This window comes from Gadus chalcogrammus, chromosome 18 (genome assembly GCF_026213295.1).
Source record: "Gadus chalcogrammus isolate NIFS_2021 chromosome 18, NIFS_Gcha_1.0, whole genome shotgun sequence".
Lineage (NCBI taxonomy): Eukaryota > Metazoa > Chordata > Actinopteri > Gadiformes > Gadidae > Gadus > Gadus chalcogrammus.
Genome location: NC_079429.1, coordinates 19,857,697 through 19,910,418, shown reverse-complemented (window position 1 = coordinate 19,910,418; position 52,722 = coordinate 19,857,697). Strand labels below are relative to the sequence as shown.

The following is a 52,722-nucleotide window of genomic DNA, read 5'->3' as shown; positions in this document are numbered from 1 at the left end:
GTTTTCCACAAAGGTTAAGGAAAGATGGAATAAAGGTTAGGAGATTTGACTTTCCGAATTGGGCCTGAGGGACCATGAACTCGGAGCTCAGGAACCCCTTTTGCACGTGTTTTGGATTAATCAGCTGATTAGAGTGTGACACTTTGAGCTTACTATATTGAACCTTTTCACAATATTACATTTTTCTGATTTTTAGAAGTTGCGGTTTTCATAAACTGTAAGCCATAATCATCACAATTATATAAAATAAAGGCTTGAAATATCTCACTTTGCATGTAATGAGTATTTATAATATATTCGTTTCACCACTTAAGTTGAATAACTGAAATAAGTTAACACTTGTTCAAGTTTCATCTGTATGAATGTATGCCACAAAACCACAACAGCAGAGAATGTTTCAGTATAGGCCAGAGCTGCCTTCAACCAAGGTATGCAAACCTCCTGTAATTTGAAATAAAATAAATTCTGATAGATAATGTGACTATTTCCCACATCATTATATCGACTTATATTGTCACGGTCTGTCCGTCACGCCCCCTTCACCCTCGCAGCTGGGCTGCATCAGGTGGTTAGTGGAGCCTTTAAGTTGGCTGAACACTGTTCACCTGTTGCCAGATTGTCTTCGCTGTTAGGTTCATGCAAGTCTCTCCAGCTATTCGCCTATCTCCGGTTTCCGGTTTCCCGATCCTGCCTGTCCTCGACTACGTTCCCCGCCTCGTCCTTCTGGTTCCTCGTTCGCCTGTCTCCCGTCCCGGCTTCCCGACCCTGCCTGCTCCCGACTACGTTCCCCGTCTCGCCCTTCTGGATCCTCGTTCGCCTGTCTGCTGCCCCGGTTTCCCGATCCTGCCTGCCCCCGACTATTCTCCGCCCTGTCCCCGTTGATTTGCTTGACGAAGTAAAGATCGGAAGTTCATTGTGTTTGCTTGTCTCTGAGTCGTGCTTTTGGGTTCTATTCTGCCAGTCTCCTCAGTGGAGCCTGACAGTACAATCTGGCCTAAACATGAACCCAGCCGACTCAGATTCTTTCCAGAACGAACTACAGGCGCAAGGCAGCGTCCTGCAACGCCATGACCAACAACTTACCACCATGGCGGAGGGTCTGCAGATATGGCGACACATTAGTGCCATAATTCACTAATGTGATAAAAGATGCATTCGGGCGTATTATATTATTCCACACGCATAGATATTAACTGCGAGCGCGCAAATGATCTCTGCGCGCGCGCAAATGACCTCTGTGCGCGCAAAACAGCCTCTCGCGCGCGCAAATTACCTCAGCGCGCGCAAAACAGCCTCTCGCGCGTAACAGCCTCTCGCGAAAGATGTTTTTACGCTCGCTCGAATTTGATTTTGGCACTATGGGGGAGGGAACCAAGGCAGGGCGGGCTTTCCTATGATTGGCCGTTTCTGAAGCGCGATATTTGATTGACAGCCCTCCTCAGCCTTCCTCTCATTCATAGTTATGATAGTTACGTAGTGTAACTCCAGATTCTATGAGTATAGGCGCAGCCTTTTAAGTGTCGGCCTCATTGTCCTTTAAATAGCTGAAGAAAAGCTGTTTATTGGGAGCAGAACGTCCGCCGGCGCCCGACTATATCTGCGAAATGCGGACGTCGTTGAGGCACGCCGCACGCGGACGTAATTGAGGCCCACGCTGTTGGTGGTCGGGGATTACACATTTTTCAGTGCTACGGCTCACGCCTAGGGATAACCCAATAGCAATAGCCTTAAAAGGCTGTGCCTATACTCATAGAATCTAGAGTTACAATAAGTAACTATCGTTTCAGCCATTTACTGTACAATTCAGAATTGAATGAGAGGAAGGCTGAGGAGGGCTGTCAATCAAATATCGCGCTTCAGAAACGGCCAATCATAGGAAAGCCCGCCCTGCCTTGGTTCCCTCCCCCATAGTGCCAAAATCAAATTCGAGCGAGCGTAAAAACATCTTTCGCGAGAGGCTGTTACGCGCGAGAGGCTGTTTTGCGCTCGCTGAGGTAATTTGCGCGCGCGAGAGGCTGTTTTGCGCGCACAGAGGTCATTTGCGCGCGCGCAGAGATCATTTGCGCGCTCGCAGTTAATATCTATGCGTGTGGAATAATATAATACGCCCGAATGCATCTTTTATCACATTAGTGAATTATGGCACTAATGTGTCGCCATATGCAGACGCTGGTCGCTCGCCACGAGAGCAGCATGGAATCGGTCCGGGATCACTTGCGGAGGTTACTCGTCGCCGCTCCTCATCCCGTTTCCGCTTTGACGTCTGAGGCTCGTGTGCCTCCTCCGGAGCGCTGCTCCGGGGCTCCTGGTTCTTGCCGCCCCTTCCTGGTGCAGTGCTCCCTCTCCTTTGAACTCCAACCCTCAGCCTTTCCCACTGAGCGGTCCCGGGTGGCTTACATTGTCTCTCTGCTCACCGGAAGAGCCAGGGACTGGGGAACCGCCGAATGGGAGAGGGACTCGCCTATCTGCGCTTCGGTTAGTGATTTCTCTACGGAGTTCCGTAAGGTTTTTGATCTTGAGACTCCGGGTAGGGAGGCAGCTCGGGGGTTGCTGAATCTAACCCAAGGTGGGAGAACCGTCGCGGACTACGCTATCGAGTTCCGCACTATCGCGGCTGATAGTAGCTGGAACGGCCCCTCCCTCATAGACGCTTTCTACCATGGGCTCTCCGGCCGCATCAAGGATGAGCTGGCAGCCCGGGATCTCCCTACTGACCTGGACCACCTGGTAGCCCTTGCCGTTCGCATCGACGGACGTCTCAGGGAACGGTGGAGGGAGAGAGCTCAGGTTTCAGTCTCTCCAGCGCCGCCCCATTCTCCGCGAGATCTCCAGCCGCCTCCAACGTCTCAGCACGCCCCTAGTGGCTCACCTGAGCCTATGCAGCTGGGTCGGTCTCAGCTATCCATGGAGGAGAGGCAGCGCCGTTTACGTGCTAACCAATGCATGTACTGCGGTCAGGATGGCCATTTTGTTTCGACTTGTCCAGTAAAAGGCAGGGCTCACCAGTCATCCAGAGGGCGCTGGTGAGTCGGACCGTGAACTTTGAAATGCCCTCTCGACCTCTGCTCCAGGCTCGTTTCCACTACTCCGGAGAGGACCACACATTCAGTGTCCTCATTGACTCCGGTGCCGACGCCAATCTCATGGACATGTCGCTGGCCTCCCAACTGGAGATTGGTCGCGAGCTCCTGGAGAAACCCATCCTCGCCACGGCCCTCGACGGCCGTCTTCTTTGCCGGGTTACCCATCGATCAGTCCCCCTCCAAATGAGCATGTCAGGTAATCACACCGAGACACTTTCCTTTCACCTCATTCACTCTCCTCAACAGCCAGTCATACTGGGGTATCCTTGGTTAAGAAGACACAATCCACACATAGACTGGTCTACAGGAACCATCCTACAGTGGAGTTCACACTGTCATGCTGTCTGTCTTAAAGCTGCATTTTCGTCTGCTCCTAGTCCGCCTGCCATTTCAGATTTCCCTGACCTGTCTAGTGTTCCTGGGGAGTACCTGGATGTAAAGGAGGTCTTCAATAAGACCCGGGCTACCTCCTTGCCACCTCATCGACCGTACGACTGTGCCATTGACTTGCTCCCTGGCATGTCGCCCCCTAGAGGGGGGCTCTACTCCTTGTCTGCTCCGGAAAACAGAGCCATGGAGCAGTACATCCAGGGGTCACTGGCAGCAGGGGTCATCCGGCCTTCCTCGTCTCCTGCTGGAGCGGGGTTTTTCTTTGTTTCGAAGAAAGACAAGTCCCTGAGGCCGTGTATCGACTACAGGGGGCTCAACAACATAACCGTCAAGAACAGGTATCCCCTTCCACTCATCTCATCAAGCTTTGAACTTTTGCAAGGGGCCACCATCTTCTCTAAGCTCGATCTCCGAAACGCCTACCACCTTGTTCGCATCAGAGAGGGGGACGAGTGGAAGACTGCTTTTAATACACCTTGTGGACACTATGAATACTTGGTCAACCCATTTGGACTCACCAATGCTCCCGCTGTGTTTCAAGGTCTGTTAAACGATGTGCTTCGGGATATGCTCAACATCTGTGTGTTCGTCTATCTGGATGATATTCTAATTTTCTCTAAGACCAAACAGGATCATGTGCAGCACGTGCGTCGGGTGCTGCAGAGGCTCCTGGAGAACCAGCTGTTCGTCAAGGCCGAGAAGTGTGAGTTCCATGTCCCAGAGGTATCGTTCCTGGGGTTCACCGTCGGTACAGGGAATGTTCAGATGGATCCGGCCAAGACGAGAGCAGTAACGGGATGGTCCACTCCCTCAAACCGCAAGGAACTTCAGCGGTTCCTTGGGTTCTCTAATTTCTACCGGCGATTTATCAGGAACTACAGCTCGGTGGCAGCCCCCCTCACGGCACTCACCTCCCTAAGCGTTCCCTTCCGGTGGTCATCGGTGGCCGAGAGGGCGTTCGGTGAGTTAAAGAAACGCTTCACTTCTGCTCCCATTCTCGTCTTCCCAGGCCGTCAATTCATCGTGGAGGTGGATGCCTCTGACACGGGGGTGGGAGCTGTCCTCTCGCAACGTTCGGTCAAGGACCAGAAGGTCCACCCATGCGCTTTCTTCTCCCGCAAACTGTCTCCGGCGGAGAGGAATTATGACATTGGGAATCGGGAATTACTGGCGGTGAAACTGGCCCTTGAGGAGTGGAGACACTGGTTGGAAGGGGCAGAGCTACCATTTGTGGTCTGGACAGATCACAAGAACCTAGAATACATCCGTTCAGCCAAGCGTCTGACTTCCAGGCAAGCCAGGTGGGCTCTATTCTTTAACCGATTTGACTTTTCTCTTTCATACCGCCCAGGTTCCAAGAACCTTAAGCCAGACGCCCTATCCCGGCAGTACCAACCCGACGCGTTGTCCTCCAAGCCGGAGAATATTCTCCCTTCCACCTGTGTCATCAGGACAGTCACCTGGGAGGTGGAGGAAAAGGTCAAGCGCTCCCTGACGGAGCATCCTGCTCCAAGCTCTTGTCCCAGTGGTCGTTTGTTTGTATCTGCTAGTCTCCGCTCACAGGTTCTTCAGTGGGGTCATTCCTCCCGCCTTGCTTGTCATCCTGGGGTGAGGCGCACCCTGGCTCTGCTGCGTCAGCGGTTTTGGTGGCCGTCTATGCAAGAGGATACCAAGGAGTTTGTCGCTGCCTGTCCAACGTGTTCCCAGTGCAAGGGTTCACATCAAGCCCCGCCCGGTCTTCTCCAACCCCTGCCGATTCCGCATCGCCCCTGGTCTCATATCGCTTTGGACTTTGTCACTGGACTACCTGCCTCTCATGGTAAAACTGTTATCCTCACTGTTGTGGACCGTTTCTCTAAGACGGCGCATCTAATCCCGTTACCCAAATTACCCACCGCCAGAGACACTGCAGAAATTATGTTAAAACATGTGTTCCGCCTGCATGGACTACCTTGTGACGTGGTCTCAGACCGAGGGCCACAATTCACCTCTCGTTTTTGGTCTGAGTTTTGTACCCTCCTAGGAGCCAAGGTCAGTCTGTCATCTGGATTCCACCCACAAACCAATGGTCAAGCTGAACGCATGAACCAGGAGATGGAGACTGCCTTGCGCAGTCTCGCCTCCCGCAACCCATCCTCTTGGTCCAAACATCTCCTGTGGGTGGAGTATGCCCACGACACCCTTCCCAGCTCGGCCACTGGCCTCTCTCCCTTCCAGTGTTCCCAGGGGTTCCAGACACCTCTCTTTCCCGAGCAGGAACGTGAGACCAGGGTTCCCTCAGTCCAGGCGTTTATTCGGAGGTGCCGACACACCTGGAGGCAGGCTCGTTCGGTTCTTCTCCGCACCTCCGACCGCTACCGACGGTCCGCCAACCGACGTCGCACTCCGGCCCCCTGCTATACCCCAGGACAACATGTCTGGCTGTCCACTCGTGATCTCCCGCTCCGTGTGGAGTCCAGGAAGTTGGCGCCAAGGTTTGTGGGCCCGTTTCCCATCTCCAGAATAATCAATCCTGTGGCCGTCCGTCTACGTCTACCACGATCCATGAAGATTCACCCCACATTTCATGTCTCCAAGCTGAAGCCTGTTTGTGAGAGCCCGCTTCAGCCCTCCTCCAGACCCCCTCCACCCCCCCGGCTCATCGATGGGGCGCCAGCCTACACCGTCCGTAGACTCATCAGTTCCCGACGCCGTGGAAGAGGCTTTCAGTATCTTGTGGACTGGAAGGGCTATGGCATCGAGGAGGGGTCCTGGGTGGCCGCCCGCAACATCTTAGACCCGTCCCTTATCAGGGACTTCCACCGGGCCCATCCTGACCAACCTGGTGGGACGTCAGGAGCCGTCCCTTGAGGGGGGGGGTCCTGTCACGGTCTGTCCGTCACGCCCCCTTCACCCTCGCAGCTGGGCTGCATCAGGTGGTTAGTGGAGCCTTTAAGTTGGCTGAACACTGTTCACCTGTTGCCAGATCCAGCTATTCGCCTATCTCCGGTTTCCGGTTTCCCGACCCTGCCTGCTCCCGACTACGTTCCCCGTCTCGCCCTTCTGGATCCTCGTTCTGCCCCGTGTTGCCCCGGTTTCCCGATCCTGCCTGCCCCCGACTATTCTCCGCCCTGTCCCCGTTGATTTGCTTGACGAAGTAAAGATCGGAAGTTCATTGTGTTTGCTTGTCTGAGTCGTGCTTTTGGGTTCTATTCTGCCAGTCTCCTCAGTGGAGCCTGACATATATCGAAGATCATTCCTTCTGAATAAAAAATGGTGTTGATGTTTTACTTTTCACAATAAAAAGAGCATGGTTATGGTTTCAAAGTCTTTAATATTTAATCTTAAAAACCATGGGTTTATAAACAATCCTCAATAAATAGCATTTCAGGGTACAAATAAACTTTACATACAAACAGTAACACATAATACAAGTCTTTGCTTCACATGTCTGTGTATATATATATATATATAGTAAATCACACCCCTACATCGACTCAACACTTGACCCTCAAAAATGTTCTCCAAGGGTTCAATATCGCTTTTAAAACTGTTGAAAAATGGGTGTTATTAATTTTTAATTGTGCAAAACATGTATAAGCATAAAACGGTGCCCGTGTCAACCAGGGTAAAAACTAAAAATATATTTGTCATATCAGTCTCAACCAAAAACTGTACAATTGTTATATTGTTTCTCTTTCTTCTGACAAATGTACTTATTGTAAGTCGCTTTGGATAAAAGCTTCTGCTAAATGCCCTAAAACTAAGTCGAAGGATTGAAGATGAGGTTCACTTAGTTATTAAATATTTCTATTTATTCTGTCAAACTAGTCAAAGTTTACAAGTAAGATAGCGATAATGTTCACAATTTAAAAAGCCCTTCTCTCTTGAGCTGTCCATTCTTGGACACGGTGCTACATGGCTCCCTGGAAGAGGCTCTCTATCTAGATAAAAACGACTCTTCGCAATTAATGAAAGCACAACCATTCATATTTTCATGGGATTATAAACTTATTAAAACATACGGAATATAAGGTTCAATTTCTGGCGGTCTGTTCTGCTAGATGGTGATCACGTTTCAACCTCTTGTTTCAACCATATCGTGCTTTAAGTCTGCCTGTTTTTCTTCGTAAGTAATGTATAAACCTATTGGAAAATGTCCAAAGTTTATGTTAAAATCTGTGCTGTTGCCCATTGGAAAATTGGAAAATTTAAAAAAATGTACGCCGTCTGTACGCCGTTGATATAACGTCCATTAAAACATTCCACATGAGGTGACATTTCAAAGGTTGGACCAAATTATTGGTTATTATAATTATGAAAACCTTCAGATGCTAAAAACACATTGACTTAATTTATAAGCTCTTTCTGAAAATAAATGAAGTCATGGAAACAGTTGAGGTTTATAGATAGTTCTACATATTAATTTAAAAAAACAACACTGGATTCTTTCCTCTGTTAACCCCATTTAGCGACCGTTTCTATCAGCTAAATTGTTCTACAAAAAAAGAGAAAGAAAGAAAAATACTTATTTTTAAAATCAAGAAAAATACACCATTAGTTGGTTGTGCCTGATTTGTGAATAGCTTAAAAGGGAACTGTTGTTAGGTGGAAGAAAATGCATTTCATACTGGAAGAAAATATTATGAAAAAGACCCCTTTCAATGATACAAACAAACACATAGAATGCTTGGAAAAACTAGACTGACTTTGTATTGCTTAAAAATCTTTCTTTATCCCTTCCGCTGGTAATAACTCTTTAAATCACCATTTCCCACTGTTGCTGGAGACTGACGGTCTACCAGTGGGCTTAGTTAAAAGGTTCTGGGTTCCAACCGAAATGCTGGTTTGATGGTGGTGGATGGAACTCTCTTCCAGGCGCGCATTCATGATTATTCCCATAGAAGAAGATGCACATTGAACACCAATGTGTGTGTCTTTATATTTGTATTTATTATCTAATCCCTCTATCCCTTTCCTCCTCCATACCTTCTTGCCCCATTCTCTTCTTTATACGGGGTATAGCCCCAAGCTCTCTCTGCCTCGTCTTCTCTTATGTTATTCACAACCTATGTCTGCTTTTGTGTATCTATCCTCTCCTCTTTTGCCTCTTTTCTTTATGTCAAATACAAAGATTCATAAGAATTTGAGAAAAATAAATCAAGCTAATTAATTATTTTCCTCGCTTCTCCCCTGTCACTATCTATTCCGCTCTCGCTCGGGCTCTCTCTCTCTCTCTCTCTCTCTCTCTCTCTCTCTCTCTCTCTCTCTCTCTCTCTCTCTCTCTCTCTTTCTCTCGTTGGAGGCTGAGGGGCCCTGTCATGATGGTGTCATTGACCACTGAGTTAATGTGGCTCCCTGGGGGTCCACTCTCCTGCTACGCCAGCCTGATAGGAAGAACCAAACCAGGGAGAGAAGACAGGGAGAGAGAGCTAGAGAAAGAGAGAGCGTAGTGTGCAACATGGGATAATTGTGAGCTGCTTCTGAGGAGTCACATGGGGTACAGATGCTGCGCTAACCTCCTAAAACATCTGGACCGGTATTGACTAAATCCTTTATGAGATAGCAATCCGGTTCAAAAAGTCTTTGTTCACATTTTCTATTTCACTGTTAAAATGTTTGGAAGAAAACCAAACACAAAACATGAATGAATGTGGGTCTTGTTGGGTTGTCTGCTTCGGGGGGAGAGAAGGAGAGGGTAAAGGAAAGACAAAGGGGGTCTAATAATTAATGTATTATAATCTTGGTGAGTAATTGAGAAGATTAACATACAAAACTCCAACAAATTTCATGTCTTTTAGCTAAATATATTGATAAGATAAGTGGAACAGAAGTACTTTGTCCTATTAACACTTTGTGCTTTGACCAGCAAACTCGACACTAACGCGGCCTGCCATACATATTCATGTACGATTATATTAATTTACTCTATCCTGGCTGGCACTGATAGCAACTATTTTGTAAAAAATCAATTACACGGCTCGAAAAGCTTATTGCACCAGGGAAATTGGACGGTAATTTAAAATAATCAGGGCGGAGCTACTCTGTGTTTTCATTAAGTCCCACTCCAGTATTCAACAGTGCCATCTATCCCGTTCTTCTTGTTTATTAAAGCGAGAACTCCCTGCTTAAAGGTTGGGTATGGGATTTGCGAAACGCCAGCAGATTTTGAAAACACACAACTCAAATAGTCCTACCCCCTCTCCTTCAACACTGACTCTGACTCCACCCATTCCAAGTACATGGACGCGCGAGCGAACACAGATGCGCGAGAGCAAGCCATTAGCTAGTTAGCTAGCTCCAGTAGCTACCGCAGGATAACAACAAACAGAAGCTTGCTCTGGGTCACAAGCTTTGAGTACGTGCACGAAGGGGTCACGCGCGGGGAGCGGGGGAGGGGGAGTGCAGTACGACCGTTTGATTGACGTACTTACTGCCCAATGCAACTCGCTGGGTCTGGAAATCATTGGCTGGAGTTTTTCGAGCCCTGCCCGTTCCACAGATGATTGACTTGTTTAATTGTCACGTCAGTACTTCTAACTCAGTGGCTGTAAGTGGGTTAGGATAAAGATTTCAAGTGATTTTGCAAAAATGGCCAAAAAAGAGAATTCCATACCCAACCTTTAATCTCTCATTCTGTGCCTTCTGTCCTCTACTAGCCAGCTATCTTTAGCTTCAGTACCTCAACATTGAGGTTCTCCGTCCATCAACTCTCTTTCATCACCCCTGTAGGGGCTAGCCCTCCGGCGACGGCCCCCCTGTGGTGCCAGCCTCCTCCCCTCACACAGTCACCTCCGTCTTGCTATGGGTGGAGCAGCTCTTGTGCCGGGTGTGGTGGGGGTGGTAGTAAGGGGGCTGAGCAGACCCCTGGTACTCCTGCTGCTGAGCGTGGCCCCCCACCATGCCCCCGCGGTAGGCCCCGGCGTAGGGCTGGGTGAACAGATCGGGCAGGTTCTCTATGCTCTGCTGCCTCCTGGTGGAGTAGGCCTGCCTGCGGGAGGAGGGGTACACCCCACTGCAGGGGATGGAGGCACGGCCGGGCGCAGACGCCTGCCTCTGGACCTGCCGGCTGTGCGGCTCCCAGGCTCTGAAAGCCGAGCTGGAGATGGAGGCGGGGTGGGAGGTGGCCTTGGGCAGGTGGGCGTGCTCCAGTTGATCAGGGGGGATGGAGATGGAGAGCGGGGTGTGGGGGGGGTGCTGGCCGTGCGGAGCCGGGTGGAGAAAGGACTTCTCTGTGTTGCGCAGTAGCGGGTCGGGGGCCGCGGCTGAAGCTTGGTACTGAGAGAAGTCCATCAGCGGGTAGCTCCTGTAGTAGTGGCCCGCCGCCGTGTCCGCTGGGGGGGAGGGAGAGGGACAAATAGAAGGGGGAGGAATAGTGGGGTAGAGAGAGAGGGAGAGAAAGGAGAAGGAATGTGGGGGAGAGAGAGAAAGGGAGGAAAGGAGAGGTAGTGTGGGGGAGGGAAAGAGGGAGGGAGAGAAAGGAAAGAGAAAGGGGGGGAAAGAGAGGGAGAGAAATGAGAGGGAATGTGGGGGAGAGAGAGGGAGCGAAAGGAGTGGGATAGTGGGGGCGAGAGGAGAGGGAGAGTAGGGGAGAGAGGAGAGGGATAGTGGGGGAGAGAGGGAGGCATATAGAGAGAGAGGGAGAGTGGGGGAAAGAGAGAGTAAGAGATAGGAAGGACAGGCAGAGTGGGGGAGAGAGAGAGTGGGGAAGAGAGATGAGAGGGAGATTGGGGTGGAGAGAGGAGAGGGAGAGTGGGGGAGAGAGACATGGAGAGGAGAAGGAGAGAGGGAGAGAAAAGAGGGAGAGAATGAGAGAACAGAAAGGAGAGGTATAGTGGGGTAGAGAGGGAGGGCGAGATAGGGGGCAATAGAAAGGAGAGGGAGGTGAGAGTAAGCAGACCAGAATGAAAAACAGAAGAGTATAGTGTGAAGTCATTAAATCAAGAATGTAAAAAGGAAAAGAGACATAGCTTGAAAGAAACCCTAAACTGCAACCAATAATGAAAGCAAAAGTGAAAATGGAAAAGAAGAATGTCAAATACATAATTAAAACAGTTTAATTGAATGGTATGAAGGTCATAAACATTTATGTCCGACAACAAATACCAAATCATGAAAAAGCAAAAGCCTATAGGCTTGTTTTGGTCTATTTGTCTGATGGTAACCTGATGACCCTCATTATGTTGGTTGTTTTTGTTCTAAATTAAATCGGCACTCGCCTGTTGCAGATCAGGCCATGATTTAACAAAGTAGAAATGAGCTGATTCATGTCCACGTGAATAGCTGTGGTTGGTTGCTTCAGTGAGTGTATGCAGCTTTTTCCCATTAAATTCAACCAAGCATGCTTATTTCATAGTTGTACAACATTGTCTCTGTCTATATCTTTGGGTGGTTTACAGCTAGAATCTGTTCATGCTGGGAGAGGAGGCATTTATATACCACTGTGATGTCAGTAAAGATCAAGGGGTAGGAGCAGAGACAAGATGGGGGTGGAGGTTTGAAGGCGATCCAACATGATGGCCAGTGATTCAGGTGACTCCTTAAAGGTGAAGGTTCTTGCGGGAAGATGTGCATGGTTTCAGGGTAATAGATGAGTTCGATGTGTTTGGAAAGGGTGGCTAATACAGGGGAAGGCAAGGCAACTTGAAACGCAGGTTCATTCATAGTGCTGACAAAGGAAGGAATCACATTAAAGGACAATCATCCAAAAAACATGCAGAACGTGTTGTGGTCACAGCAGCCTGCTGTGTTTTCCTCCTCCTGGGTCTGCCACTCCTCCTGTCTGTCTCACTTCACACCTGGTCCTCATCTGCAATCATGCTCACCTGGTCTTCGTCTCCAATCAACTCCCCTTCATAAACCCTTGGATTCCCTGCTGTCGGTGCCAGATCGTACTACGTACTACAGTGGTAATGATACATGCCTGGCTCCAGTAATTCTTGTTACCTCGCTCTCGCTCTCGCTCTCTCGTCTCTTGGTGTTTTTTGACCACAACCCAGCTCTGTTTTCCTCTGCCTGCAGTTATCCGGATCCCTCACTCCAGCTCGCCTGCCTCGCTCTCCCCCGGCTACCTCATCCACTACCTGCTCCCCCGTCTCATTCAATAAACCCTTTTTCTACAATTCAACATCGTCTCCGTCTGCTCTTGGGTTCAGCATTGTTTATCATAACAGAACGATGCTATGCTAAGTCAAATGCTATGGTATTTCTAGGGGTAGGTGTGTCGAGACACACAAACTAGCTCTGCTGTACCAGTCCAGTATGTCACAGTTGTTTTTCCAAAGGTTTGGTGGCATCTAGTTTCCCCTTTTAGTTATTCATATGAATGTGTTGGAAAATATCTAATGGAGAATACAAACAATTATTGGATTAGTAAAATGGGTAATTCCTCAATACCAGCGTTAACTGAAACATACTTGGACTTCCAACCATTATTATCATATTGAACTAAATATCAATATTTTGAAAGGCCGGACCTCAACCACAATAATGTAATGTCCTCAGGCTTCCCTTGTGTCATCAATCACAGTAAGATACATTTCATATTCCAATTCAATCATTTAAAACATTCCTGGTCCACATAGTGTGTGTGTGGGACGTTAACTGGTACCAATGATTCCACACGCCACCTCTGATGAAACGTGCTTTGTTAGACTTTAATGATATATTGACAGATATACATATCTAATAACTTGCTTTCGAAATTGGCATGTCCAATACAAAATGAAAAGTCTCCCTCTAAAGTGAGTGTGGGCGTGGTTTGTGTCGGTAGTTTGTGTGCAAGTCCTTGGTGACGCTAAAATAGTCGTTCCTCCATCTCGTGAATGTCCTAGATTGCCATTGTACCCACTGCTCCAATACCTATCTGGAGCAACCTGTTTGATACCCTTACCAAACCCACTGGCTGTTCTCTAAGTATCGAGGGAATTCCAAATGATTAACAGAACAGAACCTTCTTTGGTACAATCACCACCATTTGCAAGTCCTTCAGTGAGGCTTTTACATTACCACTGAATCGTCCTCCTGACTAAACTATTTTCTGTTCTCCTCCATTCTGATGACTAATATTATTCAAAGGAGGATGATATTAGTGGGGGTGGGATAGCTCTCTATTTTAGCTCCTCCGCTATCCCAGTTTGTCCCGGGCTCATCTCCCAGCCCCGCCAGAACGGCTCCACTGGATTAAAATACACTGGCTCTCCACGCCAGTTTCCACTAGGTTGTGTTGTGAATAAACAAATAGATGTTCCCCAGCTGGGGGGTATACCACGAACCTCGCTGAACATACGCAGGCTTTCTTCGGAAAACCTGGCTCGACAGAGCCGCAACTCGTAATCAGAGTTAAATGGTACCACAAAGCTCACTTTAGATTCAATTAGTTGAACCAGGTTTTCCGCTTTAGGTTCAATGCTCATTCACATAAAAGGGGCGTTTATCGCGTCATTTGACTCACCCTTATGCAAAATAAATTGCGCGAGAGCGGTGTATTTCATCCAAAGCGAGCAGTGTATTATTATGAACTCCTACGAGGAATTCAAAGTTCACATCACAGCCAAGGGGAACACGGTTGCCCATAATATGGCTAGGGTGGCGCGCTGGCAAAAAATAGCCGACCGTGTTAATTCGTAAGTGAAAAGATTCTGCATATTGTCTAAAAAATATTATGTATCATCATCCCTTTTACCCCCATATATGTGGGGCCCCATGTTTTCTCCTACGAACATGGGGCCAAGTCAAAAATAAATATAAAAATATTATTCAATGTGGTAAGTTGTAAGCATCCATTTGAATAATTTCAGGTGAATCTAGCCTATGATTTGATTTTCCGACTATGGAGGTGATCTTTCTTAACAATTCTCACGGCTATAATATGAATTTGTAGAATAAAAAATGCCTAGGCCTAATTGTGTCACTGACATAGCAGTTATATAAGGGATAATGGACAACACGGCACTTGACTATAGGTTAATGTACGTTGAACGTGCGGGGCCACCTTCGAACTTGAAACACAGACACACTGCGCAACACTAGCCGCGTTTACTTGGCACATCTGATCCGCAACGATTTCTATGCGGAATAGATCTGTTCCTAAAATGTGATCCCCTACTGTATACATGGCAGTAACAAAAGTGTCCGCTATGTCTCTCGCGCACCTGACACATCTCTGGACCGGCGGCGACATAATGGACGTCTTATCACTATTTGCCATTGTGAATTAGATTTTAATGAAAGCACAGCAGGCGAGAGCTTTTCTCTGCCTGCTCCTTAAATTAAGAAGGAGGACAGCACAGCTACGTCCGATCTTTATATTTACCCCCACCTCCGCCGCAAACAAGAGGAATTTGAATGCGCGTCCGCAGCCAAGACTGGTGGGAGAGAGTGGTCTCTCTAAGTTAAGAAGTATTTTAACGTTCAGCCTGCAAAAGTACTAGTATTAGCCTACTCATTTACAGTTATCTCGGACGTGCGCGGACACTATGATAGTGAACACGTCATTAATAAACACCCATGTCCCGTCGCTTAGCAACCGGACACGCTTACCGGACTACTTACGAACAAAGACGTGAATCAGGCAATAAATCCACTTTCCTTGACAGCGGTCAAGTTTGGTGTGCATAAAAGTACCAACGGAGCTCAGTGGACCAATTGCGTACTACTGCAGCTGCTCTAAGTTAAACCCCAATCTGTTCGGAATAAGTGTATACATGTCGATTAAAACGGACTACACCACCTCTTCTATTCGCCATAGAATTCTATGCCGAACAGATAATTGTATTCCGAATGAGGTGTATATGTGATCATTTTCTATTCCGCATAGAAATCTATGCGGATGTAAACGCGGCTAGTAAGTGCACGGCTTCTTTGTGTAGCATTGACTACATGCGGTCCAACAAGGTCGATCAGATAACGAATACCCTCTGATGAGAATCTGTATCTCTCATAAAGAATTTGGTCAGAAATGCCAAGGGATCAGTTCGGTCCCGAAAAACCCTCTGTCTCCGGAGAGACGCCTGTACGATAAGTGCGCCGAGTTCCACGGTAACACCCAAAAATGGTGACGCCATTGTCGGAGGAGGGGCTAGGAAGCTGCGCACGCCGATTTAAGTAGCCGATCTCCGGCTAGACTAACGCCCCGTGCCCACTACATGCGTCCGTCGACTGATGTGGGAAGGCGTGGCTGACTGATGGGGGAGTAGTCTTTGCAGAGGCATCCGTCAGCCAATCTAATCGCTTCGCCGGGTTCTTCCCGCTACTTCCTGCTTGTTGCGATGCAAGATGACCCGCTTTCCCGCTTTCCAGTATCGTCAGAGCCCGAGTCGAGTCACAGTGCTTAAATTTGCAGACGCGATCTGATTGGATGACGGATCCGTCGCTGCCGAAAAAGTTGAACATATTTCAACTTCTTGACTGAGCCGAAGGCTCCAACGGAACGTACGGATCCACAATGCATTGCGGGTCCGTCCCCATTAAAGTGAATGGGGATCACGCAACGGACGCATGTAGTGGGCACGGGGCGTAACTGTACGTCCACACCAGGAGCGACCAAAGCGTCAAAGACGCTCTGGTCGCTCACAAAGTTTCGCTGCGAATTTTTCTGTTCGCTTTGGTCGCTCAAGTCGCTCATGACGTACAATTCAATTATGCAGACGCATTTAAAGGAGCCGTATGCGTTTAGTAGGCCCTACAGACAGCCATATCAAATAGTGAACTCTCCCATACACCTTGGCCATATTGCCGAGACGGTTTTACTTGTTCGATAAAGTGCTTCGACAACAAGTAGGACAGTGATTCCCCCCAATATTAAAAAAATCCTAAAATGTAGGCTAATTACAACCGAGAACAAAAAACCCTGCGTGCTGTAGTATTTAAAATATGTTTCACTGATCTGGATCTGCAAATCATGATCTGCACTCATTCGTCGCATTCAAAACAAATAGACATTGGGACACATGGCTAATTTGCATACGTGCACAGGACTGGTTGGCTCCGCAAGGCAAATAATGGAAAATATCTATCTATCTATCTAGGCCTTTCTGTCTATCTATCTATCAACGCGTGTCTAGTTTTAATGTGATGTATTGTGTGTATTATCCAGTCAGACTTGTTCTGTGTGGTATTGTAGGCTACTGTCCTGTGTGTGACGAACCACCTAAATGGATTCCCGACGATTTGTGTCGTTTGGTATTAATAAAGACTTGACTATCTATCTATCTAGACTATTTAATTAAAAATGATTCACCTCAGGCTCCGTGAATAGTGGGGAATAGAGGGATAAAAGACAAGAGATATATCCCTTGTCATTTATCCCTCGTCTTGTCGATTAGTTTGTTTATGTGACGATTTCAAATACTTTTTTGGTTTTGTTTAAAGCATGCTACACGCGATTGGTTGGTTAGATTGGTGGCATGTAGAGCAAATTATAATGATTCTCGCTTAAATACGAACGTTCTAGATGTAGCCTATAAATACTCCCGCTTATTGATATCCAAACCACTATGGCGTTTCGATCTCTGAACTGAAAAAGGGTGGGTTCGTACAACACCGGGTGCCCAGTTACAGCCGCGATTAATACTTCAGCCGACATTTTGTTCAGTGAGTGAATAAAGGTAGGTAGGAACCAAAGTGCCTGCCGATGTTCCCTGGGATCCACGCAAGCGAAGAGCGTCTACATTCCGATTGGCTGTCAGTGTTTGGTCGCTGAAGCGAATAATAGTCATTTGCATAAAGTTAAAAAGTTTTCAACTTCTTTTTGACGCTCTGGTCCCTCAACTTTGGCCGCTGGTAGCGTTGGTCGCTTTGGTCGCTCTGGTCGCTCTTGCCCATAGAAAGTGAATGACTTCCGGCGATTTGGTCGCTCAATTCGCTTCTGGTGTGGACGGACAGTAAGCCGAAAAGCTGCTCCCGACCAGGTTTGGTTGCGAGCATAAGTCACCATGGTGATACAGCGACGCTTAAAGAGATCGACTTTCATGGTACAGCTAACCCAGGCTTTCAGCTCAACATACCTCGCTAACCCTCTAATGGAGCTTTGTAGTAAAGGCCCCTGGAGTGGTGGCTCGGATGTTAATTCAGCCATCTCCCTCCTATCCCTGCATAAACACAACTGATTATTCTTCTTTTTATCCATCTATATATATATATATATATATATATATATATATATCCAAAACGCTTCAGCCTTGCCCAGGTAAACAGGTGATTAATAACAGGTGAGATAACGAGATACAGGTGGACATAAGCCGCTGCTCGGGTTCTCCTCATTTCACCTCAGAGAAAGAGAGAGGGGGAGAGAGGCTCTGCAGGGCTCCAGACTACAGCATCTTATGGCAGATTCTTTAATATCACCTTTCACTCGCCCTGGTAGGGAGGCGCCCTAGATGACAGCTCCTGTGCCCTGAACCTTCTCCTGAAGGTCACCACGCCACTCACACTCAGCATCACACCTTGTGTGTGGAGTGTATAATGATAAATAAAGTAATAATACAAATTAAACCCTCATCTCACCCACAGGTTTGAGAATGGAAATGTTGTATTTGTGCGTGCTGAGGCTCATCATATTCACAAGTTTAAGAATTTAAAGGAGGTATCACTGAGTGTGTGCGTATTTGTTTTACCTTGAACTCAAGGCCCCGTCCACACGGAGCCGAAACGGGCGAAAACGATCCGGTTTCGTTTTATGCGGTTCAGGTATATCTCCATAAATACGGAGTCATTGCAAAACCGCATCGAGCTGTAGTAACGCTGTAATAAATATTCTAGGCCCTGGTTCTCCACAGAAAAAAGTGGAGCGCATTAAGCCTGCGCGCTGTATACAAACATTCAGTCAAGAGGAGATTCAACCTTTTAAATTGAGCAGAAATACTTTTTAATGTACAGTTAGTAATTAAATTCTTATTTAGAGCTACAAAAAGAATACAAATAAATTAAAAATTAAACGCAACTCTGACGTCCCCCAGCTAATGGCTAATGACGTCATCCTAACACGAAACCGCATAGGTCCGGATATTTTCAGAAATGTGTGGTTTCGGGGACCGGATTCGCCGGCTCCGTCTGGACGGTCGGCTGAAACGCACAAGACTCATGCGGTTTCACCAAAAAAATCGGCTCCGTGTGGACTGGGCCTTAAACGGATACGCCAAAATATTGGGGAATTGGCTTTTGCCTATCCTAACCAGATTCAATGTAGTTGTATGATTTCAAAGTCATTGTGTGTCCACAGGGAGTTTGCAGGGTTAGCATATTCTTTCCGTTAGCTGCTTCCATTGACTTGCATAGGGACAGCAACCTAGCTCCTGTTCATCGGAGGGGAATACAGTTGTAATTAATTTCCAAAGATTTCCCTTACCTTCAGAATAGTTACTCATTAAAAATGACTGCCAGTAACATGCACACAGCTGATTCAGCACTATTTTCGAACTATTAGGCGACCTGTGATGCACCCCTGAAATAATAATATTTTCCGCTGCTTCAAAACACCAGTCCTGCTGGGAAATTTCCTCAAAACTTTGCACAATGTCCAAACCACCTGATTGCTTTGTGATAATCGGAAGAAGGTCTACTCTCATATTTACATTTAGGGGATTTAGCTGCAACCATTCATTTCCATATTCACACACAGCCACGCAGGGCGACAGCCAGCTCGTCAGGGTGAGGCGTCTTGCTCAGGGAACCCTCGAAAATCAGCTAGGAAGAGCCGGAGATCAAACTAGCAACCTTCAGGTTACCCGTGAACCCGCTCTACTTCCTGAGCCACTGTCGCCTCTTAGGATGGAAGCTGTGTGTCTTCGGAACATCGGACCCCTGGCGTGACCGAGCCGTAATCCGACCAATGAGTGGACCCGAGAGCTACTTTCGTCGTTTTCTATTTTTTTCTTGTTATTAAAATCACACGAGAATGAAACGGATAAACTATGAGTGGATAAAAACCTGATTCGAAATATACTTTATTTTGTTTGCTCGATCACTGATCGACTGATCATCAGATGATTGTTAATAATTTGGCCAGGCCTTTGAGTTGCAAATTCCAGAGGGAAAGCTGCCTTATTTTCAAATGTCTTACTAAATACGTTACAAGAGATGTGTTATAACGTTTGCATGATCACAGAAACAATAATAATAGCAAAAGCGTACAATGATTGTGGTGCGCCGACGTGACACTGATCAGCAAAGCAGATCATAGAGTTAGCCGGTGCTAAGTAACGCTTTGGTGCAGTGGCAGTGGGGTAAGACAGGCAAACACCACTTGACAGATATCTCGCCACATCCCGTAACTACAGTTATTTAAGCATGACTGTGTGTGTGACTGTGTGTGTGAAAGGCAAACACATGTTTGTCTATGTGCCTGCCTGCATATATTTGGAGTGAGTGTGTGCGTGTGTGTACTTACCCACGGCCTTCAGTGAGGTGTATTTGTTAAGTCGCGCCAGACTGTGGTTACTGTGGGGGTGGGGAAGAGCTGGGCCAAATGGACCATAGGCCGAGTTGTTCAGATGGTACTGCTCTGGAGAGAGAGATGAGAGGGGACAAGAGAGAGAGAGAGAGAGAGAGAGAGAGAGAGAGAGAGAGAGAGAGAGAGAGAGAGAGAGAGAGAGAGAGAGAGAGAGAGAGAGAGAGAAGGTCAGGTCTGGTAAGGTCTATGTTTATGATCAAACAGTTTAATCATCATTAAATCATTTAACCACATCTTATTACTATAATAGCAGGCCTGTCGCACCAGTTACCCAAGTTGTGTTAGTCAAGAATATGTGTATTGGCAAAGCAGCCTGCAGCAAGAAAGTAATGGAGATGAACAAGCAGAGAGAGAAATAGAGAAAAGGACAAAAAGAGAATCAGAGTGATATTGAGGTAGAGAGAAGGAGAGAGAGTGAGGATGAGGGAGAGAGCCGTGGTAGCAGGGGGAAGATCTCAACAGGCGCCGGTGTTGAAAGTGAAAAAGAAAGTCGGTGTGAGAAGAGAGGAGGAATTACGTTGAATGGTGTTAGTCTTTACACACACACACACACACACACACACACACACACACACACACACACACACACACACACACACACACACGCATACAATCTGCAAGATTACAAATGAACTATCTTCTCTGCTAATCCATGTCGTACTGCACACCGGTAATTTGGGATGTTTAGGAGTATGTGTGTTAGTGTGTGTGTGTGTGTGTGTGTGTGTGTGTGTGTGTGTGTGTGTGTGTGTGTGTGTGTGTGTGTGTGTGTGTGTGTGTGTCTGTGGAGTCAGTAATCCAGTGACCCTACATATGTGTCAGATTAATGGATTATGAGAAAAGGCTGGTTAGTGTCGGTTTAATATTCGTCACATCTCAATTCCTCCACATGCTCGCCATTAACCTCTCATTTCCCCCTTTGATCGCTTAATTTCTCTGCATGAGCTTCATCATCATCATCATCCTCATCATCATCATCATCATCATCATCCTCAACACCAGTACAATCATCACAGAAATCCTAGAATCCATCCCTAAACGCTGTGTGTCCCTGCTATGGTCCACACACTCTGAAAATCCTCTCACCATCTTAGAAATCCCTCATGTCAGACCAGGAAACATGTTCAGACCAGGTGTGTTCGAACCACAGCATCCAACACACACCAACATGCCAGCACATACGCACACAGATTGGTACACACACACCCACACACACACACACACACACACACACACACACACCCTGAGCAAATAGCATTCACAAGCAAACAACAAGCTAGCTACTTGCTACAAGCTTATCACAAATTTGAAATGAGTTGTTCCTGTTCTGTGTATGGTGTTTCTATTTAAAATGTTTAGGTTTAAAAACTCTGAAATAAAAGACAGATATTCAAAGGTAAAATTCGTTTACATTTGCAGCTTGTAATTATTTATTTTTTTAAACCAAAATAGAGTCTGCAATGAATCAGAGAAAAAATTTAACCTTTAGATCGAAGGCTTCAAGTCGGAGCATATCACTGTGGTAACCCATATTCAATTCCTCCATTATGTGAAACCTCCGACACTCTGACCTCTTAATGCAGAAAAGAGCAGATGAACGCTACCCAATGCATTATGCAACATTTCCTGTTTTTGGCCCTCTAGCACCCTGGTGATGTGATGGTAATTATGCTAATTACACTCCTCTGCTGCCGGTATCACAGTGTCCCCACCAGGGGGCTCTGTGGCCCCTGGGGGCCGCTTAGACACCAGGGGACAGGCTGTCACACCAGAGATAAAGAGACAGATGAAGAGACAGGGGAGGAGAGTGAGGGCGCGAGGGAGAGAGATGAAGAAAGAGGGGACGAGAGAGAGAGAGAGAGAGAGAGAGAGAGAGAGAGAGAGAGAGAGAGAGAGAGAGAGAGAGAGAGAGAGAGAGAGAGAGAGAGAGAGAGCAAGGGGACAGAGAGAGAGAGAGAGAGAGCAAGGGGACAAGAGAGAGAGGGAGAAAGAGATGAAGAGTGCGGGGGCGAGAGAGGGAGAGAGATCCACAGAGAGGGGACAAGAGAGGGACACTGAAATTTGTTAGTTGTTAATTTTTAATTTTTTAATATTTGTTGGACCCTGCCTACAGCCTTTCTCGACATAAAGCTCCATTCGCTGCAACAAGTCCGCAAAATTTTACGACCGTATAGGTCGTTTGTACTGCCACGGATTACGACCCACTGGAGCGTATCAAGCGCCTCTACAGGTCGCGGGAGGTATGCCTATATGACCAACAGGGCATTTGGTGAAATTGTTACGTAGCCATATTAATCGTTATTATCTGAATGGGAAATGCAATATTTTAGGACAGATACACCATTAAACGTGTTTCTAATGACATTTCTAGCGAGAAATGTACATTTTCCTTGCATAATCTTCACTCAGTGAATGTGTATGATCTTTATTAATCTTTATTATCTGAATGGGAAATGCAATATTTTAGGATCGATTCACCGTTAAACGTGTTTCTAATAACATTTCTAGCGAGAAATATACTTTTTAGTTGCATAATCTTCAGTCAGTGATTGTGTCTGATCTTTAGTTTTATAGTTATTAGGAAGATTTAATCGGCTCGCTCGCATGGTTCAACGACGTCAGGTTGCGAGGGACGCTGCTTTCGCTAAACTAGCAGCTCACGTGTTTCCTGTGTTTGTGTTATTAAACCATTACTTTATGTAACTTTTAATGATATTGTAATAACCACAGGCGAGGTATTGAGCGAAGTAAGCTTGATAGCAGGTTTATTGGATTCCACAATCGGACAGGCAGGCACAGCTCCACCGGAAAACTACAACAACCAAAACTCCCGCCCGGAGGGAAACCCCCGGAACCCCCTCTCAGAAGGCCCGCCCCTTCCTCCCAAACCCTGTGACGTGTAACACGTTTATCTGAGAGCCAACCCAGTCGCATTTCAACATGAAATAGCGTGTTAGCACACACACACACACACACACACACACACACACACACACACACACACACACACACACACACACACACACACACACACACACACACACACACACACACACACACACACACACACACAATGCATTTCGCTGCTAAAACAACAACTTGGGCTGCTTCTAGGACATTTTGGGTGGATTTGGAACGGTATGTGGGCAGGACGATTTTTGCAGGCAGGACCTGGCAACCCTGCGCTGTTGCCCGAGGTGCAGAAATGCTCTGGAACAGATCTGGATCCACCATGGCCAAAATAATTGTCATGAATAGCATGAATAGATTCATGCATTATCATTCAACTTGAACATGTGTTTTTACAGTATATAGTGGTGGAGGGATGACGTATGTTGGCCAACCAGGAAGTGAGCGTCGACCTGGGTTTCCCTTGACAAAAAGCCAACGGGTTTTTCCATTGGATTTTGGATTATTGCAGAAAAATTAGCATCTTTGAAGCACCTCCACAAAAACTGAAAATAAATAAATAAATAAAAATAACTGCTCCAAAGAACGAAATGTAAACCAATGCATTCTGAATGGGAGTGTTTCTCCGATTTTTCCATGCTACACAGAACGAAATGTAAACCCATGCAAATAAAGACTTCATGGTCATAGTAATTTAAATATCATTATTCTCCTCAGTGTGCAGGGTGGTATTCTATTTTTTTCAACGGGGTTGCATCCAGTCACTTGACCGTCATGGTTGCTATGGTGGTTGCTATCGACCCGCCCCTCTAATCCTTACATGGCTCTAAAAACCACGCGGCAAAGGAGCTGCCGTCCATTGTGTTGTTTTTGTCGTAAAATAGGGTCCGATGGTTAAAAAATAGACAGATATTCCAAGGTATCCTTAAAAGGCAGCTTGGTTGTTTTTATTTTCTGCAGTTTAGACTTCTTCTATAACCTATTTTTGAAAGCAAAACACCAAGCTCAATGATTTAACGAGGCAGGGTTATTTGAAACAATTTATTAAATATATATTTGCGAGAGGTCATTCCTTCTCCTGAGTTTGCTTCCTATTTATGTCTAGTGTACAACCCTACTGTCCACAAGCATCACCCCCCCCCCCCCCCCCCTCCCCATATGGATTTGGAGAATTGTTGCCACGTCCCAGTGGTGGAGGTATCATATATATGAAGGAGGGCATTCAATTATGCTACAATGATCAATTAGGAGGCCGAAGCCCGAAAGGAAGTGATGCAATAGGTGACTGCAGGTCGACAACATTTAAGTAAGCTGTACTTTGAGGTCTCTTATAGATCAAAGGGGGTCTCAAAGGACCCCCTGTCCTAGAAGCAGCCCAAGTTGTTGTTTTAGCAGCGAAATGCATTGTGTGTGTGTGTGTGTGTGTGTGTGTGTGTGTGTGTGTGTGTGTGTGTGTGTGTGTGTGTGTGTGTGTGTGTGTGTGTGTGTGTGTGTGTGTGTGTACGCTTCAACTTGTGGCTCCAGCCCTACAGGAAATGACTCAGCAAGTGCTCCATCTCGTTGCACCTGCACCCAGCGGCTCGCTTGCAAGATTTTGGCCTGAAGTTCTTCCCAGACCTACACCGTAGCCATCCAACCTGCATATCTGAGAATCAGGCCTCTCTTTAATAATGACAAAAAGTTATGAGAGAAATACACATTAACTTTTGTCTCATAAGCGGCGTTGTGCCGGCTCCTTTTGACCTTTTGACCCCAGACTTCTGGGGGAATAGCTGAATCAATTCATTAGTCAATCAGAAGCATGTAAATATCTTCCCGGAGGTGTGACGGGGCAAACAAGGTGTCCTTCAACATCTACGCTTCCAGGTGATTACAACGATGCCACACATGAGCATATTCAAACATGTTTAATGGTAGTAATTAGCTGTCGAAATTGGAGGCCTTAATCAATAATGAGCAGCTATTGATTTGCTTCCCGATAGAAATTTGTGAAAAATGACATGTTATTTAGCATCTACACGTTGAGCTGAGTCCAATGACACCAAGAACGACACTCTAGCTAATAGTAACATGTATTTTACATGGTACACCTAGGTCTAGGACATGATCTCGGTGTAGCAAGAGGCCGAGCTTGATCTCATTGGACTCAGCTTAACGTGTAGATGCTAATTAACATGTAATTTGTCAAAAATCTCCATCGGGAAGCAAATCTATAGCTGGTCATTATTGATAAAGGCCTCCAAAATCGACAGCTAATTACTACCCCGAAACATATTCAAATATGATCATGTGTGGCACTGTTGCAATCGTCTCGAAACGTAGATGTCAAAGGACACCTTGTTTGCTCTGTTGCACCACCGGGAAGATATTTTCATACTTCTAATGGATTGATTCATATTTTAAGGTTCTCGGAGTGAGACTTTAAGTGGCTGCAGCAGAAGTGTTGAGACGAAAGATGATATCAAGAGATTTATAGAATATTCACATTCACATTATGATTCTTCGTCGTAACATCCGACCAAACATCCTTTACATTCACAGAGCGAAGATTATGAAAGTCCAGGCTCAGCAAGTGCTCCATCTCGTTGCACCTGCACCCAGCGGCTCGCTTGCAAGATTTTGGCCTGAAGTTCTTCCCAGACCTACACCCATAGCCATCCAACATGCATATCTGAGAATCAGGCCTCTCTTTAATAATGACAAAAAGTTATGAGAGAAACACACATTAACTTTTTGTTATCTCATAAGCGGCGTGGTGCCGGCTCCTTTTGACCTTTTGACCCCCGACTTCAAAAACGTGGCCACAGGCCAGCTGTGTCTACACACCTTTAGCCACAAATGTACACCTCCATCCCACAAAAAATGGGGACTAGAAACTAACCTCTGTCTTACGTACATTTACTGTACTGTTGGAGGTCACGCCCCTTTGCCGACCTTTTCGAGATAGCTAGGGATGCTAAAATGTTTACACACATTTCCCGGGGCCCCATGTACGACATATCCGAGATTTGGAGTTCTAGCCCTTAGAGAAAAAAAGTTTTCCCAAATGGAGTGTCATTTGGACAAAGCCCCTCAGAAGTGTAGCCTGCAAGACCTGAGGGCAGGAAGGGGGGGCCTGCCCTCGGGGTCTGACCGGGCCAAGTTTCGGGCAGGAAGGGCCCCCCCTTCCTGCCCTCGGGGTCCGACCGGGCCAAGTTTCGGAGCGGAGGTCCCAGTTAGGCCCTAGAATAAGGTATTAAAATTTCAGGGCGGTAGGACCTTCCTATCTCAAAAACTGTTTTTCCACCACATTCTGAACCATTAGGTCTTGCAGGCTACACTTCTGAGGGGCTTTGTCCAAATGACACTCCATTTGGGAAAGCTTTTTTTCTCTAAGGGCTAGAACTCCAAATCTCGGATATGTCGTTCACGGGGCCCCGGGAAATGTGTGTAAACATTTTAGCATCCCTAGCTATCTCGAAAAGGTCGGCAAAGGGGCGTGACCTCCAACAGTACAGTAATTGTACATAAGACAGAGGTTCGTTTCTAGTCCCCATTTTTTGAGGGATGGAGGTGTACATTTGTGGCTAAAGGTGTGTAGACACAGCTGGCCTGTGGCCACGTTTTTGAAGTCGGGGGTCAAAAGGAGCCGGCACCACGCCGCTTATGATAACAAAAAGTTAATGTGTGTTTCTCTCATAACTTTTTGTCATTATTAAAGAGAGGCCTGATTCTCAGATATGCATGTTGGATGGCTAGGGTGTAGGTCTGGACAGAACTTCAGGCCAAAATCTTGCAAGCGAGCCGCTGGGTGAGTTGAAACGAGATGGAGCACTTGCTGAGTCATTTCCTGTAGTGCTGGAGCCACAGGTTGAAGCGTATGCGTCCTTTGAGACCCCCTTTGATATATTAGAGACCCTATACAGCTTACTTAAATGTTGTCGACTCAGTCACCTATTGCATCACTTCCTTTAGGGCTTCGGCCTCCTAATTGATCATTGTAGTAGGCTATAATTGAATGCCCTCTTTCATATATATATGATACCTCCACCACTGGGACGTGGCAACAATTCTCCAAATCCATATGGGGAGGGGGGGATGCTTGTGGACAGTAGGGGTTTACCCTAGACATAAATAGGAAGTAAAATCAGGAGAAGGAATGACCTCTCACAAATATTTATTGAATAAATTGTTTCAAATAACCCTTCCTCATTAAATCAATGAGCTTGGTGTTTTGCTTACAAAAATTAGTTATAGAAGAAGTCTAAACTGCAGAAAATAAACACATCCAAGCTGCCTTTTAAGGATACCTTGGAATATCTGTCTATTTTTCAACCATCGGACCCTAGTTTACGACAAAAACAACCCAATTGACGGCAGCTCCTTTGCCGCGTGGTTTTTAGAGCCACGAGTATTAGAGGGGGCGGTCGATAGCAACCACCATAGCAACCATGACGGTCAAGTGACTGGATTCAGCCCCGTTGAAAAAAATAGAATACCTCCCTACACACTCAGTAGTAGCTTAATGATATTTTAATTATTATGACCATGAAGTCTTTATTTGTATGGGTTTACATTTCGTTCTGTGTAGCATGGAAAAATCTGAGAAACACTCCCATTCAGAATGCATTGGTTTACATTTCGTTCTTTGGGGCACAGTTATTATTATTATTATTATTTATTTTTTTCAGTTTTTGTGGAGGTGCTTCAAAGATGCTAATTTTTCTGCAATAATCCAAAATCCAATGGAAAAACCCGTTGGCTTTTTGTCAAGGGAAACCCAGGTCGACGCTCACTTCCGGGTTTGCCAACATACGTCATCCCTCCACCACTATATACTGTAAAAACACATGTTCAAGTTGAATGATAATGCATGAATCTATTCATGCTATTCATGACAATTATTTTGGCCATGGTGGATCCAGATCTGCTCCGGAGCATTTCTTCACCTCGGGCAACAGCGCAGGGTTGCCAGGTCCTGCCTGCAAAAAACGTCCTGCCCACATACCGTTCAAAATCCACCCAAAATGTCCGAGAAGCAGCCCAAGTTGTTGTTTTAGCAGCGAAATGCATTGTGTGTGCGTGTGTGCGTGTGTGCGTGCGTGCGTGCGTGCGTGCGTGCGTGTGTGTGTGTGTGTGTGTGCTTAGCACGCTATTTTATGTTGAAATGTGACGTGATCCAGTGTTCACGAAAACGTACACTGTCAACGTATGCTTTTGGCTACTGGGTTGGCTCTCAGATAAACGGGTTTCTAACAAGATGATATTTTAGCGTCACAGGGTTTGGGAGGAAGGTGCGGGCCTTCTGAGAGGGGGTTCCGGGGGTTTCCTTCCGGGCGGGAGTTTTGGTTGTTGTAGTTTTCCGGTGGAGCTGTGCCTGCCTGTCCGATTGTGGATCCAATAAACCTGCTATCAAGCTTACTTCGCTCAATACCTCGCCTGTGGTTATTACAATATCATTAAAAGTTACATAAAGTAACGGTTTAATAACACAAACGCAGGAAACACGTGAGCTCCTAGTTTAGCGAAAGCAGCGTCCCCAACCTGACGTCGTTGAAACATGCGAGCGAGACGATTAAATCTTCCTAATAACTTTAAAACTAAAGATCAGACACAATCACTGAATGAAGATTATGCAAGTAAAAAGTATATTTCTTGCTAGAAATGTTATTAGAAACACGTTTAACGCTGAATCGATCCTAAAATATTGCATTTCCCATTCAGATAATAAAGATCATACACATTCACTGACTGAAGATTATGCAAGGAAAATGTACATTTCTCGCTAGAAATGTCATTAGAAACACGTTTAATTGTGTATCTGTCCTAAAATATTGCATTTCCCATTCAGATAATAACGATGAATATGGCTACGCGCGTCCCGAGCAACCACGAGCGTCCACGAGCGGCCCCGAGACTTCAGAATGTCGTTATTTGCATGACCGCTAGAGGCGCTAAATACGCTCCAGTGGGTCGTAATTTGGGGCGGTACAAACAACCTATGCGGTCGTATTTTCTAGGAGGACAGGCTGATTCTCGGGCAATCTTGGAAAAACCATTCATGCCCAAGTATAGCCTTAATATTAGTGGAGTGTGTACTCCAACCTCAAAGACAGAACAGGTTGTTTTGTTTGACCCATAACTACCTATATGAGCGTTCACTGCTACAGTGCCCGCCAATTCAACAATTCGACTTCCGACTGCTCAGCCAGTTCCCGACCGCCAAAACTTTTGATCTGAAGCATCAGATCAAAACCCGGACCCAGAACATGAAGACGATAAGGAGAAGGAGAGAGAGAGAAAGACAACAGAGAGAGGGATAGAGTATTCAGAACACCAGGCTTGAAAACCTTCTCTTCCATGGGAGAAGCCATTATGTATGTTATGTGTGCGTGAGTGTGTGTGCACGTGCGAATATCTCGCTTCAAGACTCTGTATGTCACAGAAAAATACACACACTGCACAACCCCTAACACGGTTATGCAAATCAGTTATGCAAATCGCTTTTACAAATATTTAATGTACATATTTATACTGGGATAAAGGTTTTAAGACGAAACATTAGTCGTGAAGGGACAGCGGTTTGCAGTTCTCTCAAACAATGGCTGTTACTTTGCTTATGCGGTTAGCTTTTCTCACATTTGTGTGTGCGTGTGTGTGTGTCTGTGTGTGTGTCTCTGTGTATGTATGCATGTATTTGTGTGTGTATTAAGTGTGTGTATGTGTGTGTGTGTGTATGTGTTTGTGTGTATATTTGTCTGTGTTGCATGCTGTGTGTGTGTATGTGGGTTCAAGGTGTTTGGCGTACATGTTATGCTTCATCAATGTATTGTGTGTGTATATGTGTGTGCTTTTTTGTATGAATTGTGAATTGTGGGGATGTTTGTGTGTGTGTGTGTATTTAGGTTCTCTTAATGTAAATGTAATTTCCTCACATTCAGAGAACATGATCACCATATCTCTCTCCTCAGGGGCCCTGGTTCATGTACCCAGGGTGTGTTTTCAGCAGTACGGGACCTCCTATTTGGGGGCTCGTCTCAACGTCGACATCTTGGTGATTGGATTAATTAGTTGTATAGAGTGCCGAAACTTCGGGCATTTCATTTTGAATACGCTGGTCTGTTAGTTCTTTGGTCAGGATGGGGCGGAGTATGGTGCATGTTGGTTCATGCAACCCGTAGTGTTGTGTACAAGTGTACGAGTAGTTGTATGGTTAGGTTGGTTATATTGAAGAGGCTATTACGTCCTTCAATTAGTGTTCGCCACGTCGTATTGTGAGACATCGCTTGATTGTCTTTTGTTAAACTTCGGTTTGAGATTTTGATCAATAAATTTCCCTGTAGAGTGCGTGTCTTCAGAACGTGCGGTTTGTAATTATTTTTATCTTTTTGGGGCGGCACGAGGCTTAGAGCAGTCGTCTCGGGGGCATTTCCCTTGTCCGCTGAGTCACTATCAACTGGTGGCTCTTTCAGACTTGCGGGCTTTTGCCTAAAATCCCCAGTCTCATGCCGCCTGAAGAAGGTAGGGTCTACTTTTAGTGAGGTCTCGGGAGAAAATCTGTTGATTTGGAAATTAAATTGCAGTTTATTGGTAATCAGATCGCTTGTGTGACTGAATATGCAGCACTTTACTGTTTTTTTTTTACTGCTTTACTGCTTTACTGCTGTACCTGTTTTATTTATTTTCTTTCAAGTTCTGATTTGTTTGCTAAAAGAGTGTAGTGATGAACAAAGCCTCAATAGAGCTCGTAAGTCCGTCCCTTCCGCTAGACCCCCATGGGACCTCTGGACGAGGAAAATTAGAATGGGAGTCAATGGAAAGTAATGTTTTATTTTCTGATCCTAGTCATTAAATGCCTTGGATTACACATATGTTTTAATATGTTTTTTATGTGATAATTTTTCTGTCAAAATCTTGACATGAAAAATTAAATCATTAAAATCCACAAACAACATGTGTGTAATCCGGGGCATAAAAAGACTGAGACAAGAAAATTATTATTTCTCTGCATTCGAACCCAATCATACTTTACGATCTCATAGGCCCCTTCTCTAGCGGAAGGGGCGGACTTACGAGCTCTATAGGGGAGGGTCTGCGGCCCGATCTGCCCCAGCAGGACCACCCCACAGCTGGCCTTCAGGGGTAAACACGCTATCAGGACACGGTGTGAGTGGAGTTGGGGTGGGATAACAAAAGCCTGGTGTCAAAATGTAGAGCCTGCTGTGACTGAATATTTGGCAGTATACTGACTGAGTTGTGTGCTTATTAAGCGTGTGTGTGTGTGTGTGTGTGTGTGTGTGTGTGTGTGTGTGTGTGTGTGTGTGTGTGTGTGTGTGTGTGTGTGTGTGTGTGTGTGTGTGTGTGTGTGTGTGTTTGTACATGCTGTGTGTGTGTGTGGGCATGTGTGTGTGTGTTCAAGGTGCATTATGTTTCTGTGTCTTCAACGTATTGTGTGTGTGGGTGTGTACGTTTTTGTGTATGAATTGGGAATTTGTGTGCAGGAATGTTTGTGATGTTGATGTTTGTGTGTATTTCTTGCTTTTTTGTGTTTGTGTGTGTCGGTATGCATTTAGCTTGTTTGTGTGTGTATAGAGCATGTTTGTGTGTGGTTCTGTGCATGTTTGTGTCTGTACTGTGTGTGCGAGTGTCAGTATGAATTAAGCCTGTGTGTGCGCGAGTGTGTGTGTGTGTGTGTGTGTACGCGCACACGTGTCAGTAAGTATTTTACTTGTATGTGTATGTGTGTGTGTTTGTGTATGTGCGTGTCAGTATGTGTTTAGCCTGTGTGTGTGTGTGTGTGTGTGTGTGTGTGTGTGTGTGTGTGTGTGTGTGTGTGTGTGTGTGTCTGTGTGTGTGTGTGTGTGTGTGTGTGTGTGTGTGTGTGTGTGTGTGTGTGTGTGTGTGTGTCTGTGTGTGTGTGTCTCCCTCACCGCTGCGGCTGCGCAGCATCTTGGAGGCTCCGTTGGCCCTCCGGCCGGTGGGGGAGCCGCCCGCCGCGCTGCCCGCCGACGGCACCTCGCCCCCGGGCTGCTGCAGCAGCTCCGTCAGGGTCCTGGAGGAGGACAGGAGACTGGTTCAACCATATATATATATATATAACGTGTGTAAGTGTAAATTTAACACTTAACACTTACACTTTACACTCACTTTACCGCACTTCATTACTTATTATTACCACTGTTTTGGTTTCTCTACTTATTCTAACTTATTTTATTTTATTTCTTTATTTTGACTCTTGTGTACTTGTACAATAAGATGTAATACAAGTCGCTCTGATTCTGATTCTGATATTATGGCCTGGTTGAATACTCGATTTGGATTGGCTGGAGGGGAGTTGATCCACTTTCGATAACTGCCCGGCTATTACTTGGCTGTTACATAACAGGACAGCTGGAGCTGAATCACTACTCTCAAAAAGTGACAAGCAACATTTTCTCAACCTCATGTCCGCCGCCCCGCTGCCCGTTAGCTACCATCTCCACCTTCATTCATAACAAGCAGCTCACACGACACATAAGGTTGCTGAAATCAGTCCACCACAAAAGCTGTGGTACTTCTCTGGTATTGGCTACTCTTACAAATGTGTTTGAATTCTGCAGACATATTTGCTGAATGGTTATAAAAAAAAATACGGAATAACCAGTGAATATATGAGATACAACATTGAGCTAACCAAACATTTACGTGTATATATGTGCAGTATTTATTCAGTTTGGGAAATCTTTCCTAATCAATGAGGTAGTCTGACAGTACTTCTTTATTTCTTTGCCAAGTCATTACTCATATATTTTCTATTTACTGAAGTAGCAAGGTGGCATTTAATACCATATCTATATATATATAATATTTCTAAAGTCGGATCATTTATGTTTCCAGGAACAAATCAAATAGTGCAAACTACAAGGCAACATTTTTAGACACGCAAACGAGCACGCACATACACACACACACACACACACACACACACACACACACACACACACACACACACACACACACACACACACACACACACACACACACACACACACATACAGGCATACACACGCACACACACACAGACTGATTAAACTCATTGCGGGCTCCATGTATTTTCATAACATAATTTTTTTGCAGTGGCATCCACTGCCTTTGTCAACAATTCAGAACCTGTTCACACACACACACAAACACACAAACACGAAAACACAAATAATCTCGCAAACACACACCTCCTTATCCACCTGGCAGTGATACCCTTTTGCCGTATATTATGTCTCAGCTACAGTCGTTTATGAATCTGTGAGACAGACTCATTTGGTTTTGATAATTTAATTTGATCAAGAGATGTGATCATCACAAGGATAATGTGATGATAATGTTTTGTGTGTGTGTGTGTGTGTGTGTGTGTGTGTGTGTGTGTGTGTGTGTGTGTGTGTGTGTGTGTGTGTGTGTGTGTGTGTGCGTGTCAGTATGTAGCAAATACAATATTTCATAATAGTCAATAATGGTCAATACAATATTTCATAATTAGCCATAATAACATGCATGTACTGTATATACAAAAGCATATTTTAGTGTTTGCATGTTTTTTTCTTGACTTTCTTGTTTACATTGTGATTGTGTGTGTGATCCCTTTTTTGTCTTTGTATCAAAACATGTCTCCTAATACCTTCCTTTTTAGGATTCTGTATTCTGTCTTTAAATCTTCATGATGCTATTCTATTCCAGCAATGCTGAAGTGTCCTTCTGCCTTCAAACCATGCAAACCACGGAGAACTACAACACTCACAAGCATCTTCTCTGACTCCCTCCTCTCATACCAAATTTGAATTTCCCACTGGGGATCAACAAAGTATTTATCTATCTATCTTCACCCCCTCCAACTCACCATCTCCTTTTCTCTCTCTCTCTCCTTCCTTTCCTTTCCACCTCCTTCCCAAAAATCATTGCTTTCTCTTTCCCCCTCTCGTTAGTCTCTCTGTCTAAATGTCTTTCTCTGTTGTTCTCTATCTTAGTTTTCTCACTCTGTCAGGTTCTCTCTAAATATCTCCCCGTTGGTGTAGGGAGGAGATATGGATGTAAAGGAAGCCATCGGGTGGTTTGCGCTGTGTATGCGGTAAAATGATTTACTTTATCAAACTTAAACTTGTCAGTAAAACCTGGTTGTTTCTCCCTTCTCCTGCGGAGGAGTGTTCATTAGCTGTTAGAAATAGTGGTCAGACATGACAGAATCATCACTCAGAATGATGATGATGGTGGTCGTCATTTTATCAGCAGAAGAAAAAGTAAATGAGGTGGACAAGGGGGGGGGGTCACATTAATAATAGTTTTAAATCTGGTCAAACATCTCTGACTACTATAGACACAGATTTTTCTCTTCATCGATTAAAAGGATGTCTTCTGCAAGTCATCCTTGAGCCTGTTTTACGATAATTTGGGTCTTAAAAATAATTTGTGGTTGACTTTAAAGGGACCGATGCGGAATATGATCTTTGAGACTGGTCCATTATTGAGCGAAAACACTAGCTGTAATTGGTGAAAAGAGCTGCGTTGTGATCCTCTGGGGTTGTGATCCTCTGATCCAGTGGGTGTCAGCATGTGTCTCTAAAAGATTGTTCCTCTGCTACCGGCTGCTCAGATTAGAACATTATGGGAATAATGCCTAAAGGGAAACACAACTTGTTTCTTTACTTTAGCTTTCTTTTGTTTATTTTCGTTAAGGGCTGTATAATCATGAAAATGTACAAGGTCACTCATACATTTCAGGAGTCACTATTATCCCACATGATCTTAAGTGAATGCAGCTCCAGTTGGATAAAGAGCAGGTAGGGGTCAGGGAGGGTCAGGTAGGGGTCAGGGAGGGGTCAAGGAGGGGTCAGGGAGGGTCAGGTAGGGGTCAGTGAGGGTCAGGGCTTCTTGCTCAAGGACAACGGGATAAAACCCAGGATCTTTCGTCTGCCACAACAACAGCATCCTGTCCCTACACAGAGAGAGAGAAAGCATCTCATGCACATGAGATGCATGTGCATGATCACACAGCACGTGCTGTGTGCTGTGCTGTGAGATGTGCTGTGTCTCACAGGATGTCTCACGTCTCAAAGCTTTGACCCTCAAAGCTTTCCTTCGAAATCACATTTGTGCGTTCTGCTGACCTGACACACCTCGAAAGGACTGCAACAGTTTAACAAGCCTCAGTCTTGGTGAAGTGGTTCACACACAGACAAACACACACATACACACACACACACACACACACACACACACACACACACACACACACACACACACACACACACACACACACACACACACACACACACACACACACACACACACACACACACACACACACACGTATCATTGTGAAATAAAATCACAAACAATAACCCCTATTGGATATCGATATAACAAAGTATTTTCTCAGCACAGAAAATTTCACCACCACACAAATAAAGAACAATACACAGTAGGTCACTTTGGATAAAAGTGTGTGCAAGAGTAGTATAATTCAGACTGAAATAAAGAACACATGAATTGATAATGATAAGGGTTAAACATTTTTGTAGCATTTATTTTTCTTATCATTCAAGACCATGTCTGTCCTGACTGCTCGTCTACCTCAGGCTCTTGTGCCAGGCCGTTTTTGTGCCAGTTGGGCAAAGGTTGACATTCTATCTGTTTGCTTCTTTAGAAATAACATTACACATCTAGAATTTAGAATTTGTAGTCCAGAATTTGTAATTTCAATTAAGAAGATAGTGGAACCTGCCAATCTCTGATCATCATAGTTTAAGCCTTAAACCCATGACATAATGTATGAATAGCATACTGGGTCACGATACATACACAATAATCAACGGCAAAGGCAAAAACACTGAGACATACAATTAAGAAACCCATTGAAAAGGGATTGATATACCAATCCATTTTAAAACGACATTGTTGTGACCAGTTCACTAGAACACAGAAACAACAACTTTACAGTCAAACCAGGGGAGTGAAAGTGCCACATCAACATAACAACCACTGGGTAAATTCAAGACGACGAAAACACAGTAAACAAATAAAAAAAGTACAGCAACCAGACGTCGCGAGCTGAGTCAACTGGTAAACCCGCCTGCCCCCATCACCAAAGGGCGGTTACCAAATGTCACGCAAAGGGAGGTCAACCGATGTGTTCTTTGGTTTTGGGGCTGAGAACACAAAGGTGTTTTTGCCTGGAGAGAGCGAGCACGCACAGATCGCTCACAATAGTTTTTTTTTTGTTGTTGTTTTTTGACAAGGGAGTGATTAAGTGATTGTGCCAAACCTCTTTCTTGCATCTCCAGGATCTGGAGGTGTAGGGAATTTTAAAACATGCCGAAATCTCTGCAGATGCTGGCAATGTTAATATTGTCTTGTTTGTCAGAAAAGCAAGGCCTGCATTATTATTACTGTTCAGTGACCAATCTATAACTGCATTAGGAGTAAAAAACAAGTTTACATTTACATTACATTTAGGGCATTGTAGGGACGCTTTTATCCAATTTAACTTACAACCATTCATTCACACACCGACGGTGGAGTCAACCACGCAGGGCGACAGCCAGTTTGTCAGCAACAGTCAGGGTGAGGTGTCTCGACACTCAGTCAGGGTGAGGGACACCTCGACACTCAGCTAGGAGGAGCCAGGGTTCGTAATAGCAGCCTTCCGTTCACCAGTCAACCCGCTCTATCCTCTGAGCTACGGGCTTCTTCAGTCTCATCCCACCAAAATACAATTTCCTCTTTTAACATATACGCTGCCCGCTTTCCTCGGAACAGGATCATGATATGGACATGGAGGGAAGTTTCATGGACAATGGACAGCCGACTACAAAGATTATTTAGTAAGCAGGAGGAAAATTTAAACTATATCATACAGTTGTCTTATGGTAATCAAAATACTTAAAGGGTCCCTATTTTACCATCAGTTTTGAGCTTGGTTAGTCATTACAAAACATATCAAAGTCATTTTCGTCACTACGCCTCCTCTAAATCAGCTATATGATTGTATGCAACATTCAGTTTGGGTGGCTCGAGACTAGTGGATACTCTCCCGTTTGATGTCACTGGTGTATGCCTATTTTTACTTGGCTTACTTCTAGCTGGATTAAATAGGGGCCTCTAACCCTCAAACCCTATACTCCGCATCCCCGAGGTGTGATGGGATTGAGAGTGACGGCCATGCCCTTCAGGTGAACACCAGGTGAGAATAAGCCCTGAGGATGAGGCAGTGTCCACATTGAGAGAGGGTGGCCTCATCCTCTTTCCCCCTCTCTCGCTCATCCTCTTTCTCTCTTCCACAATATCCAACATATTTACTCTCTTTCTCAATGAGGGTATGAGGCACGCTGTGGGACTCAGGGAGGGAGGGATATGGGGGGGCTGAGCTTTGCGGGAAGTAGCAGTAGTGAGTGAGTTCATGTTAGTACATATGAGTGTATGTGTGTATATTTGCATGCACTGTTAAATGGACTGCATTTAAACAGCGCTTTTCTAACCAGTGGCCCCTCAAAGCGCTTTACGATACCGACGGCGGTGTCAGCCATGCAAGGCGAGAGACTTGGGGGAGGCGTCTCACTCAGGGATCCCTCGACACTCCGGGGCTGGCGATCGAACCAGCAACTTCTGGTTACCAGTCAACCTGCTCTACCACCTGAGCCACACGCCGCCCCCTGTGCATATACATGCGTGTCTTTCTTCATGGGCGCCGTACCAACACTGGGGAGAGGGTGAAGATGGAAAACTAAATCTGATTCTCTGCGTCAGCCACTGGTTGGCCTTTGCCGTATTGACCGTTGCTTATGTATGCTGTAGGCGACCAGGGGGGCCGCACTGAGGTCAAGCCTTCATATATACCTCTCTCGTTACGTAACCCTAATGCCCCCCTCGCAGCCCAAAGCTGTTTACGCATGTATAGATATATAGATTGATAAATCAAACATATGTTTACGGATCGATGCGTGGACGGCACGCAATCAGCCGCCCACGTGGTCAGGCACGTGACATCTGACGAGAGCGTGCACGTTCATAGGCACACGTGCAACGTGTATGTGTGTGTGTGTCTATGGGGGGGGTGTGAAGCTGAGTTGAGGGGCTTCCTCTCTTGTGGTCTGAACCGGGGCAATCCCAAAACCCCTCTGCATCATTGTCGTTGTGAATTGAACTATAAACTTGCATCAACAGTAAGGATCTGTAATGCATGTTTGTGTGTGTGTGTGTGTGTGTGTGTGTGTGTGTGTGTGTGTGTGTGTGTGTGTGTGTGTGTGTGTGTGTGTGTGTGTGTGTGTGTGTGTGTGTGTGTGTGTGTGTGTGTGTGTGTGTGTGTGTATGGAGGTCACCAGTTTGTTCACTCTTTGTTTGTGTGTGTAAAGCCAAGTCGTTTCTAGTGCACTGCCGTCCATTAGATGCGACGGGTTCCACCTGAGGCTGGGCAGAGTGGCGCGGCCAGATGCTTTTGTGAGCCAAAGATGGACTGAGTTTATCCAAATGGACGGGACCCCCTCGGGGGAGACTGAGATGGGTGGGCCCCCCGGGGGGGGGGGGGGGGGGGAGTGAAATCTACCTGATTTAAAAAGGGGTGACTAGAAAGCTGCTCTAAGATTTAAAATGTTATTTTTTTACAAGCTTCCAAAAGATGATCAGGCTTTTGAAGAATGAGAAAGCGGAATAAAGGAAAGTAAAGAGAAAGAGGTAGAAAGGAAGCAATGGGGGCGATTAGAGAAGGAACTGGACTTTACATAACATAATTAGGTTTTGCTGTCTATATTGATATCATTTGGTTTATGAGTGCATGTGAGTCTATATTTAGGTCTTATGGATGTATAAAAACTCAGTTTGCTGTCAGGAGTGCTAATCTTCACCTCAGGACTCAGGATTATATTTTTGTTCTTCCATTTCAAAGACGGCTCAGTAAAGTACAGGTTGTTCTATCGGAGTCATCTCCTACATTTACAGGACACAGATCACTTAGCAGAGAGGGAAGGGACTGATCAAAAAAAAAGGAAAAGGAAAGGAGAGAGCAGAGAATGAATAAAGAGATGTGGAGACGTTATTTGCAGCCCTTTCCTCCTCATCCCTGTTCCTCCATCTATTAGATCCCAGACCCAAGGCAGGATAAGGGAAGGAGGAAGATGAGCGAGTGAGGGTGGAGCCCGTCAACGGACAGAGCGATAATGAGATAGAGGACTATGGAATGTAGGGAGGGTTGATCAATGGTTACAGAGATGAGACACCGGGTGGGATTCTATTGAAGCGGTCGAACAAAAAGAAACCACTTTGAGGAACCAACACACGAGAGAGAGAGTGAGATAGGGAGAGAGTGAGCAAGAGGGAGGAGAAGGTGTGGAGAGAGGGGATGGTTGTGATTGAGAGAGAAAGAGAGAGGGAGAAACAGCGATGGGGAGAAAGGGAGAGGGATCAGGAAAGATGAGAGTGATTCAGATTGACGATGAAAAAAAAAGATAAATATTCTGGTGGGACAATAGAAGAAAGGATGATCCAAAAACAGACCAGTTTGGATTTGTACTCTGAATAACAAGAAGAAGAGTGAAGTACGGGGAACTAGGGCCTCGGAGACGTCCACAGAGGATGATGGAGATGGGGATGAAGGGGAGGGGAAGAGGTTGGTTCATTGGTTTTCATGCCACCGATGTCGCTCCTGATAGGTGTTTGAAGGACTTTGTTCAAGGTCGGAGCTTAGGACTTCTAACCCTGGCTTCAAAGCACATGAATTTAAATTCACAACAGCTTCCAAACACACTAACTGCTAAGGAGCCATTACAATTACAAGGATATATTCCTTGGCAAAGGTTCAATGCCATGTGATTTGTGTCCTTTAGAATGACCGAATTATCAGTTTAACTTACCGGTTTGTAACCAAAGGAGGTGACCCATGAAGTTATTTTGAGTGAAAAGGTTGCTCTTTAACATAAGGACAAAGTGTGAATGTGTGTGTTGCTGTGTTATTATTCGGATGTACACATTCTTATGTAGTTAAACGCAACTGCACTTAGTCTTTTGTAACTCAGAGTTAGATAGATTGGGAAGGGAGTCATTAGTAAGTATTTGTAGTAGATTTGTAGAATTTGTCCAGTCAGATGAAAACATTTTGTTTTATTATTAGATAACAATTTAACTCAGATGTAGGAAGACATTTTGAGATGGATCGTCAACTGTCCTTGTTTTATTGTGTGTTTATTTCATATATAGGTCATGCTTACAAGCAAAACAAATTCACATGATGGATGGATGGAAGAAAATAAACAACAAAATCGAGAAAAAAAAGAAAAATAGAGAGAAATTAAATAAATCAATTAGTGATGTGTAGAAAATAGTACTGAACACAAATTAATGGAAATATGAATAGATAGACACATGCATAAATACATATATTTAACGTGCACTGCTTTGCACACACCGAAAACACCCAGCCACACACATAGATTAAAGATCCACTCACGGCATCATATGGCACACAGTGCACACACAACAAAATAAGCATACATCTTTGTCACTTTCATCAAATCTATTGCAAGATTTCTCCACCCAAGAAACAGAATCCAGGTGGAATAACCCGCCCTTGCTCAAGTCCTCTGCCTGGTCTTCAGACAAAATGAAGTGAAACCGAGCTAAGTCGGCTAAATAATGTTAGGTTCCCTCTGAAGACCGTGTGACCGTGTCTACACTATGTCTCAGTAGAGCTTGTAAAAGGGAACCAAACGTAGCAGAGCTACAGTCACAGACGGAGCATCGGTCAAAACCTGAAGCTCTGTTGGACCTCAGGAGGACTCGACCAAATTTAGCCTTGTTATACAGTATAAAACATGAAGGCAAAGACAATGTGGGACTTTGTTTCCTGCAGTGCAATTGGTTTCCAATGCCCAGTTGGGTTTCTCAGTTATCTGAATAGAATGAACTCCTTTAGAGCGATCAGAGGAGGAATCAACGGTGGTTAGCTGGTGTTGTGTGACAAACATTGATCGAGACGCGTTCAACAGGCATGCACGCATACACACCCTGGCATTTAAACACATCCACGTAGACGCACATCCAACACAGTAGTGTTATTTAGGACAATTCACATCTCAGTTGCAAAAGTTAGTAAACAGACATGCACCAACATTGAACAAGTAATGCCTTGGACACACACACAAAAGATGCCCACGGCAATTTGATGCAAACACACGCATGCATGCACACTCATACACACAAATACAAAATAAATCAAAGCAAAACTATGCCACACCAACACGCACACACAATCACACCCATAATACCCAGAGGAGTGTAATTAGTAAACAGACATGCACTAACATTGAGTAAGAAACACAAATACCTTTCACACACGCAAACCCACACACACACACAGACACACACATTGTCAATCCCCGTTACACTCACCTGGTGTTGCTTAGGTCATGGTGGGCGTACCCCATCCCTCCTGCTCCTCCTGCTGCTCCGCCTGCGCCCCCCCCGGCCCCCCGGCTCTTCTCCAGGCCCAGCTTGGTGAAGATGCCCACCAGCACCATGACGGCCACCACGCCGCAGATGATGTACACGATGAGGTGGGTGCGGTCGCTGTCCTGGCCGCCCTGGCCCTCGGTCACGGCGGCCACCGGTTTGCCGGTGTTGGCCCAGATGGGCGTGTCGTAGTTGGAGCAGATGCTCTGGTCCAGCCGCTGCTGGCGGAATTGGCAGCAGAAGCGGTAGAAGCACGTCCCGCAGCAGTACAGGAAGACGCCCGCGTTGCAGTTGAAGGGCGGGTCCCACTGGCCCATCACGTCGTAGTAACCTTGGCAACGGGTGCCGCCAGACGGCGGGAGGTCCTCGTCGTCCCCGTCGCCACCGCTGGCGGGCGTGGAGAGGCCCGTCTCCGGCGAGGGGGCGTCGCTTCCCACCGCGAAGACGCTGGGCGCCGGCATCTGATTGGTGGGCGACGGCGGCGAAAGCAGCTCGCCATTGTTGTCGTCGCTGACGGGGGTGGTCACGACTGAGAGGTCCTGAGCCAGGGCGGGGTCCAGGGGGATGAGGAGGAGGAGGAGCAGGGCGTTGACAGGGAGGAGGAGGAGGAGCCAGCGGGGGTTGCTGATGGCCACGAGGGGGGCTCTGATGTGAGGGGCCATTGCTGGCGTTTGACCTGGAGCTACGACAGAGAGCCTGGATTAAGGGAAACTGGAAACATTAGCGTCACTGAACATTACATACTATGTTCATTGTAAGGTTGTCTTTTCATATTACCACTGCCTTTCAAAGATCCTTCCTCATAGCTCTCTATCTTATCTATGTTACGTCAGGGCTGAAATCCATCCTACTAATGAGAAAATTATCATTCAGTCTTGTTATAACGGCTATTTTCTGCTTTTGAGGTTCTCATTTACAATGGAGCTGAGTTGTGAATATTATCGTTCATAAATCACCCAACATCGATTAGGTGGTAGGTTGCTCAGACCAAACATCATTGATTTCAGCTGGGATTTGGAATAAAACGGAACTGCATTGATCCAGCAAATGCAGACCATCAATAATGGAAAGAGAGCAGGGGACAGCTTAACTAGGTCACTCTGGACCGCTAAACCTGCCCACAATGCCCACTCCAGCAAATATTCCTATGCTTGTTTCAATGTTATGAAAATCTGAAGAAGAGTTAATTTAATACAAAACCTTTTGTTTAACTTCTCATTAGACATTAATCTATCTACATTTTGTGTGTACTTGACTAGGACAACTCAGAAAACGTTAATGTTCAACTCTAAATAGCATTTTCTAAACCCCACTCCCAACCTCTCACCTCTTGTTCACCTCCTTCTGAACGTAGTCTTCAGTCAGAACTCCTCCTGGTTCTGGACCAGATCTTCTGGGTTTAAAAGTCGTCTTTAGAATGAAGCTCAAACTTTACTGGGCTGCATGGTTTGTCTTTTCCTTTTCACCTCCTCTGCGATCCCTCTCTAATCCTTCTCTTTTTTTCTTTCTCTCTCTCATGTGTTCTCCATCTTTGCTGACACACAAGACCTCACAAAAAGTAGTTTATCCTTTTTCTCTCTTCTTTTTCCTCACTTTTTCCTTTCTTGTGTTCCCTTTTTTTCTGTTCACTTCGTCTCCAGACTTCCAGACCTGTTCTATTTTCCCAGTGAAACTGAGTCAGTCCAATACATCAGATATAATCCCACCAGGAAGCTTTGAATCCTCACAACGAGGCAGCAAGTCCCAGCAACGTTACTCTCTGTCCTCACATCGAGGGAATGTGTGTGTGAGTGTGTGTGTGTGTGTGTGTGTGTGTGTGTGTGTGTGTGTGTGTGTGTGTGTGTGTGTGTGTGTGTGTGTGTGTGTGTGTGTGTGTGTGTGTGTGTGTGTGTGTGTGTGTGTGTGGCGAGGGGATGTTAGTGATAATGAGAGGTAGCCAGAAAGATGTAGAGAGCGTCCGCAGCACAAAGAGCTCTCCGTCACACGCAACAGTTCAGACTCTAATGACACTTCCCTGCCTTGCAATCTCCTCCCCTCCTCTGCCCTCTCCAATCCCCCTCTCTTCTCCTCCATCCACTCTCTCCCCCCACCCCCTCCACTATCCTTCCCACCTCCCAAATGCACCATAGATAGGAAGAGAGAGAGAACAATAAAAGTTTGGTAGACAGAGCGAGGCACATCTATTTACTTTTTACTTTGAGCTTGATGAAGGGAACATGGCTACTAAAATGAAGGAACAGAGAGAGAGAGAGAGAGAGAGAATTACCAAAGCTTGTCATGAGCTACGGACTGAATGGGAGATTTAAAGTGAATTATAAGCTACAAGAATTCCTCCTGGTGTCCCCAGCTTAGACTCAAGGTCTGCAGAGTTGTGTATCGACAAGACGAGAAAATTGAATTGAATGTAGTAGAAGAGGAAGGAGGATAAATGTAGGGCAGGAGAACAGAAAAAGAGAGTCAGGGCAGGAAGAGAGAGAGAGAGAGCGAGAGAGAGTGAGAGAGATGGTGAGACGGAGGGAGGAAGAGGGAGAGAGAGAGGGAGAGAGAAGGAGTCAGATACCAAGGAAGAGCCAGCTTGAATACGAGACAAAAAAAGGCTGTGAGATGAATCGAGAGAAATAGATTGCCAGACTGGATGGCAACAAAAATAAAGAGAGAAAAGAAGTGTAGTGCGAAAGAGCGGGTTAGAGAGGAGAGATGGACAGAAAGAAAGCAGAATTCTGTAAAGAAACAATACAAATAGGAGATGAACGCAGGGGACAACAAAATATCTGAGACAATGAGTCGAGGGAAGGGAGGATGGAATGGAGCCAAAGAAACAAAGAAAGAAAGATTTGGTAGTGACACAGCCTATTCGTGAAAGCAAAACACCCAGCTCATTGATTTAATAAGGCAGGTTTATTTGAAACAATTAATTAATTAATCACTTGTCAGAGGTCATTCCTCATCCTGAGTGTGACCTGCGATCTTGCTTATATTAATGATATTAATATGTTCTAAAGAACATACGATTATCATTCTGGGGGCTCGAGCCCTACAAGAATTGATTAGTCTGTGAATAGTCTAAATGGAGTAAACAATATAAACAAGCACACCATTTAAAAAAAAGAAATGTCTGGAAACAAATAAAGTCAAGAGTTAAACAAATTGCTAATCTGATCAAGTTTGAATATTTTGAGATAGAAAAAAGAACAGCTGAGCTGTTCTTTATTTTATTTTTGAATTTGTATGCTTTATAAGAGTGAGATAGACATGAAGGTATGGGATAAAGGGGAGGATCAAAGGGGAGGAGCAGCAGCAAGCCTTAATGGTGCGCGCTACCCGGTGAGCCACAGAGGCGCATCCTCCATATAGCTGTTCTGATAGGCAGGGCGTGTGTGTGTGTGGTAACTTGGAAAAGTTAATGACCTTATTCCTTCACATATAGTTAATCAAAATAAGCTCACAATATGACGCTAATACTGTTGGACTCCTTTGAGTCTCAGCTTTCATATGGCATATCGTTGTGTAGCATGATGTGTAAAAGATAGTTTTAATAATAATATCTTAGCAATTTAAATCACGTTTCTATTCCTATTAAAAATGGAAAAGAAGCGTGGGATTCTAAGCAAACTGAACATTTCAATATTGGAATGGAGTCCTAGGTGAACATTTGTGGAAGGAGTAGGGTCCCAAAGTTTGTAGAGAATAATAAAGAAAGAAAGAATAAAACATAAGAAGAATAGTAGTTGAGCGCTGCATGCAGCACTCAAATAATTATATGTAGTACCTCAAACCTAAATAATGAATTATTGTAATTCAATTATGTTCTCTTGGGTTTCTCATTACGAAAACAACCCACAAACAAATATCACTGGAGCTTTTCCAGTCACTTATCTCTCTCTCTCTCTCTCTCTCTCCCCCTCTCTTCAAAGCAGACCTGACCGATGATGGCAGTCCGATACAGACTGTTCCTTTAATGGTCCCTGGGTCACAGGCTTGGCCAAGGGGCACTAAAACTCATTCAGAGAGGGACAGCGGGAGAGAGATGGTCTGTATGCATGCCTGCTCTTTGTATGTGTGTTGATCAGACATGCATATGTGTACGATTTTGAATATTATGGACATTACTTTTGTTTGGGAGAAACACACACGCATACACATACACGCAGACACAAACACATTTTTCTTTGTATACACAATTCACATGTGTGTGAATTGCTGCAGAGGGACACAGGTGTGTCTTGTAGTGTAAATGAAGACTGTCTTAATGTTTCTATTTAATAGCCTAAACTTTTGTATTTGCATGGTAGTGTAGCATTGATACAATACAATTGATGGAGCAGAGATAAAAAATGAAAGAAAGAAAGAACAAATTTAAAAGTAAGGGAATGAGACAGAAGAGAGAGAGAGAGAAAGATAAATCCACCTCCAGAGGGTTTGATGAGATGATCTAGGAGTCTTTGATGCTGGTCGTATCAGGAACTTCCTTGGAATAGACAGCATTTACTTTACAAAGCACTACATGACCTTTGAAACAACCGAAATATGAATACACTTATCATGACCTTGGAGAATATGTAAAACCTCCTACACTCACACACACACACACCACCAAATACACAAACACATACACCCCCAAACACACAAAAACACACACACACACACACACACACACACACACACACACACACACACACACACACACACACACACACACACACACACACACACACACACACACACACACACACACACACTTCAAACAGGCAGCTGATCAATGAATAAATCACCCAATGATCAGGGCGTATCGAGTGATGTGTGCTGCAGCATGGTATCTGGGAGTCGCGGTGGAAACCTGAGCTACCATGGAAAGAGGGCAGGAAACCACTCTGGATGGCATTGTAAGTTCAAAGGTCATGTCAACAGTGACCTATAAAAAATCTCTTTTTATTTAATGTATAGATAACCCAAATCATCTTTCTAGCACACAGACTTGTAGATCCAAACTGTGAATTTGACTGTTTTTTTTTTGTTATTATTCAGTGATTTGAACTTGATTCATTGATTTAAACTTCATTGAAGTTTAGCCCGGCCATACAAAAATAGACGTTTCATGGGTTTTGAGAGTATCTCAACACCATAAACACTCTAAACACTGAAAAAAACGTTGGTGTTAATTCAATTTCAAGGGACACCAACACTGCTTTGATGACTGAAACTGGAGGGGAGAGAGGGACCCTGATCCACAACAGAAAATGGATGGATATAGCCAAGGAAGATGAGGCCAAACCTGTGAAGAAAGCCGAACACAAATCCTCTGAACGAGGTTTGCAGGCTGAATGACATAGTCAAGGAGCGCGGTCTCAAGAAGATTGTCAGGGTCTACACGAGAGAGAAGCAGGGCCAGGAGCTTTACAGACCTCAATACTTCTCAATCATTTCTGCTTATTCTGTAATGAAACGCATGTCTTTGAATCCCTCAGGATGTTGTTTGGTGGAACATGTTTTCTAATATGTTCTGTAGCCGCCACGGGCCATGACAGTGCCCTGGTGAATTTAAAGATTACCAGAGATGACAGGGAGCAGATCAAGAGGAATCAGCTGCTCTGACAGGAGAGGAAGAGACAGAGAACCGAGGAATGCATCAACTACTAGTGGGCTAAGCCCAGGAGGAACAGCACTATGAAACATGGGTCCACTGGGCATCAGGAGCCAACCAACCAGGCCTGCATCCCTAGGAGGAAGGAGAGAAGGACATGAGGTGTCCCACCCCTTCCCAACATTAACATTTTTGTATCATTTTTTTATAATTCACTTTGGGACAAGGTATCATGGTGTTATCATCACAAAAGATCAACTCAGTACACACAGTGTGAGACTCGAATATCTCTCGACATGACAACCTCAAAACACAACTCTGGAATGGTGATGAGCTCTACCATCTAGCCAGGAACAGAGTCAACTTAAGAAATCTAAGGAACAGCAAAGAATAATACCTCCTTACTGTCTATTCATGGTTATTAAATTAATTACCAACAGGTTCTTCATCTAAGGTCAAGCTTTTTAAAATATTTTGCCATCGTTTTGACATTGAAATAGCTTGCTCAATATTAGAACCCGGCTTGTTGGTCGACATCACACTGTATCAACAGGGTCCTGCTGACTACATTTTGTGTACGGCAGACCATTTTATATACGCCATACTAAATGCTATTTTAGTTAATGGGTCATTAATATATGACTACATTTTATGCATAATATATTACAGATATCTGACAAAATCTTAAGGACATTTTCATCATTAAACTAAGTTAACAAGTTTTGGATAAATGTTATGGTGCACAAAATAAAAGTAACAAAAAAATGAAATAAACAATAATAAAGCATTACACAAATAAAGAATGATTATCAGATTGGTGTTACCAAATCATAAAATGACTATGGGCCCTATCTTGCACCCGGCGCAAAGCCGAATTTCCCCCGCAGCAAGCCTGCGCCACTTAATTTGCGCCCTAAGAGACATCTCGGCGAAAAGCAGAGGCGTGTTCCGGTGCAAAGGATACATGGTAATATTACAGATCGATAAAGCAGTTGCGCAACTGACCGACAAATACCTGGTCTAAGTGTACTAGCGGATAGCGCAGTTGCTGTTGCTATTTTGACGTACCAAGGTACCATGGCAGGTCGGAACTGCAGCATTTTTTCCATAGGGGCTGCATGAAGGAACAAAGTAGTAGGCTATGCCATGCGTTAAAATAATAATAGTAACAATGATAAACTCGAGCCAAGTAGGCTATATCCCAGCCTTCCAAAACAAAATCTCGTTTTAGGGTAAATGATAACGTTGGTTAGGCTAAATTATTTGTGAAAGAACAGCTGATACAGCGGTAATAAGTTGTAGGCTATTTAAATCAATGCATCTGCAAACGGTGTACAGCAAACACATATTTTTTCACACAGACATCGTGTACAAGCCCATAACTTTAAGGATTGATGAGTATTTGATCGTGAGAAAACATCATGAGGGAGTCTTAAAAAGAATGAATGAATGCAGGCGCGCGCCTGTGTGCGTCCATCTGCTTAAACACACGCAAACTAAACACGTAACGCATAATACAGTCCATGGCAATGAACATTAACGGGGGGACACATGAATCTTAGGAACATAAGTCGATAACGATAATGTATACAACTATGGTAAGAAACGATGTGCATTCATTTATTGCCGCATATCATTAAATAGATCCACAGTTGCGGCCAGAGGAACGCATATTCAAAGGAAAGCTCAAAACGCACCTCTACAATCTTGCATTTGGAACATAGGAGTGTGAAAACGACAGATGCGAAGTGAAGACCACTCTGTTTGCTTGTGCTATTGTTATTACATTATACATTCCCACTATGTACTTTTCCTTTCTAATTCACTATTCTGTCTGTTGTAGCGTGTTGCGGGTACTGGACTGGATTCCTGGACTCTCCTCATGGATAACCGGCCAGAACCCCATCACCATTTTAATATGATTTGCATGTATTTACCTGTATGTCAATTGTGGTACCCATTGCACTCCTGACCATCCCTGGAAGAAGGGAACCCCTACTATGCGTTTCTTCTCAAGATTTCTTCCTTGCTGATTTCAAGGGAGTTTTTTCTTGCCCGTGTGGGGGCATGGGTAAAGGGGGGTGTCATACATATTTGGCCTGTTAAGCCCTTTGAGACTGGAATGGTGATTAAGGGCTATACAAATTTAATTTAATTGAAATTGAATATCATATGTGTGTTAAGTTTTCTTTGCCACAATTTAAATGACGACTCAGTATTTCGGAAGTTGTAGAAGAAAACGCTGTTCCATTTGTGAATTAGGGCATATTATTTGGCCATATCAAATTTGAAGTTTGAAATTCATTTGGTCATGCATCTGTCTCATCGGAGACTGTAAACGCGTCAAAATATCAGCTTGTCAGGTTCAAATGCGCTCATGGCTCTTAAAGGGGATGGGAGATGGCACTCTCATTGGTTTATTGCACGTTACGCCCAAACCACACCTACGGGTAATTAGGCTACTTCAGGGCAACCCTTTTTAGATTTGCGTCGGGCGCAAGATTAATTTATCCGCCAGTATAATAGCAACAGCGGCAGAGCCCCGCCCACAAAGCTACTTCTGTTTTGCTCTTCTCAATTGCGCTTCAGACCGTTAAAATAGGGCCCTATATGTCATCAGCTATTAGGTAGACATGCAAGTGAAAATACTATTTTCTTCGACAGTAGTGCTACATCCAGTATTTTCTCCTGTGAACTTGTTTTGCTTTTGGCCTGTGTGTTAGGATTCACCAGATATGAAACCGATTGGCACATGTGTGCTGAAGTCTTGGAGGCAGGAAAACTGGATCAACTGAGATTCTGCAAGAAGCTACCAGACCAAAATAGGCTTATACTGTTGCACTGTTGTGTTGGTTTAGTGTCCTCAACCTGACCACTGCTGTGAGCTTTGAGTGTGGGGAGGAGGATGGAGACAACTCTCTCCAGTATGAATCTGAACTGCAGTAACCTTTGTAAACGCTTGGTGTCAATGTTTCATATTGTGCAGTTAAGTTCTACATTGATTCTTGTGTAGCACAGTTCCATTATGAGTACACTGAGAAACATTGGCTTCAACAGCATCAGTGTCAGTGTTGTGCTTGTAATCTGTCGGTATTGGTCGTCCAAAAGGTTTAAACTGAGCGAGCTTTAGCCCTGGCAAGACAATTCGTTACCAATGAACACGTGTCCCTTTAGGTGGCCACGCGCGCGTGTGTGTGTGCATGTGTGTGTGTGTGTGTGTGTGTGTGTGTGTGTGTGTATACTACTTTGTGTAAAGATGAACCTGTAAATGCAATATGTGTGTGGCTGTGTGATTTATGAGATGATCATGTATATGTGCACAGGTGTAAACGCAGGGTTGGTGTGTTTTATGTCTTTGGGGATAATTTGGTTCGTAAAATTCAGTTATCCATTAGTAAATTTTTTCTTAATTAGAATGGAAAATATTCAGTGTAGAAGAATAGGTTCAGTGCTAATGCTGATGTAGTTAAAATGTTAACTACGTGTTAATTGTACCTGATTATGTTTGCTTCTGTACACCTGGGTTCATAGTGGTTCTTTACGACTTTACTTTAAGATTGTTTTGGATTAAGACCTTTCCAGTTGTGGCGGTGGCTTTACTAATCAAACCAAGTATTGGTTCAGAAGACGATAATAATAAGAGTATATTTCAAAATATGTTTCAAATATATTAAATAAGACTGCATTTTGAAGACATTTTTGCCTGCTGTTTCTCTGTGATAGTCGATTGTTTACCACAGTAATATCATTCTTGAATTCACATCTTTCCTCTTTAAGTAACATAGACATTGAAAATGTATCTAATCTATAGTCTAGAACAGGTTTTTATTGAAAGTGATTAAAGAACAATTATTTATTTAAGATTACATGGACTTTTTAAATGAATTACTTTATACATAATTCTTCATACTCAAAAGCCATTATCACAACTATCCGAGATTGACAGCAATGAAGACAGGTAGAGAGAGGTAGAGAGAGGGAACTTAAGAGACAGCGGGAGAGAGGGGACTGTTAATTGAATGACTAGTGGACTGTCTATCTGCGGTCGCCCGCCCACTGCCAGCCAATCAGAACGAAGAACGACAAAGAGGGCAATGATGCCCTAAAGGCTTAAATAAGAGAACATGGCATACAGGAACTGGACACACACGCACACACACACACACACACACAAACACACACACACACACACACACACGCGCTCACACGCACTGAGTACAGAAAACATTCTCTACTGTTAACCAACCGACCCTATCTCTCTGTGATGTCAGACAGTTTCCAGACGTGTGTGAGCAAGTTGAGGTGATCTACAGGGGCCAATTGAGGCTAAGTCACACTTTCCATATGCTCGACTAGGGGTAGGAGGAAATAAAAAAACATATCTAGTCAATTTAATCTGGATAGTTACTATTATATTATTAACATGTCAGTATAATATAAAAGCTATAATAACTTGTAGCAGGATCAGTGAGCCCGCCGAGACCAAGTTCGTCATCCCTCACTGGGAGCATGTTTATTTAAATGAAAAGCAAAGCAGAAGCATCAACAAAGTCCGGGAGAGTCCTCGCGTTCATCGCTCCGCGATCTGCGATCTCTGCTGGGATTGCAGATTGCTCTCTCTCTGCTCCCGGTTCCCTACTACAAAACAAAGCAGGCCCATATATACACACTCCCTGATTGGCCTGATTGCGAGCAGATGCCCGCAATGAGGCCCAATCCCCCCAGCCGATCCGGTGTGCTCCCAACCTGCCCATACTCCCCCTGCAGGCCAGACGCTGCACGTCCCCCACACACCCCCACCGCCCGACAGAGGCCGGGGGCACATCCGGCTGCCAACTCCCTCCCCCCCCCCTCCCCCGGAACGGGAGAGGAAGTCCGCCACGGCCATCTGCGCCCCAGGCCTGTGCACGACCCGGAAGTTGAAGGGCTGCAACACGCGGTACCACCGGGTAATCCTCGCGTTGACATCCTTCATGCGGTGGAGCCAATGGAGGGGGGCGTGGTCGGAATAGACGGTGAACATGCAACCCAGCAGGTAGTAACGAAGGGCGCCGACCGCCCATCGGATGGCGAGACACTCCTTCTCCACCATGCTGTACCGACCCTCCAGGTCTGATCGTTTTCAGCTCAGGTACAGCACCAGCCGGTCGACCCCCTCCACCTGCTGGGTCAGGACCGCGCCCAACCCCCTATCCGACGCGTCCGTCTGCATGGAAAAAGGGAGATCAAAGTTAGGAGCACACAGGACCGACTTCCCACAGAGGGCTGTTTTAATAGCCTCAAACGACACCTGACCTGGCTCCGACCACTGGACTGTATCTGGGGCCCTCTTACGGGTGAGGTCGGTCAAGGGGCTGGCCAGGTCCAAGAAGTGCGGCACAAACTGACGGTAGTACCCTGCCAGCCCCAAGAACCGCCTCACCACCTTCTTGGTCCTGGGCCGAGGGGACGCGGCGACTGCCGAGGGGACGCGGCGACTGCCGCGGTCTTAGCGACCTGCGGCCGGACCTTCCCCCCCCCCCCAGGTGGTACCCAAGATACTGGATCTCCCTCCGCCCGATCACGCACTTCCTCGGGTTGGCCATGAGCCCCGCCCGTCTGAAGGACGGCCGCCACCTGCCGCATATGCTGCCCCCACGTCTCACCATAGATGACGATGTAATCGATGTAGGCAGCCGCATACGCCGCGTGGGGCCATAACAAACGGTCCATCAGCCGCTGAAACGTGGCCGGGGCCCCCTAACAACCTGAACACAAGTACCTTGAATTGATATAGACCGAGCGGAGTGGAGCCGTTTTTTCCCGGGCTGCTGGAGTCAGCAGAATCTGCCAATAGCCCTTCTTGCAGTCCAGAGTCGTGCAATAGGTGGTCATGCCAAGCCACC

General features: G+C 45.3%; 1 protein-coding gene across 1 annotated transcript; it reads right to left on the bottom strand.

Moving 5' to 3' along the window:
* Window positions 1-10,078: 10,078 nt before the first annotated feature.
* LOC130371063 (protein shisa-8-like) lies at window positions 10,079-51,929 on the bottom strand. The gene is made up of 5 exons (XM_056576691.1): window positions 51,630-51,929; window positions 41,197-41,795; window positions 31,722-31,843; window positions 19,840-19,953; window positions 10,079-10,786 (listed from the first exon to the last, which is right to left on the bottom strand). The coding sequence occupies exons 1-5, from the start codon at window positions 51,927-51,929 to the stop codon at window positions 10,233-10,235; spliced, it is 1,689 nt and encodes a 562-aa protein (XP_056432666.1). The 3' UTR covers window positions 10,079-10,232.
* Window positions 51,930-52,722: the final 793 nt, after the last annotated feature.

What these genes read in the sequence shown, in the direction of transcription:
- LOC130371063 (XM_056576691.1), bottom strand. Translation starts at nt 51,929, where the DNA reads ATGGTGGAGAAGGAGTGTCTCGCCATCCGATGGGCGGTCGGCGCCCTT. An exon ending in CATGACCTAAGCAACACCAG is followed by an intron (nt 31,844 to 41,196) that starts GTGAGTGTAACG and finishes GTCCTCCTCCAG; the next exon opens with GACCCTGACGGAGCTGCTGC. An exon ending in GATGCTGCGCAGCCGCAGCG is followed by an intron (nt 19,954 to 31,721) that starts GTGAGGGAGACA and finishes CTCTCTCTCCAG; the next exon opens with AGCAGTACCATCTGAACAAC.